This window comes from Chiloscyllium plagiosum, unplaced genomic scaffold (genome assembly GCF_037043375.1).
Source record: "Chiloscyllium plagiosum isolate Xiang-an unplaced genomic scaffold, Cpla_swu_hap1 HiC_scaffold_44, whole genome shotgun sequence".
Lineage (NCBI taxonomy): Eukaryota > Metazoa > Chordata > Chondrichthyes > Orectolobiformes > Hemiscylliidae > Chiloscyllium > Chiloscyllium plagiosum.
In genome coordinates, this window is record NW_028270182.1 from 8,119,377 (window position 1) to 8,191,465 (window position 72,089).

Here is a 72,089-nt window from a genome sequence, read left to right on the forward strand (position 1 = left end):
TCCCAGTTCTGCCCTATCTGTACGATGATCTCTGAATGGAAGGGATTAGCTGATGATAGCCTCTCAAATGTTGACCCAAAACTGTGGCATGCCAAAATATACTGGTAACAAAGGCGAGGACCTGCAAGCTACTAGACAGTAGCAACTTCAGGCGTCCTTCTAAACATAACAGACGCTAAAAACTTGAATTGGAAAAGCCATTCAGAGTGGCTGTCGCAGCATGAAAATCACAGAATCTCCAACAGCGCAGGAAGGCGCTATTTGACAGAGCTGAAAGTCAAAATCGAAGAACCATAAGAACTGCGGATGCCGGAAATCAGAAATGAAAACAGAAGTTGCTGGAGAATCTCAGCAGGGCCTAACAGCATCTGTGGAAAGAAAGCAAAGTTAACGTTTCGGGTCCAGTAACCCTACTTCAGAACATTTTGGGAGCAGTCTTCAGAACTGATTGTATAGGAAAAGGTCAGTACATGTGCTGAAGGTGGGAGCTGTGGGAGGAGTAAACAAAAGTTGAAAATAGAGCAGAGAGAGAAACAGCTGGACTGACAAAGGAGTGAATAATAGTCAGCCTGGGAGAATCAGAAGCTGCTGATGGGGACTGTTAGAGACTGACAATGGGTTGTTTGTGGTAGCAGTCCTTGTGATGCCAAGGGCTGGTGTGTGGGGGTTGAATTGAATGAGCTTTATTGTCACATATACTCAAATTATTACAGTGTGAAAATTTTACAAGTCGGCACTTATAACGCCATCTTAGGTACAAGGTACGGATTCTTCCGTATAAGTTCTGAGGTAAGAAAATAAGAAAAATGAATAAATTAAAACGTCCAGCATTACAGATCTTAGGACTAAATTAGAAAAAAAAGGGAAATAAAGAGTTCAGACTCACACCCCTTCCAACCCAGTCCCCACCTCGACTCCAGTCCATGTCGGGCTTTGACCCCAGACTGTGCCAGGCCTCACTTTGAGGCCGGGCCAGAAAACCATCATGCCAGGCTGCTGGGAAATCACCAGGCCAGGCCAAGAGAGAGTTCACCAGGCCAGGCTGGGAGACCACCACGGACCACCGAGAGACCGCCACGCCAGGCCGAGAAAGAGGAAGCCACGACAGGCCGGGAGAGGGTGCTCAGGCCCTGAAATTATTGCTGAAAGTGTGTTGCTGGAAAAGCACAGCAGGTCAGGCAGCATCCAAGGAGGAGGAGAATCGACGTTTCGGGCATGAGCCCTTCTTCAGGAATGAGGAAAGTGTGCCCAGCAGGCTAAGATAAAAGGTAGGGAGGAGGGACTTGGGGGAGGAGCATTGGGAATGCGATAGGTGGAAGGAGGTTAAGGTGAGGGTGATAGGCCGGAGTGGGGGTGGGGGCGGAGAGGTCAGGAACAAGATTGCAGGTTAGGAAGGTGGTTCCCAACCCTCGAACTCAGCACCACCTTCCTAACCTGCAATCTTGTTCCTGACCTCTCCGCCCCCACCCCCACTCCGGCCTATCACCCTCACCTTAACCTCCTTCCACCTATCGCATTCCCAATGCTCCTCCCCCAAGTCCCTCCTCCCTACCTTTTATCTTAGCCTGCTGGGCACACTTTCCTCATTCCTGAAGAAGGGCTCATGCCCGAAACGTCGATTCTCCTCCTCCTTGGATGCTGCCTGACCTGCTGTGCTTTTCCAGCAACACATTTTCAGCTCTGATCTCCAGCATCTGCAGATCTCACTTTCTCCCTGAAATTATTGAACTGGATGTTGAGTCCTAAAGGCCGCAGGGTCTCCAGGTGGAAAATGAGAGGCTGGTTTTCTTTTAAAAATAACAACAAAACAATATTTTTTTAAAACCATGGCAGAAATAAGAGCCAAAAAGCTGTGAGGACAAAAAGGTCTGGATCTTAAGGAAAGAGAAAGTCTGGATTTTAAGATCTTTAGCCTGCAAGTCTTGAATCGATTGTCAAGAGAAGCCAGATTCTTGCTGCCGTGACCACTACAGATCAACGGGAGGAGATTGTTCGACACCTCAGATTGATATTGAATCTGTTTCCACTCCAGCTGCAGGCTGTACTTTTCTGTTGTGAAGGAAGTTCCCCGCAGCTCTCCCCTCTCTGATCTTACTGGCAATGCATCCTTTGGTTGTCTGGAAATGTTAACACTGTCTACTCACGTACTCTTCCAAGAGCACGTCTTCCCTTTAAATATCCACGCCCTGTGGAAGCCTGTGATCATTGAATATTCTTAAAGTGGAGTAGCAGCCTACCGAAAAACCCTGCATTCCCCATCATGCCTGGGGCACTATGGGCAATTTAGCACAGCCAATCCACCTAACCTGCACACAGAATCCAGACAGTGTGGAAGCAGGCCATTCAGTCTATCAAGTCCACACTGATTGTCTGGATAGCACCCAACCTCCCCACCCTGTAACCCCACATTCCCCCCATGGCTAATCCATGTAGCCTACACATCTCTGAACACTATGGGCAATTTGACATGGCCCATCCACGCTAACCTGTACATCTCTGGACTGCGGCAGGAAACTGGAGCACACACCCCCACGCAGACACGGGGAGAATGTGCAAACTCCGCGCAGATAGTCACCCGAGGGTGGAATTGAACCTGGTTTCCTGGTGCTGAGAGGCAGCAATGCTAACCACTGAGGCACCGTGCCACCTTTTGCCTTCTGCTGCTGTTTTTTGGCTTTGGTTGCCCTCCCTCCTGCCAGCAGGAATCGTTCCTCCCAGTTTCTTCTGACTAAGTCCTTCATCAACTTACAAATTTTGAATACGTCTTCCCCACAACTTTCCCTGGTCGGAGGAGAACCTTCTCAGCATTGTCAGCCAGTGACCAAGTGTATTTAAGCAATGTGTCCACGTAAATGAAACAATTGTCATTCATAAGGGGCTTTAAAAAGAGTAAGTTGTACGAGTTGATTGTGTCTGGAATCAACACGTGTTGAGTTATAGGTGCTAGTACAGAGCAGCTGGACCAAATGGCCTGCATTTAGCCTGTAAATTCTCTATAATCCAAAGCAGCACTGAGTCATTTCACACTCGCAGTCTTAAGTCATAGAGTCATACAGCACGGAAACAGACCCTTCGGCCCAACCAGTCCATGCTGACCATAATCCCCAAACTAAACCAGTCCCACCTGCCTGCTCCTGGCTCCTATCCTTCCAAACCTTTCCTATTCATGTATTTACCCAAATATCTTTTAAACTGTACCTGCATCCAATATTCCTCTGGAAGTTCATTCCACACACGAACCACTCTATGCCGAAAACGTTGCCCCCCTGTGTCTTTTTTAAATCTTTCTCCTCTCACCCTAAAAATGTGCTCCTTGAAATCTTCCATCCTAGGGAAAAGGCACCTGTCATTCATCTTATCTATACTCCTAATGATTTTATAAACCTCTACAAAGGCCACCCCTCAATCTCCTACGCTGCAGTGAAAAAACTGCTACTCTCCCTTTAACTCAAACCTTCCATTCCTGGCAACATCCTGGTAAATCTCTTCTGAACCCTCAACCTCCTCCACTCCAGTGAAGAAGTCCCAGTTTACCCAGCAGAACATAGTCTTAGTCTTGTAGAACACCAAAATCTATCCCTTTATCACAAGGGCCATTCTTTCAAGCACCCCATTCCCAACTTCTGGAATTCCTTCCTTAAATTATTCTGTCTTAACTCTCCCTCCCAACTTCCAAGAACTTTGTCAAATGTATCCCTGCTCCTGCTCCTTTGGACTGACTGATTGTTAGAGTCACAGCAGGGCAGCTGTGGAATGAAGATACCACAGCTTTTTCAGGAGGTGGTTAAGTCCTTTATTCAATCCAAATTGTTCCCCGCTCCTTTAACAGAGAGAACTTAATCTTGGATTTAACTTCCATAGACCCGCTCCTGCAAGCCAGGCATTCACCACAGGCTGTGTCCGGGATTGGCTTTGGAATGTGCAAGCCTCAGAAACTTGGCAAAAATGCACTGGCCCCAACCACAACCAGCCTTGAAAGGGCAGAGCTTGCACAACATTGACCACCGTCCCACCCAACACCAATATAGAAGCCAGAGTGTGACAGTGCACTTTCTAAGTGATCAATTGTGAGGAGTAAGTGGCTACAGTTAGACATATATTCAGAACCTCATTGCATCTCACTTGTCTACTGTCTCCAACCAGATACAAAGATACACGCTTCTGTATCAGAGTCAAAGGGGATAAGAGCAGTTGGTTACTGTTCAGTCATTGCTGGTCTTTGCATTCCAATCGTAAAATAGATGGGGAGTGATTCCTGTCCCTGGATTAGGACAGACCTGCCCCTTTGGATTTGATTGGATGCATTGTCTCTGTTCTTAGTTGGTGCGTTGAATGGTTTCAGCCTCAGGATTGGTTCATCGACTACGGTGTCTGCTCCATAATTGGTTCATTAGGCTCTGCCTCAGGATTGGTTCATTGGATGGACGTGTCTCAGAATTGGATTATTGGATGGTCCTCAGTACCTAAGGATTGGTTTGTTGGGTGGTCAGTGTTTTTGGATTGGTTCTTTGGATGGTCAGTGCCTCGGGATTGGTCCTTTGGGTGGTCAGTATTTTTGGATTGGTTCTTTGGATGGTCAGTGTCTCAGGATTGGTCCTTTGGGTGGTCAGTATTTTTGGATTGGTTCTTTGGATGGTCAGTGTCTCAGGATTGGTCCTTTGGCTGGTCAGTGTTTACAGATTGGATCATTGGATGGTCAGTGTCTCGGGATTGGTCCTTTAGGAGGTAAGTGTCTCTGGATTGGATCATTGGATGGTCAGTGTCTCAAGATTGGTTCTTTGAGTGAATAAGGATTGGTTTGTTGGGTGGGCAGTGTCTTAGGATTGGATCCTCAGATGGTCAGTGACTCCAACTGGGTCACTGGACGGTCAGTGTCTCAGGATTAGATCCTCAGCTGGTCAACATCTCAAGATAAGGTGTTCCCAGGCTGAAGATTGGTTCTTGAGGCTTGGCTTCAGCATTGGTGAGGATTGGTCCCCCATTGTACATCTGAGTTAGAGATCACCAAACAAATTCTAATTCAAATAAGGAACAGACCAATTCTGAGAAAAATGGAAAAACATTCCTCTGTAGCTAGAGGTCAATACTTCCCTGAAGGGGAGGGAAGTGAGTGGAGTAAATCATTGAGGAAATGTATTAAGGGAGATATTTATTTCAAATCTTATTGCAAAACACAGACACAAACACAGAACATACAAATAGCTCTATTTTTACACACTCTTACAGTGAATTGAAAAAATACAGTATCACACAAACAATATATAAAAATACACATTCTCAAGCTTAGGTAGACTGTAAACATTCATACCATACAAAAGAAAAATGAACCAATGTTGTGGCTGAATGTTTCCCAAATTCAGGACGACTGCCCATTTTTATTGCTCTTGGTTAGTCTCGGCCTGGCCAAGTCGTTTCGATGTTAAAAATGATTCCCTAACAAAAACAAATGCAGTCTTGCCTTGGAAAAGGTAGCTACCATACCTAACTCTGATGAGTTGGTGACCCAAGGCATCATTGCTACCCATAATGCCTTGTGTGTACTACAGTGGGCTCCGATTTCAGGACCAGAGGGTCAAGTCAGAAGTGAATATAAGAACTCGGAGCAGTAGTAGCCTGTCTGACCCATCGAGCCTGCTCTGCCATTCAATGGCGAATCTTTCTCACAGACTGGGCTCCACCCGCTCACCATAACCCTTAACTCCTTCACTGTTCCAATAGCTATCTACCCTTGCCTTCAACTGGGCAGGGAAGTCCACAGATTCATGACCCTTTGGGTGAAGAAGTTCCTCCTCAGCTCAGTCCTACATCTGGAGCTGGACAGCAGCAGAAAATAAAAACTAACCACTAATGAAATGCTTTAAATCAGCTTATGGCTTGGATGACAGATTTTGAAACATTCTTCATCCATGAGTAGGAAAGATTTGGAGGGGTATGGGCCAGGAGCAGGCAGGTGAGACTAGTTTAGTTAGAATGGAATCCCTACAATGTTGAAGCAGGCCATTCAGCCCATCAAGTCCGCCACAGTCCTCTGAAGAGCATCCTCCTGTCCCTGTGACCCTGCATTTCCTATGGCTAACCCACCTAACCTGCACACTATGGGCAATTTCCCACAGCCAATCCACCCTAACCTCTACATCTTTGGACTGTGGGAGGAAACCTGAGCACCCAAAGGAAACCCATGCAGACACGGGGAGAATGACTGTGTGGACTTTGCACAGTCGCCAGAGGCTGAAATCAAACCTGGTTCCCTGGCGCTGTGAGGCAGCAGTGCTAACTACTGAGCCACTTTGCCACCCCGTTTGGGATACTCAGCATGGACTGGTTGGACTGTTGGACTGAAGGGGTCTGTTCCTGTGCTGTATGACCCCTCTGGTTAAAAAGCACAAAAAGCACCCCATTTGTCTCTCCTATCCTCCAGAAATTTAGCATTTCTTTTTGCAAGTGTGGGATATTAGGCGGAGATATCCCAACAGGAACAGGATGTAGAGGGTTCAGGGCTAATCAAATTGATGTTTTCGAAGATGATTACAGAATTTCAAAGGGACAATAGGGAGAAATGTTTTCTCTGGGGTAAAGGGAAAGTCTAGAACCAGGGCAGATGATCTTAAACTTTGAGCCAAGTCACTCAGGGTTAATACCAGGAAGTGCACCTTCACACAGAGGAGTAGGAATCTGAAATTAACTCCATCCTCCTGCCACACGAAAAGAAATTGTGGGTTGGAGGTCAATTGAAAATTTCAACACTGCCAGTCCAGTGTACTAAGAGATGGGGAACGATAGTGTAGGTTAGATGGACTTCAGATTGTTGTGCCAACCTGTGAAACCATCGAGGGCTGAAGGGCCTGTACTGCGCTGTAATGTTCTATGTTCGAATAGGCACTGGAATGATGTGAAGTCACTCTCAAGTTGAATGGTGAAATAGGTTAAAAAAAAAATCACACAACACTAGGTTATAGTCCAACAGGTTTAATTGGAAGCATTATCTTTCCGAGTGCTGCTCCTTCATCAGGTGGTTGTGGAGTAGCACTCTGAAAGCTAGTGCTTCAGAGTAAACCTGTTGGACTATAACCTGGTGTTGGGTGTACAAAGTTTAAAAATCACACAAGTCCAACACCGGCATCTCCAAATCATGAAATAGGTGCTCTTGAGGTAGCGTCCTTACCTCCGAACCAAGATTCAAATTTAAACACTGAAAGAACTGCGGATGCCGGGTATCAGAAACAAGAACAGAAATTGCTGGAGAAACTCAACAAGGTTGGCAGCATCCGTGGAGAGAAATCAGTTGACATTTCACGTACAGTGAGTCTTCATCCCTTTCAATAACAGCAAGTGTCCCCTTGTCCTCATGCAGCTCCGAAGATGGTTCCGAAACATGAACTCTGATTTCCCTCCACAGGTGCTGAGTTTTTCCAGCAATTTGTTTTTCTTTTGGGCCTTGGTTCAAGCTTCACCTTCCCCAGAGGTACGTCATAATATTTCTTACCAGGTTTGTTAAGGGCAATGTCCATAACAAAGTGTGCCTTTGTGAGCAGGTTCCCCAGAAAGGGCTGAATGACCTCCCTCCAATTCCTATATTTGCAGAATGCACTCACTATATACAACAGAATGGTTGAAATCCCCACTAAAAATATCACTCGTTCCTCAATGCTCCCACTCCACCTTTGAGCTTTTTCTTTATTTAAATACAAAACAATTTCTAAAGTCAAAAGAAATAAATTACACAGATCTGAAAATATATTACAAACTACATGATGAGGTTTCATATTTTCCAAAGTGAAGCAACAGTGCAAGTTTTGGTATACAGATATATGTGTAAGTAAGAATGGAAACATCCTGCACATTCACAGTCAGCAAGCAGATAGCTGGTCCCCCAGCATTTCAACCTCTCCTCCCTCAACGATGCGGATATTAACATAGAGTCTAGGCACAGGGTAGGAACTGACAGATGACAATTGGAAATTGACATGGAGGGGAATATGGAATGGAATTTAAAGGGGGTGGGGTGAGTGTGACAGTCCATTAATGGTCCCCAAATTTGTGTTACAGGGTGTGGTGACATGCAATTTTGCATCTCCTCACATTCCCCCAGTGCCATATTTCCCACAGAGAGGCGGGGGTGGGGGGGGGGGGGGGGGGGGGGGGGGGTGGGAGGGGGGGGTGGGTGGAAGAAGAGGGGGCTAGTCTAGGGATGTCACAACACACCTCTTCCTGCAGAAATGCAAGTGGGCCATTCAGGGTGTAACGGAGTTCATTCAAACCAAAAACATCCCGTATCCATCCTGACTGAACTCAGCATCGTCTTCAATGTGGTGCATTGGTCAACGTTTACCCCTCAACCCAAGTCGCTTGACTCGCTCGTTAATGGTTATGTGGGATCTTGCTTTGTGCCCTTTGGCTGGAGTGTAACTTGAGGTGGGGGGTCTGTGCGATAAAGGTGACAAGCAATTGGTCCAAGTGCCGCAGTGATCGAGGGCAAAGGTTTTGGGGTATTTCTGCTCAGAGCGAAGTTGGTTGGGGAGATGTCAGAATTCAATGCACCAATGGAGAGGAAGGAGGAGGAAGGGTTGCGTTGCTGGAACCAGGCACGCATGCCATTACAAACTCAGATGGCATCAGATGTTCCGAGTGGCTGGTGATTGGATGCAGCGAGACTTCGCAATGAATGGGGATTACTCGTGTGACCGTGGATTAGAAAATGACGTCTAATGAAGGCTGAAGTTCAAGTCACAGCTGGTTAAATGAGAGCAAGGTCCAGGCACGAAATTGATATCATCCCCGGATTCCAAAAAAAATCTTCCTTCCCTCATTGTACATTTTTCTCTCAGTTAATTCCAGTTTCTTTTTTCTACCTTCCGATGTGGGTTTCCACAGAGATGATACCTGAGTATTGTCTTTTCAGAGTTGGCATCGTGCTCTACGGCTCCATGACTTGGCCCAAGAAGAGAATGGTGCCTACGAAACGAGAGGTGGGGGAGGGACGTCAATATAGAAACAAAAACTCAACCTTGCCGCACTCAGAGCCCATTGGCCTTCTGTCAAACTCCCTCGGGATTAAGTCTTCAAAGCCTCCCTGACAAGGTGCAACATCTCCACCGACACGTGGGTATCTACCCAGCTGAGGAAATTCCGCAATGTCTACATATGGACCACGGACAGCATTCTATCCGGGTGCATCAGGGTTTGGTACGGCAACTGCTCTGCCCAGGACTGTAAGAAACTACAGAAAGTTGTGCGCACCACCCAGACCATCACGGAAGCCAACCTTCCATCTATGGACTCCATCTGCACTTCTCGCTGCTATGGAAAGGCTGCCAACATCAAAGACCCCTCCCACCCCAGGAATGCGGTCTTCCAAATTCCTTGGTACAGGCAGAGGAGACAGAAGCTTCAACACACACCAACAGGATGAAGAACAACTTCCTCCCTGCTGTTATTAGACTGCTAAATGAACCTCTCTAACTTCAAATTGTGCTGATCTTGCTCTGTGCAGCTCCTGTGCAGCCATAACCTTGTTTGCCTCACTCTGTCTAAGCACCCTGTGATCTGTATGTCCTTGTTTGCTATGATCCGCCTGCACTGCTCACAAAACAAGACTTTTCACTTCGATACGTGTAACTACTATAAAACCACTTTGCGTATCTCCGTCAGACCAAGTGCTGACACAAATCCCACTCATCCTCACCCAGAAGCCCCAAAGTATGATCGCTAGGCTATTAGCCAAGAGGTTCTGGGGATCGGAGTTCAAATCACACTGCAGAAGTTGGGGGGATTTGAATCCAATAAAAATCTGGAATTGATGACCATGAAATCATTACCAATTGTTAGGGGAAAGCCCGACTCTAGGAGATGTGACTACAACCACACAGCAATGGGATGAACTACAATAAACACTGGCCTAGTCAGTGATGCTGACACAGGAACAGAAAGAAAAATCTTCAGCATCGAAGTTGGGCAAATGGGAGTGTGCTACAGGTTAGCCATGATGGGTCAATGCCTTCCTGTTTCCAAAATGGCAGAACAAGCCCGAGCACCCACGTTCCTGTTGTCGTCCCTAGCACTACAAGCATCCAACATGGCTACCTCCCCAACGACCCTCTTGTTGCCTTACCTGTGGGGTTATGCCGCACTAAGAAGAGGAAGGGCCTGTCGATCACAACCTCGAATGGCGCCATGCGCTCATAAAGGATGGCAGCTGCGAAGAAAAAGCAAAATGTCAGCCCATCACCGCAATCACACAGTTCATTCTTGCACCAGCTGTCAATAATACTTCCAGTTGAAGCCTCCTCGAATGAGACGCTGTGAAAAACATTGAGAAATATCGGGGGCAAGGTGACAACCGTATGTAAACACTGCGGCTGTGACGAGGTAATTGCAAACACCAGCCACAGGGTGGCTCTGTGGGGGGCAAGTTGAGTGTTTCTCTCCTGCTACCATCTTGCCTTCATGACCAAAAGCTTCTGAAGTTCAGATGCCGGGACAAAATGCCAGGCGCAGAAGTGCTCAGCTGCACTGGCATGCGAAAACCTCCCCACTGTACGGAGACACGCCATCATGGCTGAGCCCGTAATAAAGCCTAGAATGGCCTGGCACACCAAGGCAAAGGAGAGCGTTGACAGCCATGGACACTACAGAAATACAAAGAATTATTTCTGCGGGTTGAGAGACTTTGGAAGTTTGTCTCTATCCTCATTGGAATTTAGAAGAATGAAGGGGTGGAGGGTGGAATCTTACAGAAACATAAAATGATGAAGGATGTACATAACATAGAAGGCTGTTTCCACTGGCGTGAGAAACTAGAACGACTGGGCACAGCCTCAAAACAAGGGGAGAGCAGGTTTAGGACTGAGTTCAGGAGGAACTTCTTCACCCAAAGGCTTGTGGAATTCCTGGCCACTGATGCAGTCGAGGCTACTTCATTGAATGTTTTTAAGGCAAAGATAAGTTTTTTTTTTAAAACTGTAAAAGGAATTAAAGGATATGATGAGCAGGAGGGTAACTGGAGCTGAGTCCATGAAAAGATCAGCCATGATCTTACTGAATGGCGGAGCAGGCTTGAAGGACCTGATGGCTCCAAGTCCATAGGAGGCGATAGATTGAATATTTTCATTCACGCAGAAGGTAAGATTCTTGCCGTGAAGGGGAAAATCGAGAGCTGTCGGGGGGGGGGGGGGTGGATGGGAATTCAGAATGCAAGCAGATCAGTGTGCTCTCAATGAGAGAGCAGGCTCAAGGCTGAATGTTCCCAGTGTTAACGGTCAGGGGATGTGGGTTTGAATCAACAGATGGTGAAAGTTTTAAAAAACTTTAAGAACTTAAGTTTCGACCAGAATGAGAATTTCTGACCGTTTGGAGGAAGGGTCACTTTGATTTCTCGTGACAGAGGCTGCCAGACCTGCTGCCTGTGACTTTTTTTCCAGCAATTTCTGTTTCTGATTTCCAGCGTCCGCAGTGCTTTCGGTTTTCTTTTTGTCTGAACTAGAAGAGCTAGCTCATTACCAACCACCTAACCAACATCGTTGAGTGCAAATTGGGTTGATTGTTGCAAAAGGTATGCAAACGTCATATTGGGTTCAATCATGCCCCCATCTGGGAAAGGAAATCTGCCATTCTCACCCAGTCTGACCTGCTAAAGCGATGTGGTTGACTCTTAAACTGACCTCTCAGCCATTGGGAATGGGCAATAGATACTTTCCCAGCCAGCACGGGGAGGTGATGTCCTAGTGGTATTATTGCTAGACTGTTAATTCAGGTAATGTTCTGGGGACCTGGGTTCGAATCCCATCAGGGCCAGATTGAAATCAATAAGGAATCTGGAATTAAGTGATGACCGTGAAATTGATGACAATCGTTGGAGGAAAACCCATTTGGTTCACTAATGCCCCTTTAAAGGAGCAAACTGCTGTCCTTACATGTGTCTCCAGACCCACAGCAATGTGGCTGACTCCCAACTGTCCCTGGGGCAGATATGGATGGGCAATAAATGCCACATCTTGTGAATGAAAACAAGAGTCTGGAGAGGTGCAAGGCACAAGCAACTCACTAAAGGGCAGCAAGGAATCCCTGCCTATACAGTTCCCTCTGGATTGAAACTCAGGAACGCCTTGGGATGAAGGTTACGTTGAATGTTCTGGTGTAATTTGCAGGTTGAGACTCACCAGAGGCAGCCGATGCCTTTGTCCCACTCTCGTTGACTTCAACCTTGACTTTCTGCAGAGTCTTTGCCACAAACAATTGCTCGCTTGCTGCACCGGGAGAGGGGAGGGAAAAGGAGATTAGGCTGTGGTCCAACCGTGCCAGAGAGAGAGAACCCTGCATTTCCCACGGCCAACCCACCCTAACCTGCACATCCTTGGGCACTATGGGACAATCTAGCACGGCCAATCCACCCTAACCTGCACATCCCTGGGCACTATGGGACAATCTAGCACGGCCAATCCACCCTAACCTGTGGGAGGAAACCTGAAAGGAACCCACACAAACACAGGGAGAACATGCAAACTCCACATAGTCGTCCAAGGGTGGAATCGAACCCATGTACCTGGTGCTGTGAGGCAGCAGTGCTAACTACTGAGCCACTGTGCCACCTTCGACATGTTTGCCAGTTCGCTCTGAACCCCGTCCCCAACCAGACCACCACCACCCTGATGCCCTTCCCAGAATAGTCTGCATTCACACCATCCCAGAAAGGAACCAGTGAAGTTGCATGATTATTGTGCTAAGCCTACAGATGAGAGAGAGCACAGCAAACGTTTTATTATCTGACGCCTATAGGACCAGGAATGTGTTGGATGATCAGATATTTTTGATAATGAAGTGATCCACATCATCAATGTGAAAACACCCGTTAAGAAATGTAATTCAGGGGGTATACGTGGCACTGTTATACTTTACATAAGTCACTTCCATAATAATGCAACTTTGCCTTAAATAAAACTTAGACTGCCTTCTTACTCACTCCTTCAACTGGCCAAGTGCTGGCAAATGGGACTAGATTAGGTTAGGATATCTCAGAAGTTGGACAGAAGGGTCTGTTTCAGGGTTGTGCATCTGTACAACTATTTGGATATTGCAATATTTGAGGAGAAAGTGACTTGAAATTGAATCAACTCTTGATATTTCATGCAGCCATTCAATTGAACAGCAAGTATATTTACGCTAAGGTCAATAAATTAAAACATACTATAATGACTGGACTGAATAACACCTGGTATTTGAAAGTTGTAGTGTTTGCCGGGTTATCGAGAGGGCCAGTTCTGGAAGGCACTGGTTAATAGAGAGGATTGAGTCACATTGTGCTGGTTGATTCAGAGTGCACTGTGTGGAAAGTGCCGGTTAGGAACAAGACGCCAGCTAATCGAGAGGGCCGGTTGAGAAGGTCGGTTCAGGGGACCGCGTGCCAATTAATTGAAAGGATCTGTTCATGATTTAAGGTGCCAGGTAATCGAGGGCACTGGTTAAAGCAAAAGGTTTGCTATAGTGTATATAGGAGCAGGAGTAGGCACCATTCACTGTGATCATGGGTCGATCATCCAACTCAGCCCCCCCTGTTCCTGCTTTCTCCCCTTCAATCTGTAGTGTTAGGAAAAGGGGTAAATGTAGGGGAATGGGTGGGTTACGCTTCGGCGGGTCGGTGTGGACTTGTTGGGCCAAAGGGCCTGTTTCCACACTAAGTAATCTAATCTAATCTAATCTCTTGAGCCCCAAGTACTCCCTCTTGAAGTCACACAATCGACCGGTTTCTATGCAGAGAATACCACAAGCCCCCCCCCCCCCACTCTCTGGGTGAAGACGGTTCTCCCCATCTCAGTCCACAATGGTCTGCTCTTATGTCCTCAGATACTTACTGCTAATCTTGCTGAAGTCGGCCTTTCTTGCGTTAAAGATGTCCGTTATTCCCAAGGCCATCAGTGGCTTCCTCAGATCCACCTCACTTTCCAGCGAAAATCTGCCAAGAGAAGGAGAGAGAAAATGAATATGTATAAACACGGTGGTGAAAACGCTTAGTGAAGATTTTACCCCAGTGTTCGAAGCCCCCGATTCAATTAACTGGAGGTTGTCACCATCAGGTTTATTTTACAATTGACCCGTCTCGGATTTATTTTGGTGCATCTCCAAGGATGTCATATCCCGAGGTGGGATTTGAACTGGGTGAGGTGGTGGGCTCAGCAATGATGCCACTGGACTGACCATCCAGCATCTTCCCACAGCAGGGGGATGGTGAAATCTCAATTTGATTTAGATCGCCCCCTGATGGTGACCGTGTAACAGCAGTTGATTTCTGTAAAAGCTGCCAACCTGGTTCACAAATGGATCTGCTGTCCTAGTCTACACGTGACTCCAGGCCTGCAGCGATGTGATTGGCTCTTAGCTGCCCCTTTCAACAAGCCCGGCTGGTGAAGGGCAATTGAGGATAGGAGTTGGGGGCCTCATGTTGCAGCTGTACAGGACATATTTAGGGCCACTTTTGGAATACTGTGTTCAATTCTGGTCTCCCTGCTTTAGGAAGGCTTGTATTAAACTGGAAAGAGTGCAGAAAGGATATTACCAGGACTGGAGGGTTTGAGCAAGAGGGAGATGCTGGCTAGGCTTGGGCTATTCTCTATGAAGAATGAGGGAAGACCTTACAGAAGTTTATAAAATGAAGGGCATGGATAGGGTGAATAGCCAAGGTCTTTTCCCCAGGGTAGGGGAGTCCAAAGCTCGAGGGCATTGGTTTAGTGCAAGAGGGCAAGATTTAAAAGGGACCGGAGGGGAAACTTCTTCACAGAGGGTGGTGCGTGTATGGAATGAGATGCCAAAGGAAGGGATAGAGGCTGGCACAATGATAACATCTGAAAGAAATAGGGACAGGTATGTGAATAGGAAGGGTTTAGATGGACATGCTGGCAAATGGTACTAGATTAGTTCAGGAAATCTGATGGGCATGGATGAGTCAGGCTGAAGGGTCTGTTTCTCTGACCCTGTAAATGCCTACATCCCAGCACAAATACTTTAAAAGAAAACTACCCTCTCAACACAGTGTCAATGCACTCCGAGAGACAGGCAGGCAAGAGTTAAATCTCCTGGGTTAGTCAAAGATTCTATCTGTATGATTTTATATTCAAGTCTGAATTAGACAGATTTCTATGTTAGCATAAATGCAGGAGGGGGCACAGGTTAAGGGTGATGGACTGAAAGGTCAAAACCAGATCGAACTAGGTAGAACTGGCTCGAGGGGCCGAATGGTCTACCGTGTGCCCAGGCCAGCTAGGCCGGAGGTCTGTCCGGGCACAGGGACTAACCTCCCTGCCTACCCCCAAGGGTAACCAGGAAGCCCATGGACCCCAGCTCTGGACAAGTGCTGCCCCTTGCGCACACGGCAACCCCATCCCCCTCACTTACTTGGGCAGGACGAGTTGGCGCTTGACGGTCTCAAGGCTTTGCGCCCACTCGTCGACCAGCGAGGCGGTGATGATGTCTGTGAGGGCGGACAGGGGCACCTTCTTGTAGATGGGCGCCACGATGTACATGCTGAGGGTCTCGCCGTGGTAGGGCAGCTCGATCACGTCGTAGTCCACGCCGCTGGGAGTCACAAACTCGCCTGTGGAGAGAAAGCAACGCCATTGGTGACCAGGCCCAATGTGACAAGCTGAGTCTGGTAAACTTGGTCGGCACATACAAGACGGACCGAAGGGTCTCTTTCCTTGCCTGGACGACTCAGACTAAAGGTACTAAGGGATTCTATCTCCTAGAGGTTGGAGCGTAGTTGGAATTTCTTGCTACCAAGAACTGGGGAGAGGGGTGTGCAGAGTCCTTGTGTATAATTGAAGGCTGCAACAAACTCTTGATCAAGGGTACAGAAAAAGGGGCAGGAAAGTGGACATGAGGAATGTTAGATTGGCCAGGATCCTATTGGAGGGGCCGAATGGCCTACTCCTGTTCCTTACGGTCTTGCCCATTGGTCCGGATCCTTCATGATATTATGAACATCTCTGCTGTTACGGAACTGGGGCCTGGGAGCCGCAGCTTTGAGTCAGAGCAGAGAAACTGCATTGACATGGTGCCTTTTCATGCCTCAGGCGCGTTTCACAGCCCACTGAGTCAGCGGGGAGTGAAGAAAGGTGGGGAATTAGGTAGCAGGCAGAGGTGTTCTAGCATGGATTCGATGGGCAGAATAGCCGGTGCTGCAGATGTGCCCAACCACGGCCTCCCCTCCTGAACTGGTCTGGTTTCATCTCTTCGTTGCCTCCCCCAGTTCTGGGGTTAGCTGCATTTGGGATGTGTCACCTCTGTGCGCACCCCCCCCCCCCCCCAATTGGCAGCACTGACGCTGGTGAATTCCCAGGAGAGTTAGCAGACCACGAGGAAGAGGTGGATCTTCCAGAGCGGCTGGTGAGGGACCAGGAGTTTCAGGGAGGGAATCTCAGGAGTCACGTATCCAAGCAGCTGAGAGGGGAACAACAGAGGGGGAAGGCAGACACATGCACTCAGAGTGGAGGAAGTAGTTAACTCACTGGCATTCAGCTTGGCGCTCTGCGACATCATGGGCACTAGGATCTTAGTGCCATCCTCCTTGTAGAATACCCTCTGGTGGGTGGCCTCAATAGGGAATGGCAGCTTCCAGAGCCCCTTGAAGTAGACGGCGTTGATCAGAACCATGCGGGTCAGAACCGGGTCAAGCACATCTGGGCGGAGAAATTTGGGGATCATGCCTGGATTGGGGAAGGACCAAGACAACCAGAAATCCAATTAGCAACACAATGCTAAAACCCAGATCACCCCCATCCCTAACAAGTTTGGTTTTGAAGTAATAATCTTTCCCAATATTACCCTCAGCACCATAAGCTCAAATTTTACCTTGTTACCTGATTACCCCCAGGACAGAGACATTATGGGGTTAGATAAAGAGTAAAGCTCCCTTTACACTGTCCCCTTATCAAAAACCCCCCAGATAGAGTCAGCATGGGATTAGATACACAGTAAAGCTCCTTTTACACTGACCTCCATATCAAATACTCAGAACAGAGTCAGCATGGGTAAAGCTCCCTCTACACTGTCACCCGATCAAATACTCCCAGGTCAGGGACAGCACAGGATTAGATACAGAGTAAAGCTCCTCTCCACACTAACCTCCCATCAAATACTCCCAGGACAGGGACAACACGGGGTTAGATACAGAGTAAAGCTCCCTCTACACTGTCCCCCATCAAACACTCCCAGGACAGGGACAGCTGCCCAATCCCATCCCTCCGAGTTGGTGCTACATAGATGGAGCAGTACAGTGGCTGAGAACCCACCTCTGGTTTGTATTTCCACCCATTTGTTGATGAGGTAGGTAGCCATGGCGGCATCCTGGAAGTAGATCTGTTTGGGCCAGCTGTTGAATGCCCGGCGATAATTTTTCAAGTAGGCATTTGGGAGCTGCATATTCCTCTGGATGAACACACTGTTGGCCGAGTAGACAATGTCACGGTTGCTCTTGGCGGTCAGATCTTTCTGGAGATGTCTCAGGGCCAGCGGCACACCCTTGTCTGCCCAGAGAAAGAAGAAATCCAATTGAGTCCGGAGCTCCAGATACCTGGGTCCTGCCCGTGTCTCTTTAAAGACACCCGTTCCCTGGACAAATATTTGTCCATCTGATCCAAAGACTCACCCTTCCATTCCGGTTTGATGCTCGCCTTGGCAACTCCCCCCTCCACCCCCCAGCTCCAGCTCCTCCATTCCCAAGCCACCGTCACTGCCTGGCAACTAGCTGTTATCTGAATGCAAATTGTTGTTATGGAGTGAAGTCCTAACAGGGTGCAACATATTGAAGATCTCCATGTACCTCACCAAAGGGAGGTCCGAGAGACAGATTGAGAGAACGCAGGTGAAAAATAGAGAGAGAGAAAGATATGGAGAGAGAAAGGGACAGAGAAAGAGACATAGGGAGATAGAGAGAAAGGGACAGAGAGAGAAAGACCGAGAGGAGAGAGAGAAAGGGACAGAGAAAAAAAACGATATAGAGAGAAAGAGACAGTGAGAAAGAAAGAGAATTTGGATGGAAGTGGGGCAAGGTCAAGAGAGATGGTGACAGTGGAGTTGGATCTGCGACATTTGCAGATGGAGGCAGGCGAAGAGGTCCTTTGTGAGGGATTGGCCACTGCCGCAAGGTGGGACTCGCTGTGGCCATGTTGCACACAGCAAGATTTTGCAGAAATGCAGCTCCACCTGGCGCACTGATGCCTCTCTCTCCGTAAAGATGTTCCCACATCCCCAGCACTGACAGCGATTAACTCCCATCTTACAACACCACCATCGCACAAGACATCGGTCTCCCATGCATCCACCCTCTGACGAGGGGGAACTTCCCTTTCAAGCTTCCTTTGTGACTTCTAATGATGATTAACGAGCCTTATTGTCACCCGCCCTTGCCCTGCTGCCTGTCTTAGCGAGTACCTGGGCAGGAGAGAGCTCAATGGGGGTGCTTGGACCTGACCATCATGTCTCAGGCCCAGTTTGATTCAGCAGTACTGAACTCCCGCCACCAGAGGCCCTCAGTTAGCCATGCAGACGCAAGACCTGTATTGGCACAAAACAGCAGTAGGCCATTCAGCCCCTCATGCCTGTTCCACCATTCAATAGGATCGTGGAACATCGCAGGTCCACTTTCCTGCTAAGAATCTCTCTCTCTCTGTCGGCCTCCAGTATACACAAGGACTCTGCTCCCACAGCTCTCTGTGGCAAGGAGTTCCAAAATTTCCAAAAGAGATTCCTGCTCATTTCAGACACTCCCTAAGTTCAGAGACAGTGCCCTCTGGTCCTTGACTCTCCCATGAGGGCGAAACAGCCCCTCAGCACTGACCCTTAAGAATCTAATATGTTTCAATGAGGTCACCTCATTTTTCTAAACTCCAGTCAGTAGAGTCCCAACCTGTTTAGCCTCTCATAAGACTCTCCCTCCATCCCAGGGATCATCCTGGTGAACTTTCTCCGAACCACCTCCAATGAAACAATACCTTTCCTTCAATAAGTCCAGACAAAGCATCTCAGTTTGGTTGGCATATTAAAAGGAACACCACCTCAGTATCTCACACTTAGGCACTTTACTGCCTTTTGAATTCCACACTGCATTCAGGAACTCAAGATCACAAACAGGTTCCTCTAATTTGGTTATACCCCTTCCCTCCATCTCCGTGTCTTGTTTGATCTCAACAGAACTGACTCATTTCTGGACTATTAACACCTATCGTACATCATAGGATTCCTCTACCACCACTGCATTTTGCTCTGGGCTCCATCCGTTCCAGTGGTTCCTCCCTTTTGTCAACAAAGTGTACGAAAAACAAATCACCTTTCTGTCCCTTCAGTTCTGGAGAAGAGTCGTTAGCTCGGTTTCTCTCTCCACTGAAATGCTGTCAGACCTGCTGAGTTTCTCCAGCAGTTTTGTGTTTTTATTTCCAGCATCCACAACATTTGGCTTTTACACAAACTCAATCCTTCTGTGTGATTTCTTCCCCACCCCGCATCCGTACTTCCACCCAAAATCCCCACTCGCGGTCCCGGTCTTGTTTTTTCCATAGTTGTGCTTTCAGCCAGAGATACCCTCATTCTGTCAAAACCTACCTACACCAGTTCAAAGCCTTGTCTTCTCACTTACAATCACCCTCCCTTTATCTTCTGTTCTGCAGCATTTTTAATCTGCTTTAACCTTTTCTGTTCCTTTACCCCTCTTTAACACCATAACACCCAGAATGTTTTGGAATACTGCATTCAATTCTCATCTCCCTGCTATAGGAAGGATGTTGTGAAACCTGAAAAGGTTCAGAATTGAGTTACAAAGATAATGCTGGGGTTTTGCAGGGCTTGAGCTATAAGGAGGGGCTGAATAGGCTGGGACTGTTTTTCCCTGGTGCACCAGAGGCTGAGGGGTGACCTTATAGAATCATGAGGGGCATGGATAGGGTAAATACTGAAGGTCTTTCTCCCACAAGGTAGGGGAATCCAAAACTAGAGGCCATATGGTTAAAGTAAGAGGGGAAAAATTTGAAAGGGACCTAAAGGGCAACTTTTTCCATGCAGACGGTGCTGTTTGTATGCTGCAGAGGAAGTGGTGGAGGCTGGCACAATGACAACACTTAAAAGGCATGTGAATGGGTACATGAATAGGAAGGGTTTAAGAGGGAAATGGGCCAAGTGCTAGCAAATGGGACTAGATTAAGTTAGGATATCTGGTCGGGTTGGACTGAAGGGTCTGTTTCCGTGCTGTACAATGAATGACTCTCAGAGTCATAAAAACGAAAAGAAATGCGGCTGCTGTAAATCAGAAACAAAACAGAGGTTGCTGGAAAAGCTCAGCAGGTGTGGCAGCACCTGTGAAGGTAAATCAGAGGTAATGTTTTGGGTCGAGTGACCCTACCTCAGAACTCTAAGAGTCATGCTGGACTCGCACTCTCTCGACAGATGTTGCCAAACCTGCTGAGTTTCTCCAGTGCAGATCTGGCTTTATTGCAATTGGCAAGGTTAGCAGTCAATTTCACTGCTGGTTTCCTTAATCTCTCACCACGATCTCCCAACGCCCACATAACAAGGTGTGCAGAATCATTCACACCTGGTCGTGTGTGTACTGTCTGACTAAGACTGAAAAGCAGGACTAGACAGGAGGACTGATTCACATTTACGTCCATCCTGTTGATGCACACTTCAGACACAAGCCCCTGAGCTCCCCAGCTTTCCAGGATGGGCCACTTCCTGTACAACAGCTGGCAGGCATAAAGCTCCAACACAAGGCAGGCACAGAACTGAAAGGGAAACATTCTCTGAGAATGAGAGACACACGCTCATTCACTCCCACACAGTTACAGAGAGATGGGCACACACAGATGCCGAGAGACACACACATGCAGAGAGAGAGCGCGACTGGCTGACACACGCAGATGCAGAGAAAGAGAGAGAGACAGGCAGGCACACACACAGATGCAGAGAGACAGAAAGATGCAGAGAGAGAGAGACAGGCAGACACACACACAGATGCAGAGAAAGACAGACAGACAGGAACACTGATGCAGAGAGACAGAAAGATGCAGAGAGAGAGAGAGACAGGTAGACACATGCAGAGCGAGAGAGAGGGAGACAGGCAGACACACATGGAGCGAGAGAGAGGGAGACAGGCAGACACACATGGAGCGAGAGAGAGGGGGAGACAGGCAGACATACATGGAGCGAGAGAGAGGGGGAGACAGGCAGACATACATGGAGCGAGAGAGAGGGGGAGACAGGCAGACACACATGGAGAGAGAGAGAGGGGGAGACAGGCAGACATACATGGAGCGAGAGAGAGGGAGACAGGCAGACACACATGGAGCGAGAGAGAGGGGGAGACAGGCAGACACACATGGAGCGAGAGAGAGGGGGAGACAGGCAAACACACATAGCGAGAGAGAGAGAGAGACACAGGCATGCGCGCACACAGATGGAGAGAGACAGAGAGAGAGAAGCACACACACAGATGCAGAAAGACAGACAGGTAGCAGTGAGGTTCCCTGTGGGATAACTCCAGGGGAGTATCTCCGTGCTGAAACCAGGGTTACATTTACAGACCCTCCGCCCCCGGATCCCGGGCTCACCTTTCAGTTGGTATCCCATGGTGCTCCAAAGCTGTTTGAGGGTGTTCCCAGCTGCTCCGAGCTGAGCCATTCCCATCAGGGCTGTCGCACCGTACGGTGAGAGCACCACGTTCCGCTCGCCGGCCGATGCTGCCACTTCCCGGAACAGGCGGATCCCGAAATCGGTGCCCAGCTTGGAGACGGGGGGTCCGGCTGTGGCCTGGCAGACGTTGACTGCGGCGGCAAGCAGGAAGGTGACCAGGAACTGGAGGGTTTGGCGGCTGGTCATGGCGGTCTCTCTGGGCTGGCTGCAAGGAGAGAGAGAACAGGGCAGACTGCTTAGCTGTCAGGCAGACACACAGCGGGAGCTAGCTGGGAACAAATTGGCTGCTCAACCACAACACAGGAGGAGGCCATTCGGCCCACTTTGTCTCCGCTGAGGGCTAGCAGAGACAAGAGACGTTGTCCTTGGGAGGGGAGACTGGAGCACTTTATGCAGAGTTTGGACGAATGAGAGGAGATCTAATTGTGATGGACTAGATCCAAAAGACAAAGTCATGAGGATGTTTCCCCGTCTGGGACAATCTAGTTTTAGGATAAGGTTTAAAACCGAGATGAGGGGGAAATAACTTATCTGTGGCATTCACTCACCGCGCCCCCCTCCCGGGGATACAGAGCACTCTAAATGTAAGGAGGAGGTAGATTTTTAATTCGAAAGGGGAGGGATTGATGGCTGATCATTGCAGTCTCTCTGGGTTATAAGGCTCCCGGGTGCAGGCAAAAAAGTGGAGTTGATGCCAAGATGTGGTCAGTTGTGTTTGCATTCAACGGCACAGCTGGCTTGAGGGGCCGAACGGCCTCCTCCTTGTTCTTACATCTTAGTCGCAACCTCCTGCCTCCTGCTCAGTACCCTGTGTATTCTTCCTTCACCTCAGAATAACTGAGATGGGGAGGAATTCCTTCAGCCAGAGGGTGGGGACTCTGTGGAACTCATTGCCGCAGAGGGCTGTGGAGGGCAAGTCATTGCGTGTCTTTAAGACAGAGAGAGATACGTTCCTGATTTGATTGGGGGGTTGAGAAACAGAACAGCCATAACTGAATGGCGGATCAGACTAGACGGGCCAAGTGGGCTGAGGTGGGCACTGCAGATGCTGGAGATTAGAGTGGTGCTGGAAAAGCACAGCAGGTCAGGCAGCATCTGAGGGCTCATTCCTGGTGAAGGGCTTTTGCCCGAAACATCGATTTTCCTGCACCCCGGATGCTGCCGGACCTGCTGTACTTTTCCAGCACCACTCTAATCTTGACTCTAGATGGGCCAAATGGCCTAATTCTGCTGCTATATCTCATGCATCACGATGCAGTCCAACTCTCGGGCAGATCCCCTGCCACTCACTGAGTGAAGTACACAGGAACCTCGATTATCTGAACGACATGGGCAGGGAATATTTTATTCGGATAATCAAACGTTCGGATGACCCGAAATTCAGATATTCGCCATTTGGGTAATCGAGGTTTCTCTGTATTGCTCTAGGATATCCCGAGGCAGTGCCAGGAGTTATTAGAATGCAGTTCCTTCTTTTCCCCACCTCCCCCACTGGAATCGCTCTCCCTGGGCAACGGCGATGAGCCAGTTGAGAACGCGGAAAGCAAGATCAAGGGCCTGAGTTGTGGGGAAGTGAAGGCAGAGACCAGCCCCAAACCTCAGTTGACCTCAGTACCATTGAGAAGAGGTAGGGGGCTGGGGGGAGTGTGGTGGTGGGGGTAGGAAATCAGCAATCCTCACCACCTCTCCCAATCCGGCACCCCCCCCCCCCCCCGGCGATACCATGCATGAACACAGACTTGTGTCATGCCCCCACAGTTGACTAGCTCAGTGCGTTTGCCGGAGGGGGACAGGGGGACACAACCACAAACAGACGGTCCGAATAGACCTCCCCACGTGGAAATAGACACGCGCCACAGCAAGATTCCAGCCGCGAAGCACATTTTGGAAGGTTTGGAGAGGTGCTAAAGAAATGCAAGTTCATTCATTTCTGCGGTGGGAGCAGGTATTAAGACACAGATCTTCAGACGCGACAGAGGGCTGGCAGATCTGATTGGAGTTAATTATTTGAACTAAGGGTGTGTGAAAGAAAGAATTACTCAGCAAATAAGGGGAGTCTCCTGGCATTAATGGGGTAGCAGGTATGGAGGATTGTAACAACAATTCTAATTATTTATAGCAATGGCATTGTTGAATCTGCACTTAATCCAGTGGAATAGATTAGGCAATGATCTCAATTTAACCTCCCAGCTCAGAAAGACTGTGTGGGGCTCCCTCCCTCAATGTAGTGGAGTGTTCAGGCTCAAGTCTGGGACTTCAACTCACAACATTGTGACCCAGAGCTCCCCTAGACATACGGAGTGCAAAAATAAACAGAACTGGAACAAAGTCACCTCCTGGTGGACACAGAATTAGACCTCTGTCCCCCACCCCGGTCGCAAACCAATCTCAAGAGGGACTGGGTAAGAGCCCAGCTGTGTTGTCCTTTGTAACAAAACTGATCTCTCTCCAGACACCTCCACTCCTGCTCTTTCTCAGAGGCAGTCCCAGCCAAGCTCATCAGTAGGCAAGTCAACCATACACATCTCTCATATGCACAGTTCCTCTTAATCACACCAACACACACTGTCTCTCACATACACTCTCTCTTGATCACACTCACATTGACAGACACACACACTCTAACACACATACATTCTCTCAATCACGCCAACAGACGCACATACTCTGTCACTCAGATGTGCACACACACGTGCACACTCTCACACATACACTCTCACTATCTCTCTCCCTCCCCAGTAGCACAGCGATCTTAGATACACAGTTCAAACACCAACTGCGCCTGGAGGACCAGCAACTCGGTGAAAGACACGCTTTGGTCTGTCCAAAACCGGTTGGGATTCCAGAACAAGGAGCTGACCTTGACCCAGTGTTACAGACTGGCACATCCCAAGGTCTGGGACAATGTGCTGAGGGATGCACGAAGGCTTAGGGCAACTGTTGCTAAGGTGCAGTGGGGAAAGACCACTGTCTGAGGTCTTCCTGTCGAAGTTTAAGTGGGGGTCTGTTCAGTTATTGGACCCTCCCTGTGCCTCAAACGTATGTAACTATCATCTTGTAGGAGTAGGAAATGCCTTTAGTTTGTTTGATGGATGGAGTCAAACTCCAATGTTTGTTTCTTCATACGTAACTGTACAAACGCAAATTGCTTTATGTACGTATATAAAGATATTTTTATGACTAAAGCATATTTTTGAAATTAAAAAACATAGTGCACAGAAAAAGACAGGAGTAAACACACCCACAGACACACAACACTATTAAACTCGGAGTCATACATCCACAAATACTAAGCAAAGCAATAGAGACACATATTCTCTCAATCACACACACAGGCACAATGACAGATGGACACCCACACTTTTGCACAATTGATCTCTCTTGTTAGTAGCTCAAGGGTTACAGGTACACTGATTCGGAAAGACGCTGAAAAATGTGTTGCTGGAAAAGCGCAGCAGGTCAGGCAGCTTCCAAGGAGCAGGAGAATCGACGTTTCGGGCATGAGCCCTTGGATGCTGCCTGACCCTGCTGCGCTTTTCCAGCAACACATTTTTCAGCTCTGATCTCCAGCATCTGCAGTCCTCACTTTCTCCTAGTTGATTCGGAAAGACTTCAGGGCAAATACTCACAGACCCAGGGAGACATGTACACACATGCAAAGGGGATCATACAGAGGGGCAGAGGATCAGATTTAATATTAAACAGGAAGGCAAATACATACACACAGACACAAATTTTGTGTTAGGGACAAAAAAAACACACAAATTTCGTGTCAGGAATAAACACGCACAAATATTGGGTTAGGAATAAAAACACACAAATGTACTGTCAGGAAAAAAAACATACAAATATAGTGTCAGAAATAACACACACACAACTGAAGCTACAATGCTGCACATTGAGTACTTACAGTACCAGGCAGTGCAGTGCTGTCTTGTCCTGTTCTCTGTTGGCGCTGTCTCTGTCGACAGTAGACTTTGTTCGAGCTTCAGTACAGCTTACAACTCTTATGCACCTCTCCTCCCTCCTCTGCCTTTTATGTTCCTCAGGACGGAAGCTGATTTGCTGAGTAAATCACTACTGCACCAGAGTTCACGCCCCCTCTCCCACACCCCCACCGTAGTTACTGTAAACAAGACAATACAGGCTGTCTCATCCGTCTCACCAAACATACAGCACTGCCCGCGGGTCCTAGTGTCCGACAGAATCTACAGTTTAACCAGCTCAGTGTCACCGAGGGACAGTATTGGTGGGGACAGATCTGTCACTGTATAACCCTGGGGTACAGTACTGGTGGGGATAGGTCTGTCACTGAATAACCCTGGGGTACAGTACTGGTGGGGATAGGTCTGTCACTATATAATACTGGAATACAGTGCTGGTGGGGACAGGTCTGCCACTGTATAACACTGGGGTACAGCACTGGTGGGGATAGATCTGTCACTGTATAACACTGGGATATAGTACTGGTGGGGATAGGTCTGTCACTGTATAACACTGGGGTACAGTACTGGTGGGGACAGGTCTGTCACTGTATAACACTGGGGTACAGCACTGGTGGGGACAGGTCTGTCACTGTATAACACTGGGGTACAGTACTGGTGGGGACAGATCTGTCAATGTATAACATTGGGATATAGTACTGGTGGGACAGGTCTGTCACTGTATAACACTGGGCTACAGTACTGGTGGGGATAGGTCTGTCACTGTATAACACTGGGATACAGTACTGGTGGGGACAGGTCTGTCACTGTATAACACTGGGGTACAGTACTGGTGGGGACAGGTCTGTCACTGTATAACACTGGGGTATAGTACTGGTGGGGACAGGTATGTAAATGTATAACACTGGGATATAGTACTGGTGGGACAGGTCTGTCACTGTATAACACTGGGGTACAGCACTGGTGGGGACAGGTCTGTCACTGTATAACACTGGGGTACAGTACTGGTGGGGACAGATCTGTCAATGTATAACATTGGGATATAGTACTGGTGGGGATAGGTCTGTCACTGTATAACACTGATTCAGTACTGGTGGGGACAGGTCTGTCACTGTATAACACTGGGGTACAGTACTGGTGGGGACAGGTCTGTCACTGTATAACACTGGGGTATAGTACTGGTGGGGACAGGTATGTAAATGTATAACACTGGGATATAGTACTGGTGGGACAGGTCTGTCACTGTATAACACTGGGGTACAGCACTGGTGGGGACAGGTCTGTCACTGTATAACACTGGGGTACAGTACTGGTGGGGACAGATCTGTCAATGTATAACATTGGGATATAGTACTGGTGGGGACAGGTCTGTCACTGTATAACACTGGGCTACAGTACTGGTGGGGATAGGTCTGTCACTGTATAACACTGGGATACAGTACTGGTGGGGACAGGTCTGTCACTGTATAACACTGGGGTACAGTACTGGTGGGGACAGGTCTGTCACTGTATAACACTGGGGTACAGTACTGGTGGGGACAGGTATGTAAATGTATAACACTGGGATATAGTACTGGTGGGGACAGGTATGTAAATATATAACACTGGGATATAGTACTGGTGGGACAGGTCTGTCACTGTATAACACTGGGGTACAGTACTGGTGGGGACAGGTATGTAAATGTATAACACTGGGATATAGTACTGGTGGGACAGGTCTGTCACTGTATAACACTGGGGTACAGTACTGGTGGGGACAGGTATGTAAATGTATAACACTGGGATATAGTACTGGTGGGACAGGTCTGTCACTGTATAACACTGGGGTACAGTACTGGTGGGGACAAGTCTACTCGCACTGTCTAACACTGGGGTACAGTACTGGTGGGGACAGGTCTATCACTGTATAACACTGGGTACAGTACTGGTGGGGACAGCTCTGTCACTGTATAACACTGAGGTACAGTACTGGTGAGGACAGGTCTGTCACTGTATAACACTGGGTACAGTACTGGTGGGGACAGCTCTGTCACTGTATAACACTGGGGTACAGTACTGGTGGGGACAGGTCTGTCACTGTATAACACTGGAGTACAGTCCTGATGTGGATAGAGCTAATTGATCCCTCTTTACCTGGGACTGAACACATTCGAGAAACATGCGCCTGTAATTGCATTTGGAGACAGTGGGGGGAGTTTTGCCCTGTGGAGGAGCTGTCTTTCGGGTGACATCCTGATACCCAACCCCCCAGTTGTTCACCTAAAACCCCCCAGACACTTTTCAAGAACATCAGAAAAATCCTTTCCAAAAGTCTGTCATCAGTTAACATCGATAAACAATCTGTCCATGACTTCAGTGTTGGTCGTGGGAGCTTCCTGTGCACAAAATGGCTGCTGCATCCCCATAGCCATAAGGACACTTTGCAAAATATACTGCAAACTGTACAGGGATGCCCTATGTTCGTGATCAGTCCCGCACAAGTGTCCAAATTTACATGGGGCGAAATGTTTTGTTCTCAAATACCCTTTACAATTTGCCACCGGTTTTGCAAATTCTGGAGCCTGAAGTGACCCCCCCACCTCACAGGCGTTGCCCTCAACTCACTGCTGGGCAAGCTGGGCAGATACTGATGGTCCAGTGTTTGATTTCAGAATGAACCTGCTCTCTCCTGTTCCAAAAGACAAGAGAGTTAACTTCAGGGACGCAGCTGTCTTTCCATCTGTTTCCACTAAGTGGCAGTAAAATGACCTTGCCCTTCCTCTCCCCACTTCCATACTATCCCGTCAGTGAACCAATGTCCAGGAACTGAGCAAGGGAAGCAATCCAGGGGTCAGTGTAGGGACAGTATGTTCCCTGTTTGTACTGGGGTTGGTGAGCTGTGGCTTGAGGGAGCATGCTTTAATGGATTTTGCAGCGGTTTTTCCTGAAGGTTGCCGCACTCAGATGTTCTGTTCTTGAGAAATATTCAAGAGGATATCCTCCTGGATCGAACCCAGCCCGCTGATATTCCGTTTCCTCAATTTCTCTCTTGAACATGCTTTCTGGACAGTTTCAAAGGTGCCAGGCGACAGACAGACACGCACAGACAACCCTAATGTCTGCCCATGTGCTTAGACACGTGGTCAGCTATTTGCCCCACCCCACTATTTTGGTAAGATAAACCAGGGCAGAACTTGAACAGTTAATGGTAGGCCCCTGGGGAGTGTTGACGCACCGAGAGACCCAGGGCTGCAGGTACATAGTTCCTTGAAAGTAGCATCCTAGATCGAAGTCATTTGGCATACTTACCTTCATTGGTTAGAGCATTGTGTACAGGAGTTGAGATGAAACTTCTGGATAACATTGATACCTATGTCAGGCTTCTTATTTATTGACTGCAACTCAACCTTCAACACTGGTGCGTGTATGGAATGAGCTACCAGAGGAAGTGGTGGAGGCTGGTACAATTACAACATTTAAGAGGCATTTGGATGGGTATATGAATAGGAAGGGTTTGGAGGGATATGGGTCAGGTGGTGGCAGGTGGGACTAGATTGGGTTGGGATATCTGGTCGGCATGGACGGGTTGGACCGAAGGGTTTGTTTCCATGCTGTACATCTCTATGACTCTATGACTCTCTGACTATAATCCCAACCAAACTCTGAGACGCAGGCCTCTGCAACCTCCCCCTTCACCACCTGCAACTGGATCCTCAGCTTCCTCACCCACAGACCGCAATCAGTGAAGATAGCCAACTACGCCTCCTCCATGATAATCCTCAAGGACGCCATCCCCCATCCCCCATCCCACAACCAAGGCTGCATACTCAGCGCCCTACTGTACTCCCCACACACATACATGCACACGCGTGCTCGCCACTGTGTGACCAAATTTCACCGGAACGCCATCTCCACGTTTGCTGAACACACCACCATTGTAGGCTGGATCTCAAACAACGACGCGATGCAATACAGGAAAGAAACAGAGTGCTTGGTGCGGTGGTGCAAAGATAACAATCTCTCCCTCAGTGTTGGTGAAACAAAAGAGCTGCTCATCAACTTCAGGACACGGGTTGGAGGGCAAGCCCCTGTCTGTGTCAATGTTACTGAGCTGGAGATGGCCGAGAGTCATACAGAGAGATGTACAGCACGGAAACAGACCCTTAGGTCCAACTCATCCATGTCGACCAGATATCCCAACCCAATCTAGTCCCATCTGCCAACACCCGGCCCATCCCTCTGAACCCTTGCTATTTATATACCCATCCAGATGCCTTTTAAATGTTGAAATTGTACCAGCCTCCACCACTTCCTCTGGCAACTCATTCCACACACGTACCATCCTCTTTTATATCTTACCCCTCTCACCATAAACCTATGCACTCTCGTTCTGGACTCCCCGACCCCAGGGAAAAGACTTTGTCTATTTATCCTATCCATGCTCCTCATGATTTTATAAACCTCTATAAGGTCACCCCTCAGCCTCTGACCCTCCAGGGAAAACAGCCCCAACCTATTCAGCCGCTCCCTGTAGCTCAAATCCTCCAACCCTGCCGATATCCTTGTAAATCTATTCTGAACCCTTCCAAGTTTCACAACATCTTTCTGATAGGAGGGAAACCAGAATTGCACACAATATTCCAATAGTGGACGAACCAATGTCCGCAACATGACATCCCAATCCCTGTACACAATACTCTGACCAATAAAGGAAAGCATGCCAAATGCCTTCTTCACTATCCTGTCTACCTGCAACTCCACTTTCAAGGAGCTATGAACCTGCACTCCAAGATCTCTTTGTTCAACAACACTCCCTAGGACCTTACCATTAAGTGTATAAGCATCAAACTCCTAGCAGTGACAATCAGCAACAATCTATTCTTCACCACCCACATTGATGCAACGGTCAAGAAGGCACAACAAAGACTCAGGAGGCTAAAGCAATTCAGCATGTCCATAAGGACCCTCACCAACCTTTCCAGATGCACCATAGAAAGCATTCTATCTGGATGCATCACAGCTTGGTAGGACAAATGCTCTGCCCAGGACAGTAAGAAACTACAGAGAGCTGTGAACACAGCCTAGTCCATCACCAGCCTTCCACCCATTGACTCCATCTATACCTCCCACTGCCTCAGGAAGGCAGCCAACATCATCAAAGACCCCTCCCACCCAGTTGTAATCTCTTCCAACCTATTGCGCCAGGCAGAAGTTACAAAACAGATTCAGGAGCAGCTTCATTCCCGCTGTTATTAGACTTCTGTTTGAACTTCTCAAATTTCTAATCCAATGTTGGTCTCGCTCTGTGTTCACCTTTCTCTGCAGCCCATAACTTTATATTGCTTTGTCCTATTACCCTATGATCATTGTATAGTATGATCTGCCTGTACTGCATGTAAAATGAAACTTTTCACTGTACATGGGACAACAATAAATCAAATCAAATCATAGCCAAGTCATGTTGTGGCTGTACAGGATATTGGCGAGGCCACGTTTGGAGCCCTGCATTCAATTATGCTCTCCCAGCTATGGGAAGGATGTGAGCATTATCATTCCTTAGCTACCTCGCACATAAGTCAGCTCCCAGGTCAAATGTTACCATGCTACCGAATACTGTGAAGAGTTCTGGGCACCTGATTGAAGCGAAAATAGACAGAGGTTGGAGGCAGTCCAGAGAAGGTTCACTAGACTAAATAATAGGAATGGAGATATTTTCTTATGAGGAGGGGTTGAGTAGGTTGGGCCCTTACTCAATGGATTTCAGAAGAATAAAAGGCGACCTTATTGAAACATACCAGATCCTGAGGGGCACTTGACTGGGGAGATGTGCAGAAGCCAGTTCCCCTTTGTGGGAGAGTCTAGGACCAGTGGGACATCATCTCAGAGTAGGGGTCACCCAGAAATGAGGAGGAATCTCTTCTCTCCGAGGGGAGTGAATCCATGGAATTCTTTCCTGCAGAGGGCTGTCGAGGCTGGGTCATCAAGTGTATTCAAGGCTGAGATAATCAGGAAGGGATTGGAGGGGTAAGGAAAGGAAAGTGGAGCTGAAGATGATCAGGTTGGTCACAATCTCATCAGTTGACGGGCAGAACGACCTTCTTCAACTCCTACATCTTATATTACGCAGGCCGGTGAGCCATAGGCCAATCCTATTCCCTTAGTCCCAGCTATTTTCCAAAGAAAAGACTGGGAAGATTCACTTAAAACTTAATTTTAGTGGCATGACCTTATTGCGAGAGGGATATGGGCCAAATGCTGGCAAATGGGACGCGATGAGTTTCGGATATCTGAGTTGGCATGGATGAGTTGGATCGAAGGGTCTGTTTCTGCACTGTACCTCTCTATGACACGATGATTAGTCCCTGACATAAGTAGCGTATCAGTCAGAAGAGTAAGGGAATACTCCTCACTTGCCCCTGGATGGGGGCAGCTCCAACAGCACTCAAGAAGCTCAACACCATCCAGAAACAAAGCAGCCCCCCACTTCATTGGCACCACATCCACTCCCTCCATCACTGACGCTCAGTAGCAGTAGTGTGCACCATCTACAAGATGCACTGCAGGAATTCACCAAAGATCTCAGACAGCACCTTCCAAACCACGACCTCTACAACCTAGGAGGACAAGGGCAGCAGATACATGGAACAACATCCCCTGCAAGTTCTCCTCCAAACCCCTCCCCATCCTGACTTGGAAATATATCAACCGTTCCTTCAACGTCGATTCTCCTGCTCCTCGGATGCTGCCTGACCTGATGTGCTTTTCCAGCATCCCACAGGTTTGGAATAGTCAGCATGGTTTTGTTCATGAGAGATCATGTCTCACAAATTTGTTAGAATTCTTTGATGAAGTGACGAGGAAGGTTGACGAGGGCAGGACAGTAGATGTAGTCTATATGGATTTCAGTAAGGCCTTTGATCAGGTTCCACATGGTAGGCTGCATTGGAAGGTTAGATTGCATGGAATCCAAAGGGGAGCTGGCAAATTGACACACAATTTGCTTAATGGTATGAAGCAGAGGGTAATTTTGGAAAGATACTTATCGGACTGGAGGCCTCTGACTAGTGGAGTGCGTCAGGGGTCGGTGCTGGGCCCATTGCTGTTTGTTATCTATGCCAATGATTTCGATCAGAATATACAAGGCATGATTAGTAATGCATGATTTGCAGATGACACTAAAATAGGCGGCATCTTGGACAGCGAGGAAGGTTAACAGAAATTGCAGCAGGACCCTGAACAACTGGGGAAGTGAGCTGAGAAATGCCAAATGGAGTTTAATACAGATAAGTGCATTTTGGAAAGTCAAACCAAGGTCGGAGTTTCATGGGGAATGGTAGAGCCTTAAGGAGTACAGTGGAACAGAGGGATTTTGGAGTTCAGGTTCACAGATCTCTGAAAGTGGAGTCACAGGTAGACAGGGCAGTGAAGGTGGCTTTTAACACACTGGCCTTCACCAGTCAGGGCATTGAGTGTAGAAGTTATGAAGTTATGTTGCAGTTGAACAGGACATTGGTGAGGCCACACCAGGAGTGTTGTGTTCAGTTTTGGTCACCTTGCTACAGGAAGGATGTTATTAAACTGGAAAGAGTGCAGAAGAAATGTACAAGGATTTTGCCAGAACTCAAAGGTCTGAGTTATAACGAGAGGTTGGGCAAGCTAGAACATTTTTTCTTTAGAGCGTAGGAGACTGAGGGGGGGGGGGGGGGGGGGGGGGGGGGGGGAATCTTACAGAAATGTATAAGATCATGACAGGCATGGAGAGGGTGAATGCACTTAGTCTTTTTCCCAGGGTTGGGGAATCGAGGACTAGAGGGCATCAGTTGAAGGTTAGAGGGGAAAGAATAAAAGGGAACCTGAGGGGAAACTCTTTTACACAGAGGGTGGTACACATATGGAATGAGCTGCCAGTAGAAGTGGTTGAGGCGGGTACACTAACAACATTTAAAAGGCATTTGGACAAATACATGGCTAGGAAAGGATAAGAAGGATATGGGCCAAGTGCAGGAAAATGGGGTTTGGATGGACATTTTGGTCGGAATGGACCAGTTTGGGCCAAAGGGCTTTCTCTATGCTGGAGGACTCCATGGTTCTACGACTCTATAGTGTTTGAACAATTGCCTAATGTTGACCAGTTGTATTGGATCTGGAACAATTCCATCAGCCTTTATAAATAAGAAAATGTTAGAGTCAAGGCTATCTTCTTAAAATATATTGAGGGGGTCTGGACTGAAGAAACTGAAGTGCTTCAATATCTTCCCCTCCTGTGTCAAGGAAGGGCAGACACAGAGGAGCAGGGTAGACGGCTAAAGGGGTCTTGCTAGGGCTCCAAGCAAGGCTAATTCCTGCATCCGAGAGACAAAGATACAGCTGGGTTCTTTGTGGGAACCGTATTCAGAGGCTTTTCCTCATCATAATCACCACCTCCAGTTCTTGGCTGACATCACTGTGTGAGGTTAGAGCTCCTGTCTAATCCTTTTGTTTGTGTTTCCATGGTTACGCATAGTTTTTGAACTCTGAAAAAGCCTCAGATCTTGCTGTTGGTCAGCTAGGAACCAACCAATAGGAGAATGAGTTGGATGAGCTGAGACTGTATCCATCAAGTCCCAACTCCCCCTCGTAGCCCAAACCGCTCTTCCCACCTCCTCACTGTCATCCTCATGCCTACACTCAGTGTCTGGAGAACGAGACACACAGCTGTTACCCACGTTCTCTTTTAATTTACAGGAAATATGAGCCTTTCCGAAAATAACCTGCCCTCCCTTCTGAACATGAGGAATGTTCAGGCAGGGAAATTGAATGCTGGCAGAAAGCTGGTGGGTTTGATACAGAGTGAAACTCTCTCTACTCTGTCAAACTGAAAGTGAAACTAACTCCACACTGTTCCCATTGAATACTCCTAGGATAAGGATAGCACAGGATTATATACAGAGTAAAGCTCTCTCTACACTGTCCCCTATCAAACATTCCCAAGACAGGGACAGCGCGGGGTTAGATACAGAGTAAGGCTACCTCTATACTGTCCCCCTTCAAACACTCCCAGGACAGGGTTAGATACAGAATAAAGCTCCCTTTACAGTGTCCCCCATCAAACACTCCCCAGGACAGGGACAGCACAGGGTTAGATACAGAGTAAAGCTCCCTCTACAGTGTTCCCTATCAAACACTCCCAGGACAGGGACAGCACAGGGTTAGATACAGAATAAAGCTGCCTCTACATGGATGCATGGAATGGAATGGAATGGAATATGCATGGAATGCTTTCCCAGCTGTGGTGGTGGAAGCAGAGTAATTGGGGACATTTAAGCGACTGCTAGACATGCACATGGATAGCAGCGAGTTGAGAGTGCGTAGGTTAAGTTACTCTATTTTACATTAGGATAAACCTCGGCACAACATCGTGGGCCAAAGGGCCTGTTCTGTGCTGTACTTTTCTATGTTCTATGTTCTACACTGTCTCCAAGCAGATTTCCAGTCTGTGGCACCAGCACAGAGGAGGCTAGAGAAATGCAGCAGGTCTGGCAGCATCTGTGGCGAGAGAAACAGAGTTAACATTACAAGTTTTCTTTGAAGGAAGGTCTCTCTCGACTTCAAACGTTAACTCTGTTTCCGTCTGTCCACAGCTGCAGCAGCACCTGCTGAATTTCTCTAGCTTCCTCTGTGTTTATGCTAACTCATAACGGGCCCTTATAAAATATCTCTCATACAGGATGTCTGTCTAATTATTGTAAAATTGCTTTGCCCTGACATGCCTCGGGCCTACCTCCATTTCACCTTGAGCGCTTTTGTTAAATCTCTCCTTAACTTTCTCAGCTCTGAGGAGAACACTGTCACCTTCGCTCTACTTCCTGATGCCCTTCAACTAATTCCTGGTCTGGTAAATGTCATAGAGTCATCCAGCACAGAAAGAACCCCTTCAATCCAACTCGTCCATGCCGACCAGATATCTAACTTAATCTCGTCCTATTTGCCAGCACTTGGCCCATGTCCCTCTAAACCCTTCCTATTCATCCACCCATCTAGATGCCTTTTAAATGTTGCAATTGTTCCAGCATCCACCACTTCCTCTGGCAGCTCATTCTATACACGCACTACCCCCTGCATGAAAAGGCTGCCCCTCAGGTCCCTTTTAAATCTTCCCCCGCTCACCTTAAACCTATGCCCGTCCAGTTATGGACTCCCCCACTCCAGGGAAAAGACCTTGTGTTTACCCTATGACTGCCCCTCATGCTCTGGTACGGCCACACTTGGAGTATTGTGTACAGTTCTGGTCACCGCAATATAAGAAGGATGTGGAAGCTTAGGAAAGGGTGCAGAGGAGATTTACTAGGATGTTACGGAAGGAATGTCTTACGAGGAAAGACTGAGGGCCTTGAGGCTGTTCTCATTAGAGAGAAGAAGGTTGAGAGGTGACTTAATAGAGACATACGAGATAATCAGAGGGTTAGATAGGGTGGACAGGGAGAGCCTTTTTCCAAGTATGGGAATGGCAAACACGAGGGGACACAACTTTAAAGTGAGGGGAGATAGGTATAAGACAGATGTCAGAGGTAGTTTCTTTACTCAGAGTGTAGTAAGGGTATGGAATGCTTTGCCTGCAATGGTAGTAGATTCGCCAACTTTAAGTACATTGAAGTCGTCATTGGACAGGCATATGGACATACATGGAATAGTGTAGGTGGGATGGGCTCAGATTAGTATGACAGGGTGCGCAACATCGAGGGCCGAAGGGCCTGTACTGGGCTGTAATGTTCTATGTTCCATATTAACCTCAATAAGGCCACCCCTCAGCCTCCAACACCCAACGTATTCAACGTCTCCCTATAGCTCAAAACCTCCAAGCCCAGGAACATCCTTTTAAATCTTTTCCACACCCTTTCAAGTTTAACAACATCCTTCCTTTCTGGGGGAGGGGGTGAGATTGGAATTGAACACTGTATTACAAAAATAGCCTACCCAGCCTCTTCCTGTAGCTCAACCATCACTGCGCCCCTCCACCCCCACCTCCCCCCCACCCCCCCCCCCCCCACCTGCCCCCCCAAACCCGGCAACATCCTCACAAATCTTTTCTGCACCCTTTCAAGTTTCACAACATCTTTCCTATAGCAGGGTGACCAGAATTGAATGCTGGTGAGGACCAGAATAGGTGAGGACTGTATTCCAAAAGTGGCCTCACCAATGTCCTGTACAGCCACAACATGACCTCCCAACTCCTATGCTGAACACCTTCTTCACTACCCTGTCTACCTGCGACTCCACCTTCAAAGAATGCTTGCACTCTCATCAAAAACATTGAAATGGGATGCCCCAAAAAGAATACATACTCCAGCTGCGGTCTAACCCAGGTTTTTTAATGGAAGATTTCAGGAGCCATTTAGTCCGGCAAGTGTTTGGTAAAGTGAATGGAATGTTGTTGATTGTTGCAAGAGGAATGAAAGCTAAAAGCAGAGAGATGTTGTTACATTTGAGCAGGCTATGTGTGAGACCACATCTGATGAGTTGCAATATGAATCATCCATTTCATATTCAAGTCCAGCAAGTGAATGACAAAGGCAAATGGAGCCTTGCCATTTATTGAATGGGCAATGGAAAGGAAATGTTATTTCCTTCGGCCCACTGAATCTGGGTCAGTCAAAGATAATCATCTGATTATCCCCATTTTCCAGCACTTGACCCATAGCCTTGGCGCTCCTGACTTGGGGAAATATATCTTCAACATCACTGGGTCAGATTTCCAGAACTTCTTCCCAAATGGTACCTTGGGAGTTCCAATCATCCCAGAAGGCAGTTATTCTCAAGTTAAATAATGGCGGACAATTAATTACCCCACCTTACCCCAACTAAGTGTCTACCCTACACCAAATGGGCTGCAGCAGTTCGAGAAAGCCGCTCGCTATCACCACCTCCAGGGCAACGGGAGATGGACGACAAATGGTGGCCCAGCCAGTGACGCCTAAGATGCATGAATATATACAACAATAAGGTTCTGAGGGGACTTGGTGGGGCAGATTGGGAGGAAAGTAGAAAGAGGGTAAATGGTTTCAAACCAAGAGGTTTCCCATTGAAGACAGAGATGGGGAAGAATTCCCTCTGTCATTCGTCTTTGGAATTCTTTCCCGGAGGTCAGGCCACTAATGTGTTCAAGTTTTTGATTTGATTTGATTTGAAACGTACTGTGATAGAGTGAAAAGTACTGTTTTGCATGTTGTCCAGATACATCCTATCTTATACAAGTACCTCAGGGTAATAGAACAAAATGGAAGCATATAGTGTTACAGCGACAGAGAAGGTGCAGAGAAAGACCGACTAATATCTGAGAGGTCCGTTCAGAAGTCTGATAACAGCAGGGACAAAGCTGTTCCTGAATCTGTTGGTACATGTGTGTCTTCTGCCCGATGGAAGAAGGTGAAGAGAGTAAACTCGGGCAGGAGGGGGCCTTTGATGATGTTGGCTGCCTTCCCGAGACAGTGGGAAATGTAGATGGAGTCAATTGATGGAAGGTTGGTTTGTGTGATGGACTGGGTTGTGTTCACAACTCTCTGTGGTCTCTTATGGTCCTGGGCAGAGCAGTTGCTGTAGCAAGCCATGATGTATCCAGGCAGAATACATTCTATTGTGCGTTTATAAACATTAGTGAGAGTCATTGTGGACATGCTGAATTTCCTTAGCTTCCTGAGGATGCAGAGGTTAAAAATTAGATCGAGTCTTGGTTGATGAGAGATTCAAGATTGGCAGAGAGGAGGTGAAGGCCAGGCAGTAGAGCTGAGACCAAGTCGAATCAGTCATGTTCTTACAAACAGCAGAGTACACCTGACTCATTGAGTCATCGGGATGCACATCATGGAAACAGATCCTTCGGTCCAACTCATCCATGCTCACCAGATATCCTAACCTAATCTAGTCCCATTTGTCAGCATTTGGCCCATATCCCTCTGAACCCATCCTATTCATATACCCATCCAGGTGCCTTTTAAATGTTGTCATTGTACCAGCATCCACCACATCCTCTGGCAGCTCATTCCTAAAGGCACTACACCCTGTGTGAAAAAGTTGCCCCTTAGGTCTCTTTTATATCTTTCCCCTCTCACCCTAAATCTATGCCCTCTCGTTCTGGACTCCCCCACCCCAGGGAAAAGACCTTGTCTATTTACCCTATCCATGCCCCTCATGATTTTATAAATCTCTATAAGGTCACCCCTCAGCCTCCAACGCTCCAGGGAAAACAGCCCCAGCCTATTCAGCCTCTCCCTGTAGCTCAAATCCTCCAACCCTTGCAACATCCTTGTAAATCTTTTCTGAATCCTTTCAAGTTTCATAACATCCTTGTGATAGGAAGGAGACCAGAATTGCATGCAATATTTCACAAATGGCCTAACCAATGTCCTGTACAGCTGCAATATGACCTCCCAACTCCTATACTCAATACTCTGACCAATAAAGGACTGCATACCAAATACCTTCTTCATTATCCTGTCTACCTGTGACTCCACTTTCAAGAAAGTATGAACCTGCACGCCAAGATCTCTTTGTTCAGCAACACTCCCCAGGACCTCACCATTAAGTGCGTAAGTCCTGCTCTGATTTGTTTTTCCAAAATGCAGCACCTCGCATTTATCTAAATTAAACTCCACCAGTCATTCCTCAGTCCATTGGCCCATCTGATCAAGATCCTGGTGTAATCTGAGGTAACCTTCTTCGACGCTCACTATACCCACCTACTTCATCTCCTGTTTCTAATAGACTTGTTGATTGTAGTAAAAGGTAGACTTGCACAAACCATTCACACGACACACGCCCTGGCACTAGGACCCTGCATCTAGAAGGCAGTCTGGGAGGCCTGGAATGTTTACCCTCTGTCTGGAAACAGGGAGGGATGGCCTCTGACATGAATATTCCCCACTGTGGATTCTTGCGTTGCCAGATTTGTCACTTGGAGTGCTAACAAATGGCAACATTACTCATGGTCACAATATGTCCTGACTTAGCAAGCAAACTGATTCACTCTTGTACACAGCCCCTGGCTCACTGACTCTCAACATTTATCCCACGAAACAATATTATCGAAATGCATCAATCCCCAGAAACGAGACGACTGAAGAAGGGGTTTGCCTTTGTTGGTCAGTGCGTTGAGTATTGGAATTGGGAGGTCATGTTGCAGCTGTACAGGACATTGGTTAGGTCACTTTTCAAATACTGCGTTCACTTCTGGCCTCCATGCTGGAGCAAAGATGTTGTGAAACTGAAAAGGGCGCAGAGAAGATTTACAAGGATGTTGCCGGGGTTGGAGGGTTTGCCTTATAAGGAGAGGCTGAATAGTCTGGGACTTTTTCATTGGGACGTCGGAGGCTGAGGGGTGACCTTATAGAGGTTTATAAAATCATGATGGGTACAGATAAGGTGAAGGGCAGGTGTCTTTTCCCTAGAGTGGGGGGGATTTCAAGACTAGCAGGCATATTTTTTAAAATGAGAGGGGCAAAGATTTTAAAAAGACATGAGGGGGAAACATTTTTACACCGAGATTGGTTCATGTGTGGAATGAACTTCCAGAGGAAGTGGTGGATGCAAGTACAGTTACAATGTTTAAAAGGCATTTGGATAAGTTTACTGAATAAGAAATGTTTGGAGGGATACGCTGGGGCAGGACTAGTTTAGTTTGGGATTATGGTCGGCATGGACTGGTTGGATCAAATGGTGTGTTTCCATGCTGGACAACTCAATAAGATCATCCGCACATGCACAAACGCAGGTAATGATGGTTATTTTAAGAACGGAGATTGACACAGACAGAACAAAATGAAGTCACGATGTTTAAGGCTTCTTAAAGTTTATAATGTATTAGAACTTAGGCTATGGTCCTAAAGCAGGAAAGTGGGACGAGTGTAGGTAGTTGTATACTTTTGGCAGTACAGTCTCAATGGGTCGAAGGGTCCATTCTATACTGTATGATTCTAAACTTGATGCTGCAGTTGATTAATTGTTGACTCCTGTCTGCAGCATTAGCAGATTCTGGAGTGATGTTTTCCCAGAAATAAAACCAGCAAGTGTTGCAGAAACCCAGCAGGTCTGGTAGCATGTGTGGAGAGAAAGCAGAGTTAACGTTTCATGTCACTTTTTCACGTAGAGAGTCTTACCGCAACTGTACAAGGTGCTGGGGAGACCACATCTGGAGTTTTGCTTCCCTTGTTTAAAACAAGATATCATTTCATCGGAGGTAGTTCAGATGAAGTTCACTCAGATGATCCCTGGGATGGAGGGATTGTCTTATGGGTAAAGGCTAAGCAGATTGAGTCTCTACTCTCTGGAGTTTAGCAGAATGAGAGGTGTCTTTAAAGTCATACAGCACAGAAACAGACCCTTCATTCCAACTCGTCCACAATGACCAGGTTTACTCAACTTGAGTCCCATCTGCCAGCACTTGGCCCATATCCCTCTATTCATGTACCTGTCAAAATGCCTTTTAAATGTTGTCATTGTCCCAGCCTTCAGCTTTTCCTCTGACAGTTCATTCCATTAGCGTCACTCTCCAAGTGAAAATGTTGCCCCTTGGGTCCCTTTTAAATCTTTCCCCTCTCACCTTAAACCTATGCCCTCTAGTTTTGACCCCGGGGAAAAGACCATGGCTGTTCACCCAATCCATGTCCCACAGGACTTTATAAACCTTGATGAGGTTACCCCTTAATCTCATTTAAGGGGTTTGACAGGGTCAGTGCTGAGAGGATGCTCCCCCTCACAGGGGAGTCTAGGACCAGACAGCACATTCTCAGAATAAAGGGGCACCGATTTAATCAGAGAATTGCTACAGTGTGGCAGCAGACCAGTCGGCCTATCAAGTCCACACTGATCCTTGTAAAACAATCCCATCCAGACCCACCCCTCCCCCTTACCCCTGCACTTCCCCATGGTTAATCCACCCTAAACTGCACATCTCTGGGTACTATGGGACAATTTAGCACGGCCAATCCACCCAAACCTGCACATCCCTGGATATTATGGAGCAATTTCCCATGGCCAGTCCACCCTGACCTGCACAACTTTGGTCTGTGGGAGGAAATCAGAGCACCCGGAGGAAACCCATGCAGACACAGGGAGAATGTGCAAACTCTATATAGACAGTCGCCCGAAGCGGGATTGAACCTGGGTCCCTGGCAGCAGTGCTAATCACTGAGCCACAGTACTACTCCCCCAACCCTGAAAAATTCCTCTACGGCCCCAGTGAGAATCAAACTCATGACCATAGGTTTTCAAGACCAGTTCTCTTTGGAGCCTATGATGGAGCACGCTTCCCATTGGCTTGGTTTATTTTCTCTTTCTCTGAATGTTTAAGGCAAACAGACAAGCCTTTATTTAGTTTCCTAACCCTGATTGTATTAACAGCTGAATTTGACAGCACGCCCTTAGCAACCAGTTGAGTAGACCACTGGAGAGACTAAACATCAACAACAACGATGGAATGCTTTCCCAATGTGCGGTGGCAAATATAGGAAGAGATGAAGACCATTCAGCACCTACGCTCCTGTCTAGCCATCCAGTTGGATAGTCCCTGACTCTTCCTCATAGAATCCCTACAGTGTGGGAACAGGCCCTTCGGCCCAACATGTGCACACCAACCCTCTGAAGAGAATCCACCCAGGCACATTCCCCTCCCCTATTATCCTACATTTACCCCTGACTAATGCACCTAACCTACACATCTCTGAACACTACAGGACAATTTAGCCATAACCTGCGCATCTTTGGACTATGGGAGGAAACCAGAGCACCCGGAGGAAACCCACGTAGACACAGGGAGAATGTACAGACTCCGCACAGACAGTCGCCCGAGGGTGGAATTGAACCTGGGTCCCTGGCGCTGTGAGGCAGCAGTGCTAACCACTGAGCCACTGTGCCACCCCACTTCGTTTCCTGAGTTCGTTTCTTGCTTTCTCAGAAATCTGATATGGTTGGCATCTGTACCCTGCCTCCGTCTACGGCCTGGGCAAAGGTGGCTCCATGTCAAACATTGGGAGCAGGATTAGGCCATTCAGCCTCTCGCTCCGCCCTTCAATATTTGACTTGTTTATTTATTATCAGGTACGGGTCCCCTTGGCTGCTGGAGCGATAGTTGCCACTCTCCAGTGCCCGCTTCCTCCACCAACCACGAGTCCTTGCTGGAGCTCACCAACGCAGACGCCCATCGGGTACTGCACCAACCCAAACCCGGCTCCATCACTGCCCCCCACCCCGGGATGCCTTGTCGGGGGTGGGTGGGCACTAGGATCACCCCATCAATGCAGAAGCTTCTGAACACACTTCTGACCAATACCGTCATTGCTCTTCGACAAGAGGCGAGTGAGATAAAAGGAAAGAGGAAAGAGAAAGGAAAAAGAGACGAGGGTGAGAGAAGAAACATGGACGGAGCAGACGGGTACCATGCTGGGAAGCGTTCCTCCACCGCCATCTTTGGGACCATGGCTGACCATTGGGTGCTGTACCCTAACCCTTCCCTCCACCTCTCCTCTCCAAATCTCGACCAGATACAGCCAAACAAAAAGACCTTGGAAAGCATGTACACTGTTCCTTGAAAGTGGAGTTGCAGGTAGACAGGATAGTGAAGAAGACGTTTGGTATGCTTTCCTTTATTGGTCAGAGTATTGAGTACAGGACTTGGGAGGTCATGTTGTGGCTGTACAGGACATTGGTGAGGCCACTTTTGGAATACAGTGGGTTCAGATATAACGTGATCATTTCATTCTCGTGCAATCCCGCGTTATAAGAAAATTGCACAATCGCTGTGCCTATTAAACTAACCAGGGGCAGAATCACATTATGGCCAATACAGGTAAGGAAAATTCACATTCTGCAAATAATGGTCTAAACTCTTCAATCGTGTTAAAGCTGATTCACATTGAAGAAACACCCGTTATAGCAGAACTGACTGTACTACATTCAGTTCTGGTCTCCCCGCTATAGGAAAGATGCTGTGAAACTTGAAAGGGTTCAGAAAGGATTTACAAGGATGTTGCCGGGGTTGAACGGTTTGAATTATAAGGAGTGGCTGTTTTACCTGGAGGGTCAGAGGCTGAGGGGTGACCTTATAGAGGTTTGTAAAATCATGAGGGGCATGGATAGAGTGAATAGCCAAGGTCTTTTCCTGGGGTGAGGGAATCCAGAACTAATGGGCAAAGGTGAGAGGGAAAAGATATAAAAGGGACCTGAGTGGCAACTTATTCACGCAGAGGATGGTGCATGTATGGAACGAGCTGCCAGAGGAAGTGGTGGAGGTTGGTACAATTACAACATTAAAAAGGCATCGGAATGGGCTGAATGGCCTTTATCTGCACTGTAAGGATTCTAGAAGGATAGGTTTGTGATAAACACAAGGGATTGGGCAGGAATGTGGGGCGATCAGACCAGTCATGATCTTGTTGGATGATGTGTGCAGTTCTGGTCTCCCTGTGATGAGAAGGTCAAAAATCACATAACGCCAGGCTATAGCCCAACAGGTTAATTTGAAATTGTGAGCTTTCGGAGCCTCACTCCTTCTTCAGGTGCTAATGAGAGAGGAGACATCCGACACAGAATCTATAAGTAAAAGATCAAAGAGTCATACAAGTTAGAGTGAGAGGGGAAAACTTTAAAAGGGACCTAAGGGGCAACATTTTCACACAGAGGATGGTGCGTGTATGGAATGAGCTGCCAGAGGAAGTGGTGGAGGCCGGTACAATTACAGCATTTAAAAGGCATCTGGATGGGTAAATGAATAGGAAGGGCTTAGAGGGATATGGGCCAAGTGTTGTCGAATGGGACTAGATTAGGTTCGGATAACTGGCCAGCATCCACGCTGGACATCTCTCAGGCTCTGTGACTCATTGAGTGTGTGGGTACCCCTGTCATGCAAGTAGAGTCCCAGCAGATTGACCTGTTTAAAAATAAGGAAACATCCATTTTTTCAATCATATTGAGTCTTTGGAATTCCCTTCTTCAAAAGGCGATGGATGCAGAAACTTTAAATATTTATTTTTAAGGCAGAGACAGATAGATTCTTGTCGACTGAGAGGATGAAGGACTATTGGGGGTGGGGATGTGCAGAGAATGTAGGGTTGAATCCCAAATCAGATCAGCCAATGATCTTATTGAATGGCGGGGCAGGCTCGAAGGGCTGAATGGCCTAATGCTGTTCCTTGTTCATATGTTTGAATGTACCTTGAAAGGAACAGCTAAAAAAGAGTCATAAGGATGTACAGCACTGAAACAGACCCTTTGGAGCAACTCGTCAATGTCGACCAGATATCCCAACCTAATCTAGTCCCATTTGGCAGCATTTGGCTCATATCCCTCCAAACCCTTCCTATTCATATATGCATCCAGATGCCTTTTAAATACTGTAATTGTAGCAGCCTCCACCACTTTCTCTGGCAGCTCATTCCATACATGCACCATCCTCTGTGTGAAAATGTTGCCCATCAGGTCCCTTTTAAATCTTCCCCCTCTCACCCTAAACTCTCTAGTTCTGGACAGCCCCCACCCCAGGGAAAAGACCTTATCTATTTACCCTGCCCATGCCCCTCATGATTTTGTAAACCTCTATAAGGTCACCCCTCAGCCTCCGATGCTCCAGGGAAAACAGCCCCAGCCTGTTCAGCCTCTCCCTATAACTCAAATCCTCCAATCCTGGCAACATCCTTGTAAATCTTCTTTGAACCCTTTTAAGTTTTACAATATCCTTCCGATTGGAGGGAGACCAGAACTGCACGCAATATTCCAAAAGTAGCCTAACCAACATCCTGCACAGCCGAGATGTATTTTCAAGTCAGGATAACGCCTATTGTGGGGTGGTCTTCATAGGGTTGAGTGCCTCTCAACGTTCATTGCCCGTCCATGAACTGGGTGCCTTGCTGGGCCATCATTCAGTGGGCGGAAAGGAGATGGCTCCGTCACTGTGGGTCTCTCAGCCTGGCGTGGACTTCCACCGTGATTCCAGAGCCATTTCCCAACCTCCAGTCTGGGGTCAGTGCTCAGTGTAGGTGCTGGTGTGGGCTCGGTTGGAAGGATGGTTATTCTGAACTTTTCATTTCTCTATATTATAATTTATTCCCACCATCTGCAATGCTTGACCTTTTTTCTGCCCCCTAAGAATTTGCATTGAAGAATCTGTACCTTGAGACCTTGTACCTGAGATGGCACCATGCAGTTTGTTTTTATTCACTGGATGTGCACATCGCTGGCTCGGCTAGCATTTATTGCCTGGAGGGCAGTTAAGAGTCAACCACATCGCTGTGGATCTGGAGTCACATGTGGGCCAGAACAGCAGTTTCCTTCTCTAAAGGGCATTAGTGAACCAGATGGGGATTTTTTTTCCAACAATGGATTCATGGTTATCCTTAGACACAGTTAAAAATCACACCACACCAGGTTATAGATTTGGAAGCACTAGCTTTCAGAGCACTGCTCCTTCATCAAGTGGTTGTGGAGTATAAGATCGTAATACACAGAATTTATAGCAAAAGTTTACAGTGTGATGTAACTGAAATTATATATTGAAAAGACCTGTAAGTTGTAAGTTCTTTTAATGGGGGTGGCACAGTGTCTCAGTGGTTAGCACTGCTGCCTCACAGCACCAGGTACCTGGGTTCGATTCCTGCCTTGTGTGACTGTCTGTGTGAAGTTTGCACATTCTCCCTGTGTCTGCGTGGGCTTCCTCCGGGTGCTCCGGTTTCCCCCCACAATCCAAAGATGTGCAAGCCAGGTGAATTGGCTACGCTAAATTGGCCATAGTGATAGACGCATGAGTTAGGGGAATGGGTCTGGGTGGGTTATTCTTCGGAGGATCTGCGTTGGGCTGAAGGGCCTGTTTCCATATTGTAGGAAATCTAATCAAATGAGCTTTAACAATTGGTGTCATGTCAACCCAGATAATGCATTTAAGGTGTGAGCTGGTGTTTTGTGATTTTTAACTTTGTACATCCCTGTCTAACACCAGCATCTCCAGATCATCCTTCGACACTTGCTTCCAGATTTTACTGAGTCCATGCTTCACCATCTGTCGTGGTGTTTGAATCCAGGTCCCCAGAACATTAGCTGGGCTTTTGCATTAACATTCCTGAAGAAGGGCTTGTGCCCGAAACGTTGATTCTCCTGTTCCTTGGATGCTGCCTGACCTGCTGCGCTTTTCCAGCAACACATTTTCAGCTCTGATCCCCAGCATCTGCAGCCCTCGCTTTCTCCTCCTTTGCATTAGCAATCAAGTGACAATACCACAAGGCCATTGTCTCCCCAGTGGGGATGTGTGAACTTTTCACTGCACTCAAGTGACAACGAAGCTAATTCAACTCTTTGGCCAAGAATGGAGCTTTGCCTCCACCACATAACCTTGATTGGACGGTGGGGGAGGGGTCATTGGCCAATAGAACTCCACTGCAGTACCTTCGTGAGACCATCTCCTCCATCAATGGTTTCATTGTCACGGTGAGAAATTTCCCAACCCACCGTCAGATTCCAATGACCTGGCACATCCTGCCATTTTCCGAGAATCCGGCTCATTCGTAAATATGCCACGCGACAGGCATGTTGAAAGCAAACGGAATTGTGGCTCTGTTTGCTTGTGATGACATGCTATTGATCCAGAGAGTTAAGCTTTGAACTCGAGGTTAACTCTCCACCGGGAATATGCAACACGGAGGATAGTAGGGTTTTGAGGATCTCTCGCGGTTGACAGATTGAGTAGATTGGGGCTATAACTCATTGAAGTTTAGAAGAATAGGGGGCTTATGTTAGGATGAGATGTGAAGGCTCAGTTAGGGCGCCTGAGGATTACAAGTAGCCAGGAAAGACCTAAAGAGAGAGCTCAGAAGAGCCAAGAGGAGACATGAGAAGTTGTTGGTGGATAGGATCAGGGTAAACCCTAAGGCTTTCTATAGGTATTTAAGGAATAAAAGAATGACGAGAGTAAGATTAGGGCCAATCAAAGATAGTAGTGGGAAGTTGTGTGTGGAGTCAGAGGCAATAGGGGAAGCACTAAATGAATATTTTTCAACAGTATTCACTCTAGAAAACAACAATGTTGTCGAGGAGAATACTGAGATACAGACTACTGGACTAGGTGGGATTGAGGTTCACAAGGAAGAGGTATTAGAAATCCTGCAGAGTGTGAGAGTAGATAAGTCCCCTGGGCCAGATGGGGTTTATCCTTGGATCCTCTGGGAAGCCAGGGAGGAGATTGCCGATCCTTTGGAATTGATCTTTAAATCGCTAATGTCTACAGGAATAGTGCCAGAAGACTGGAGGATATCAAATGTGGTTCCCCTGTTCAAGAAGGGGAGTAGAGACAACCCTGGTAATTATAGACCAGTGAGCCTTACTTCAGTTGTTGGTAAAGTGTTGGAAAAGGTTAACAGAGATAGGATTTATAATCATCTAGAAAAGAATAATTTGATTAAGGATAGTCAGCACGGTTTTGTGAAGGGTAGGTTGTGCCTCACAAACCTTATTGAGTTCTTTGAGAAGGTGACCAAACAGGTAGATGAGAGTAAACCGGTTGATGTGGTGTATATGGATTTCAGCAAGGCATTCGATAAGGTTCCCCACAGTAGGCTATTGTACAAAATGCAGAGGAATGGGATTGTGGGAGATGTAGCAGTTTGGATCAGTAATTGGCTTGCTGAAAGAAGACAGAGGATGGTGATTGATGGGAAATGTTCATCCTGGAGTCCAGTTACCAGTGGTGTACCGCAAGGGTCGGTGTTGGGTCCACTGCTGTTCGTCAGTTTTATAAATGACCTGGAAGAGGGCGTAGAAGGGTGGGTTAGTAAATTTGCAGACGACACTAAGGTCGGTGGAGTTGTGGATAGTGACAAAGAATGTTGTAGGTTGCAGAGAGGCATAGATAAGCTGCAGAGCTGGGCTGAGAGGTGGCAAACGGAGTTTAATGCGGACAAGTGTGAGGTGATTCACTTTGGTCGGAGTAACCGGAATGCAAAGTACTGGGCTAATGATAAGATTCTTGGTAGTGTAGATAAGTATAGAGATCTCGGTGTCCAGGTACACAGATCCTTGAAAGTTGCCACCCAGGTTGACAGGGTTGTTAAGAAGGCATACAGTGTTTTAGCTTTTATCAATAGAGGGATCGAGTTCCGGAACCATTAGGTTATGCAGCAGCTGTACAAAACTCTAGTGTGGCTGCATTTGGAGTATTTTATACAGTTCTGGTCACTGCATTATAAGAAGGATGTGGAAGCTTTGGAAAGGGCGCAGAGGAGATTTACCTGTTGCCTGGTGTGGAGGGAAAGTCTTATGAGGAAAGGCTGAGGGACTTGAGGCTGTTTTCGTTAGAGAAAAGAAGGTTGAGAGGTGACTTAATAGAGACATATAAGATAATCAGAGGGTTAGATAGGGTGGACAGGTAGAGCCTTTTTCCAAGTATGGTGACGGCGAACACGAGGGAGCATAGCTTTAAATTGAGGGGTGATAGATATAGGGCAGATATCAGAGGTATTTTCTTTACTCAGAGAGTAGTAAGGGTATGGAATGCTTTGCCTGCAACGGTAGTAGATTTGCCAACTTTAAGTACATTTAAGTCATCATTGGACAAGCATATGGACATACATGGAATAGTGTAGGTTAGATGGGCTTCAGATTGACATGACAGGTCGGCGCAACATCGAGGGCTGAAGGGCCTATACTGCGCTGGAATGTTCTATGTTCTATGTTCTTATAGAAACATGTAAAATTATGAAGGGAATGAATAAGATAGAAACAGGGAAGTTGCTGGCAGGTGAAGTTAGAACTAGGGGGGATAGCCGCAAACTAAGGGGGAGCAGATTTCAGACTCAGTTGAGGAGGAACATCTTCACCCAGAGCCCTGTGAATCTGTGGAATTCCCTGCCTAGGGAAGCAGTTGAGGCCACCTTGTTGAACATTGATAGATAGGTTTTGGAACAGGAAAGGAATTAAGGGCGAGTGAGTGGTAAGGGGAGCTGAGTCCACAAGAAAGATCAGCCATGATCTTATTGAATGGCGGGGCAGGCCCGAGGGGCCAAATGGCCTACTCCTGCTCCTGTTCCTCCTCTGACCACAGATCTGTTGCAGTCCAAAACGTAGGCCATTAGGCCCATCGTGTCTGCTGCTAGCTCTCCGGATGAGGAAATTACCGTCACACCTTTCTCGCTGGGGGTAGCTGCGTGTGTGTGCCCTTGCTTTCTCACGAGCGTCCTTCATCCCTTTTCAATCGAACACATCCCCTCCACACTCACAGGCAGCACATCCCCAAACCCAACCACTCGCTATGGTGGTTGAAGAAATGTTTCACCTTGCGAGGCCGAGACTGTGGGTGATGGGACTGGAAGTTTGCATCCTCATATTCCAGGCCTCTGGATATCAAAGCCAGCATTCCATTAGCTTCCTTTCTAGATTGCAAGTGAATTGCAAGAGGCTAAATTCGAGGCTAAACTTTAAGAATTCCTACTGTGTGGAAGTAGGCCATTTGGCCCATCAAGTCCACACTGATGGAAAGTAACTGACACTTGGCCCCACTCAGCACTCCACGTTCTTCCCTAGTCGATGTTTAACCACTGCAGTTTTTCCCGTCCTATGCCTCATGCCAGCTTCCTGCCCTCTGCAAGATACCATTCCCATTCTCTAAAGTTAAGGGGAAATCCTGTCTGACCAATGTGATTGAACTTTTCAATAAAGCTGGCCACGCCTGAGGAGTTGGGAGGTCATATTGCAGCTGTACAGGACATTGGTTAGGCCACTTTTGGGATACTGCATTCAATTCGGACCTCGCTGCTACATGAAGGATGTTGTGAAACCTGAAACGGTGCAGAAAAGATTTACAAGGACGTTGATGGGGTTGGAGGGTTTGAGCGATAGGGAGAGGCTGAATAGGCTGGGGCTGTTTTTCCTGGATTGTCAGAAGGATAACCTTATTGAAGTTTATAAAATCTTTAGGGGCATGGATAGAGTAAGTAGACAAGATCTTTTCCCCAGGGTAGGGGAATCCAAAACTAGAGAGCATACGTGAGAGGGAAAAGACTTAAGGGGAACTTATGGGGCAACTTTTTAATGCAGAGGCTGGTGTGTTATGAAATGAGCTGCCAGAGGAAGTGGTGGAGGCTGGTACAATTACAGCATTTAAAAGGCATCTGGATGGGTATATGAATAGGAAGGGTTGAGAGGGATATGAGCCAAGTGCTGGTAAATGGGACTAGATTAGGATGTCTGGTCACCATGTTCGAGTTGGACCAAAGGATCAATGACTGAGGACATAGATTGAAGGGAAGGGGCAGGAGGTCTTGAGGGGATTTAAGGATAGTTTCACCAGAGGGTGGTGGGGATCTGGAACTCACTGGTTGTGAAGATGGGGGGAAGCACTGTACTGGAAAATGGAATTAGAATTAGGTGGTTGCTTATGACTGGATGAGTCGAAGAGTCTTTGTCTGTGCTGCAGACCTATAAATCAATGACTGCACCTCGATCAAGCCTCCTTTCTCTCCTCCAGGAAAACCTGATGGAGAACGTTGGAAAAGCGAAGACTAAAGAGCAAAGGTTAGTTGGCAACGGTTTCCCCACAATGAGCTCACACACCAAGGAATTCCTGACCACAGTCACTGGAAGAAAGCCAACCCATAATCCAGAGAAATACTTGACAAAGTGCAATCGCAGAGCAGGGAAAAGGCAACGGACTGAGGCTGAAGATTGTCGGACAGGGGGAGGTGGGAAATTGGAGAGGAAGGAGCAGAGGCAATGTGGCGACACGGTCTGATGGGCCAAATGGCCTCTGTCAGTTCTAAAACCGGACTCTCCTCCACGCAGAGTGACAACTTCCGCTAACCGTAATAGCATTCGAAATGATCTACTCCCTATGGAAGTAATCAAGGGAGGCTTGGAATAGCTGAATCCTTGAGCGCCATGGAATGGGCTTGCATCAGACGTATGAAATGAACCACGTGTGAGATGAGTGGAGGCTGTGAATTTGGTAGATCATCTCTCTACGAGCGCTGGAGTGGAATATTTCTCTTCTTACATTCCAAATTCCAAATTGATGAAGAAACCAGCCTGGCTGACTGGTTTGTGTGGGCCCCTTGCCAGCATTGTTTAGTATCCCACGTTGTTAACCTTTTCAATGCTCTCATCCCATTACCCAGGCCTCACTGCTAATGTTCTGGGGAGCTGGGTTCAAATCCCAGCACAGCAGATGGCGGATTCAAATTCAATAAAGATCTGGAATGAGAGGCTGATGGTGACCATGAATCCATTGTCGGAAAACCCCATCTGGGTCACTAATGTCCTTTAGGGAAGAAAACTGCCATCCTTATCTGGTCAGGCCTACATGTGACTCCGGCCCCACAGCGATGTGGTTGGCTCTGAACTGACCTCTGGGCAATTAGGGGATGGGCAATAAATGCTGGGCTTGGCCACACCCTGAACCCCCAGCCTCAGTGTGGACTTGACCTGAAACCCAGAGTCGAGAGTATTGTGCTGGAAAAACACAGCCAGCATCCGAGGGGCAGTAGAGTTGACATTTCAGGCATAAGCCCTTCTTCAAGGATTAGCCCATTTTATCAGATTCCCCACAGTGAGATTTGAACCCATGCTCCTGGGTATTAGCTGGGGGTTTTGAGCTGCTAGTCCAATGTGTTACCACTACACCATTCCCACTGCAGTATCCAGCATCTGCAGTCCTCACTTTCTCCTAGTCTGGTCTGGATTGGCAGGACTGTTATTCCAAACTCTCATTTCTCTATTTTTCTAATTTAATGCTGGAATTCTTATTACTTTACCTTTCTCATTCCTTTCTCGAAGAATTTGGAACTTAAGAGTCTTGTACCTTGGCATCTAAGAAGGCACCTTAACTGGCGACTTGTCAACCTTTCACTGTACTCCAGTAACAGTAAAGTAAATTCTAATTCTAAAAATAAACATCCCCCCTGCTTCAGAGGACAAACAATTCTGAACGGGTTGGTTAGAAAACTTGGTTAAATTAAAAAGAATAAAAGGCCCATGATTGGCTGTATCTGTTAATAATCACAGAATCTCCTACAGTGTGGAAACAGGCCATTCAGCCCATGTCCACCCTCCACCCTCCAACTTCCAACCTCCAACCTCCAACCTCCAACGAGTAACCCACACAGACCCATTTCCCTACATTTATCTCTGACTCATGCACCTAACCTTCACATTCCTGGGTTCTATGGGACAATTTAGCACGACCAATCCACCCTAACCTGCACATCCCTGGACACTATGGGACAATTTAGCACGGCCAATCCACCCTAACCTGCACATCCATTGGATTGTGGGAGGAAACCAGAGTAGACCCACGCAGACACGGGGAGAATGTGCAAACTCCACACAGACAGTCGCCCAAGGTTGGAATCAAACCCAAGTCCCTGGTGCTGTGAGGCAGCTGTGCTCACCACTGAGCCAAGGTGCATAGTGAAAAATCAAGAAAGGACATGCAAATTACAACAGGCAACTTGCCAGAGCTTCAAGGCTATGTGAAATGTCAGCAATGTTTGCTTTATAATATTTTGATTTGATTTATTATTGTCACATCCACCTCGGTACAGTGAAAAGCTTTGTTTTGCATGCAGCACAGGCTGATTATACTGCACAAAGGACTTTGGGGACATAGAAGAGAGTGAGGAATATAATGGTACAGCTGCAGAGAAGGTGCACAAAGATTAAGGTCAAAATTAAATTTAAAATTTGAGAGGTCCACTCAGAAGTCTAATGACAACGAGGAAGAAGCTGTACCTGAAACTGTCAGTACGTGGGTATAAGCTTCAGTATCACCGGGGCAAGAAGGTCTTTGATGATGTTGGCTGCCTTCCTGAGGCAGTGGAAAGTGTAGATGGAGTCAATGGAAGGAAGGTTGTGCGATGGACGGGCCTGTGTTCACAACTCTCTGACGGTCCTGGGCAGAGCCATATCAATCTGTGACACTTCCAGAAATAATGCTTTCTGTAAATATTGTTAAGAGTCCTTACAGACATTTCCTAAACCTCCTGAGAAAGCAGAGGTATTGTTATGCTGTCTTGACCATTGCAACAATGTGGTTGGGGCCGGGTCACAAAGTTGGTGTCTTAAACATTGAGAGGAAGGATTGTATCAGATAGAAGGAGACTCGGAAATGTTTCATGGACTTTCATGTGAAGATAAAGCTCAACAAATTCAGAGGCAGCCGTTGTTGGCCAATGTTTCTTCCTCAAGGATTTGGGTTCAAGTCCCGCCTTCCTCAGGCATGAAGACATTGGTTAAAAATACCTACCAGACAAGTTTAAACCAAATTTTAATGGTTTTTATTCAGGGAGTGCAATTGAGGAAAGAACACATAATGATACTTAGCGTAGCAGTGTAAACACATGAACACATTCATTAGGTGTAAGTAGAGGGTGATGGTGTGATAATGCCATATTATAGAGAACTAATTAACTTCGCAATTATACAGGCCACCAGAGCTTACTGAGGGGTTTTTAGCACATCTTCTTGAGGTTACCTTGAGCAGCTAAGACAACAAACCCACTTCCAACACTGAGTGCATGCAATTCAGGACTCACTCTCATTGACCCAGTTTATAATGGGATCTTTCAGTGCTTATTAACCAGGTGGCTCAAAATGTGGATGAGTGATTTTATTGTCACGTGAATTTTACAGCGAGAAAAATACAGTGAAGTTTCATCACTGTTGCCATAATCAGATGCCATTTTGTACTGTTGCCATGATCTAACACCATTTTACACTGTTGCCATGGTCTGATACCATTTTGTACTGTTGCCATGATCCAACACCATTTTGTACTGTTGCCGTGGTCTGACACCATTTTGCACTGTTGCCATGATCTGACGCCATTTTGTACTGTTGCCATGATCCAATGCCATTTTGCACTGTTGCCATAATCTGATGTCATTTTGTACTGTTGCCATGATCTAACACCATTTTACACTGTTGCCATGGTCTGATACCATTTTGTACTGTTGCCATGATCCAACACCATTTTGTACTGTTGCCATGATCTAACACCATTTTGCACTGTTGCCATGATCTGACGCCATTTTGTACTGTTGCCATGATACAACACCATTTTGCACTGTTGCCATGATCTGACGCCATTTTGTACTGTTGCCATGATACAACACCATTTTGTACTGTTGCCATAGTATGACACCATTTTGCACTGTTGCCATGATCTGACCCCATTTTGAATAGTTTTAAGAAAAGGGAAGAAATCGGAAAGAGATAGCTGAAAGAGAGTCCATTGGTCATGAGCCAGCTCAGTAGCAACAATGTGTGCACCACCATTCCATCCTCCGCCTCGCCGCCATCTACTCCGGATCCAACCAACATCGGAGGTGCCATTCTTTGGGTGCCATCTTTGCCCCAGGGCTGATTCCCCTCCACCACTGTCTGACCCGCTGACATCAGAGGTGCATCTCCCACCGCTGGGCCCACCTCACTGATAGGTGTGTGACACCCTCCCACCGCCAAACCCAGTCCCAACCAACGCTAAAGTCACCATCGCCGTTGAGCCTACCCCACCCCTGCCGATTCTGACCCAGGGTCCCGTGCTCGTCCCGGGTAAGTAACTAGGGGCCCACTCGCTGCTGCTGATGCTGTGTGCGCTCAGGACAGGAGGTAGGTAAAGGAAAGGAGAAGCAAAGAAAACATTGGAGCAGACATGCCCCTGATCAGGAGCCCTACCCTGCCGCCATCTTGATGCCAACTTGAAAATTACTAGGAACAGAGGCAGGTAGCTGACACTTTCTCTCTTCCATTCTTCAGGCCGGTGAAAGGTTTCAAAACAGTTTATCCAACAGGAGGCTGATTTCCATTTTTTATTCATGAGCGGGAGACATTGGCAATGCCAACTGGTTTGGCGCAGTGGCGCTCCTGCGGTTAGCACCGCTGCCTCACGGCGCCAGGCAACCCGGGTCTGATCCCACTCTCAGGGTGACTGTGTCGGTGCGGAGTTTGCACATTCTCCCCCATGTCTGCTTCCTCCGGGCGCTCCGGTTTCCTTCCACAGTCCAAAGGTGTGCAGGTTAGGGCGGATTGGCCACGCTACATTGTCTCTGAAGCATTCAGAGGGTTGGTCATGGGTGAAATGCAGTGTTACAGGGATAGGGTGAGTCTAGGCGGAATGCTTTTTGGAGGCTATAGTAGCATCAGCTGCAAGGTATGTGCATCCTGACTGTTGGGTTTCTCTGTAGCCTGCCTCCCGAGAGTATTTGGCCACTCAATATTCTGAGAGTCAGCTGTGGTTGATAAACACTTTGCCTGAGGCGAACATCCAATTGGCTGCAGTGGACCGGTTTCACGAGCTGATACAGTGTGATGTTCAGGACAGGAAACAAGATAATTGGAACTAAACAGCAAACAACAGGAAAGAGGCAATGAGCAGCAACTAGAATGGTACGCAGAGTCTTGCCTATTGATATATATAGAAAGAAATGAGGTGTCCCTCAGGAATGGGCACAGGATGAAATCACATCAAGAAATTCTGAAACAAAAATGCTGGCAAGACTCAGCAACACCTGTGGAGACAGAGAGAGAAAAACAAAGTTAATGTTTCCAGTCCATCCTCATAACACTTTCTGTGTTCCTTTCAGCTTCCCAGTATCCATAAGACCATGAGAGGTAGGGAACAGGCTATTCGGCCCCTCCAGTTTGCTCTGCTATTTGATTGCATCGTGGATGGGCTGATATTCCCCACATCCATTTTCCTGCCCTTTCCCTGTAACCCTTGACCAAGAATCTGTCTCAGCCTTCAATATACACAAGGACTCTGTACCCAACACCCCCCCGAACCCCACCCCTCCACAGCTCTCTGTGGCAAGGAGCCCCAGAGGCTCTCAACCCTCTGAGGGAAGAGATTCCTCCTCACCTCAGGGGCCCATTTATTCTGAGACGGTGTCCTCTGGTGTTAGACTCCTCCATGAGGGGAAGCATCCTCTCAGCACTGACCCTTAAGAATCCGATATGTTTCCATGAGATCACCCTTCTCATTCTCCTCAACTCCAGGGAGTACAGTCCCAACCTGTTTAGCTTTTGCATGTAAGACACTCCCTCCATCCCGGGGATCATCTCAGTGAACCTTCTCTCTGACTTGCCTCCCATGAACTGATATCTTTCCCGAAATAAGGAACTGCTCACGGCACACCAGATGTGGTCTCCCCAGCACCATGTGCAGTTGCAATAAGACTTCCCTTCTGCAGTACTTTCCATCAAGAAATTCAGATGTTTCTCATGTCGTCTGTTCTCAACCTGTAGCCAGTCCCTCAGCTCATCGTCTACTGATGCCATGTCCGGAAGTGTTTTTCTATTCATGGTGTGGTTTTCCCAGAGTTTGCCAGTCTCAGGGTCTCAGTCTAACAGGCAGAATAGGCATTAAACCTCTACCAATGGTTTCTCTCCAAACTACACAGGAGTGAGTTACAGACTGGAATCTAATCGAGGGTTTCAGGGTGGTTTATATACAGAATAACAGATACCCGGGAGTGAGTTACAGACTGGAATCTAATCGAGGGTTTCAGGGTGGTTTATATACAGAATAACAGATACCCGGGAGTGAATTACAGACTGGAATCTAATCGAGCGGTTCAGGGTGGTTTATATACAGAATAACAGATACCCGGGAGTGAGTTACAGACTGGAATCTAATCAAGGGGTTCAGGGTGGTTTATATATGGAATAACAGATACCCAGGAGTAAGTTACAGACTGATATCTAATCATGGGTTTCAGGGTGGGTGATATATAGAATAACAGATACCCGGGAGTGAGTTACAGACTGGAGTTTAATCAAGGGGCTCAGGGTGGGTTATGTACAGAATAACGGATTCCCGGGAGTGAGTTACAGACTGGGATCTAATCGAGGGGTTCAGGGTGGTTTATATACAGAATAGCAGATACCCGGGAGTGAGTTACAGATTGGAATCTAATCGAGGGGTTCAGGGTGGTTTATATACAGAATAACAGATACCCGGGAGTGAGTTACAGACTGGAATCTAATCGGGGGATTCAGGGTGGTCTAGATACAGAATAACAGATACCCAGGTATGAGATATTGACTGGAATCTAATCGAGGGGTTCAGGGTGGTTTATATACAGAATAACTGATACCTGGGAGTGAGTTACAGACTGGAATCTAATCGAGGGTTTCAGGGTGGTTTATACACAGAATAACAGATACCCGGGAGTGAGTTACAGACTGGAATCTAATCGAGGGATTCAGGGTGGGTGTGGTATATCTCCTGCCTGGCATTTTTGATACAAACTTCAATCTGTGTGAACCGCTTATGACTGCCTCCTTGCAGGCGATGCACAGGGGAGGAGGTATCCTGGTGACTTTATCGCCAGACTATTCACTGACAGACCCTGGTTCTGTTTCGGGGACCTGAGCTCCAACCCTGCTGGGGCAGGGAGTGGAATTTGAATTCGCCAGCGAGAGTCTGGCCATGACCGTTACTGGGTAACAATCCAACTGGCTCCTTTCCGGGAAGGAAATCTGCTCTTCTGGCCCACACATAGGACCCACAGCCAATGTGGCCGAGCCTTAACTGTCCTCTGGCCTGTTCAGGTGGGCAATAATTTCTTGGTCTGCCACGTCCAGTGAATGACTAAAAAATTTTATGATCGTTTTCACTTCCTTGACGTTCCTGAAGAAAGACAATATGCACTTTGTCCAGGCTGCACTAAGGCCGAGAGCAAACGCTTCCAGGCACTCAGCCAGCTAAGCAGGGAAGCTCAGGTTCTTTCCTAACACATCTGGCTGTTTGCTGTCTGTGATGACCTTCCCTACGTTGTCCAACTTCCACATTCCTAACCATCCCCAACTACCGCCAGATCCCCTGTTTAGCAGGAATCTATTTTAGTGGCACCTTAACAATACTTAAGGGTCCCAGGTAGACAGGGTAGTGAAGAAGGAATGCCTCATCTTCTGCCTCGGAACACTTCAACCCCATGGCATCAATGTGGATTTCACCAGTTTCCTCATTTCCCCTTCTCCCACCTCACCCCAGCTCCAAGCTTCCAGCTCAGCACTGCCCTCATGACCTGTCCTACCTGCCTATCTTCCTTTCCACCTATCCACTCCACCCTCCTCCTTGACCTATCACCTTTATCCCCACCCCCATTCACCCGTTGTACTCTTTGCTACCTTCCCCCACCGTTCTCTCTGGCCTATCACCTCCATCTCTGGGCGGCACGGTTGCACAGTGGTTAGCACTGCTGCCTCACAGCGCCAGAGGCCCGGGTTCAATTCCCGCCTCAGGCAACTGACTGTGTGGAGTTTGCACGTTCTCCCCGTGTCTGCATGGGTTTCCTCCGGGTGCTCCGGTTTCCTCCCACAGTCCAAAGATGTGCAGGTCAGGTGAATTGGCCATGCTAAATTGCCCATAGTGTTAGGTAAGGGGTAAATGTAGGGGTATGGGTGGGTTACGCTTCGGCGGATCGGTGTGGACTTGTTGGGCCGAAGGGCCTGTTTCCACACTGTAATGTAATCTAATCTAAATCTAAATCCCCACCCCCATTCACTATTGTACTCTATGCTACTTTCTCCCCACACCCAGCCCCCTCTCATTTATCTCTCCACTCTGCAGGCACCCTGGGTCTATTCCTGATGAAGGGCTTTTGCCCGAAACGTCAATTTTCCTGCTCCTCGGATGCTGCCTGAACTGCTGTGCTTTTCCAGCACCACTCTAATCTAGACTCTGGTTTCCAGCATCTGCAGTCCTTGTTTTTACCTACAGGGTAGTGAAGAAGGCATTTGGAACACTTGCCTTCATTAGTCAGTGTATTGAGTTAGGAGGTCATGTACAGGACATTGGTTAGGCCACTTTGGGAATACCATGTTCAGTTCCGGACTCCCTACTATATAAAAAGATGTTGTTAACCATGAACGGGTTCAGAAAAGATTTACAAGGATGTTGGAGGATTTGAGCTATTGGGAGAGACTGAGTAGGCTGGGTCTGTTTTCCCTGGACCGTCAGAGGGTGAGGCGTGACCTTATAGAGGTTTATAAAATCATGAGGGGCATAGACTGGGCGAATAGGCAAGGCCTTTTCCACAGGGTCGGTGAGAAGGGAGAGATTTAAAAGGGACCTAAGGGGCAATGGCTTCACGCAGAAGGTGGTGCGTGTATGAAATGAGCTGCCAGAGGAAGTGATAGAGGCTGGTACAATTGCAACATTTAAAACGCATCTGGAATGGTTAGCATTTGGAAAGCTTTAGAGGGAAATACTGGCAAATGGGAGTAGATTAATTTAGGATATCTGGTCGGCACAGACGAGTTGAACCGAGGGGTCTGTTTCCCTGCTGTACAAGTCTCTGACTCAATAATCTAGATAATCAGGTCTTTGGGTCCTGGGTATAAGTCTCATCATATGTCCACAGAGTCCAACCTTTGGAACTGAACTGATTTCATGGGTGGGGGTGGGTAGGCAGAGGCTGCTTCTGAGACAAAGTGATCTCTATTTCCTGAATGGGGTGTTGGGAAGGGGGGCATAGTGAAGGGGGCATTGAACAAGGAATTGTTCCCTGATACTGCTTCCTGTTTCATTCCCCCACTCTAGCCCCCACTCTCTTCCTCATTGTTCAGGAGTTAGGTGGCTATCTCTGCAGTTTTAAGCGTTGAGAGGAAGTCGTCAGGAAGTTTTCTAAGACCGTTTGTCGGAAAATCCCGGAGTTAGTCAGCATTCTGAAATGAATCCATCGATGAAAACAATTGGCACATTGACAGCCGGTTGCTGTCAGTGACTCAACGGACAGTACTCTGAATCAGAAAGTCACAGGTTCAAATCCCTCTTGAGACACACTAAGATGATCATGCACTTTGTCTCACAGCTCCATATCAGTCAGTGAAGGTGCCATGGTGGCTCAGTGGTTAGCACTGCTGCCTCACAGCGCCAGGGACCCAGGTCGATTCCACCCTCGAGTGACTGTCTGTGTGGAGTTTGCACGTTTTCAGCGTGTTTAACTCTGGCTTCGCCCCCACAGTCCAAAGATATGCAGGTTACCTGGACTGGCCAGGCTAAGTTGTCCATAGTGTCCAGGTATGGATTTGGTAGGTCTTGGGTGGGACGCTCTTCAGAAGGTGGGCTATCGTCCTGGAAACAATCCCTTTACCCATTCAACCTTTGGTAATCAGGAATGAGTGACAAAGGCTGGCCTAGCCTGTGGCAGCACAACCCCAAACCCAATAAAATCCTTCCAGTTGCAGTTCAAGAATTGAGATTCATTACAGGGTTCAACCTGTTTTACTGAAACATGAAATAAGCTTTGAACAAAACATTCTGAACAAATTAACTAGACACAAGTGAGATTAGAGTCCATACAGTATGGAAACAGGCCCTTTGGCCCAACAGGTCCACACCACCCCTCTGAAGAGTAACCTACCCAGACACATTCACCTATCGTATATTTACCCCTGACTAATGCACCTAACACTATGGGCAATTTAGCATGATCAATTCACCTGGCCTGCACATCTTTGGAGTGTGGGAGGAAACCCATGAAGACACAGGGAGAACATGCAAACTCCATCCAGACAGTCACCCAAGGCAGAGAATTGAACCCAGGTCCTGGTGCTACGAGGCAGGGAGCCACCAGGCCTCATTGGGATGCTACTTACTGAAGAGCAAGAGGGTGATCCCATCGGAACATATTGGATTCTTAATAATCAATGCTGAGAGAGAGTTTCCCCTCTCGAGACCAGAGCGCACAGTTTCAGAATAAAGGGGCCTTCTGTAGATTGAAGGCTGAGACAGAGAAATTCTTACACAAAAACAAAAATTGCCAGAGAAACATGTGAGGGAGAATTTCCTCAGATGGAATTGGCTAGCACAAGGAGACATAGCTTTAGATTGAGGGGTGGTAGATATAGGACAGGTATCAGGAATGGTTTCTTTACTCAGCGAATAGTTGGGGCGTGGAATTCCCTGCCTGCAACAGTAGTAGATTCGCCAACTTTAAGGGCATTTAAGTGGGCATTGGATAGACATATGGACGAAAATGGAATAGTGTAGGTTAGATGGGCTTCAGATTGGTTCCACAGTTCGGCGCAACATTGTGGGCCAAAGGGCCTGTACTGCACTGTAATGTTCTAAGTTCTATGTTCTTTGAAACGCAGCAAGTCTGGAAGCATCAGTGGAGAGAAAGCAGAGTTAATTTTTTAGCCCAGCGACCCTGAAAATACACTGAAGAGAGGGGTTGGTCACATGGAAGGGGGAAGAATGAGGAGGGAAGAAGTGCAGATGGAGGTCAGAAACAGTGAGAAACAGTTAGACAGATAAACAGATGGATGGTAAAATGCCAGAGGAAAAGAGAAGCCAATAATTAGGTGACCTTGGTTTGGCTGTGTTGACAGCAGGCCATGGAATGCCAATGCCTGGCATGTGGGCTTGGCTGCTAGGACATGGGAGAAGACACTCAGGTCTTGAAAGGATTGAACTCGACATTGAAGGGTCCCCGAGTGGAAAATGAGAAGGTGCTCTTCCAGCTTGCACTGAGTTTCGCTGGAGCACTACAGCAAACCTGAGATGGAGATGTGGACCAGGGACCAGATTGGGGCGTTAAAGAGCCAGGCAACTGGAAGCTCAGGATGTTTTTTTTGGCGGGCAGAAAGGAGGGGTTTCGCGACGTGGTCACCCGGTCTATGCTTCGTTTCCCCAGAGGAGATGACATTGTGAGCAGCACGTGGAGTTGACCGGATTGAGTGAAGCTCAGGAAAGGATTGTCTGGGATCCTTGGATAGTGAGGAGGCAAATATTTATTGTAAACCTTCTATAATCGCATGGGAAGGTGCAGTGGGGGGATGTGGGAGGCATTAGGACTGCACCAGGATGTCTCTAAACAGGATCATAAGCCACCATTTTCATCAGCTCCAACGAGATGCCACCATCAGACGCATATTGCCCTCCCCTCCTTCCGCAGGGAGCATTCCCTCCGGGACACCCTGGTCCTCTCCTCCTCCATTTCCAACGCCTCCCATTTTCCAACTCATTCTCCATCCACTCATTGGCATCATCCCTTTCTCCTTAGCTCTACATTATCCATCCCTTTGTCTGGCTATCTTTCCCTTTCTCTGGATTTCATCTCCATCGATCCTCTTCTTCCTCTCTTAGAGGTGGCTCAGTGGTTAGCACTGTTACCTCACAGCGCCAAGGACCCGGGTTCGATTTCCGCCTCGGATGACTGTCTGTGTGGGTTTCCTCCGGGTGCTCCGGTTTCCTCCCTCAATCCAATGATGTTCAGGTGAGGGTGGATTGGCCATGCTAAATTGTCCCATAGTGTCCAGAGATGTGTAGGTTAGGTGCATTAGTCTGGGGCAAATGTGGGATAGTAGGGAACAGGTCTGAGTGGGTATCCTTCAGGGGGTCAGTGTAGACTTGTTGGACTGTTTCCACAGTGTAGGGATTCTATGATTCTATTCCCTGACATCCTCTGTCTTCAGTCAACAGTGTGGTGCTGGAAAAGTACCGCAGGTCAGGAAGCATCCGAGGAGCAGGAGAATCGATGTGCCGGGCACAAGCCCTCCAGCAGACACGCCAATGTTTCTAGGCTACTATGAGTTCCGAAGAAGGGTCACTGGACCCAAACTGTTAACTCTATTTCTCTCCCTGGAAGATATTGCCAGGCTGGTGAGCTTCTCCAGCAATACCTGTTTTAGTTTCAAATTTCCAGTGTCCGAAAGATTCCATTTTATTATAGAGGGATTCTTGATCAGTCGTGGAATCAAGGATTATGGGAAAAAGGCAGGAAAGTAGATGTGAGGATTGCCGGATCCACCATGACTCTACTCCTGTTCCTATTCCTAATGCCTGTATGATCTGTATTTCCAGCAATTACCAGCTGTACACCAGTCTCGAGACGGAATTGTTTGGTGAAATCCATCAGAACTGTACTCCAAACCAACACAGGGAGTGCTGGAGGAACTCAGCAGGTCTGGTAACATCCGTGAAGCGAGAAACAGAGTTAATATTTCGAGTCCAGAGCCACTGACCCATAGCATTGAATTCCGCTCTGATAGAGACACACCCTTGAGTTATCTGAACTGAGGCTGCACGATCACAATTGCTTGACATTCTGACCTGTTCCAAACTGAATGATTTACAAGCCAGTATGTAACCAGGAGTTGGTGGGGAGGGGGGGGGGGGGGGGGGGGGGGGGGGGGGGGGAACGTTCCCACAGAATATAATGCGACAGACTTTGAGACCCCAGTGGTTATGGGATAAGATGGACCCACAGCTCGGGCGACTTTAGTGAGATCATGTCAAAACAGGTTTATGAAATCTTCAAGAAAATCTATAGCCATAAATTCAGGCAGTGACTGAAAGGGAAAATGATTTAGACCTTGGATCCCTTAAAGACTCAGTCTAGGCAGTTAGTCATGCATGCATAAAAGGTGTAACCATTGTAAATGGCACACACTGAACTCTTACAAAACAATGGCTTTACATTTTTTTTCAGAATAATGATTTCCAATTAAAAAATGGTTACACGTTTGCAAACCCTTATCTCTATCCGACTGTTTATACAACTTACATTCCCAGTGCGTACCCATGATTCATGTGATTTAAATAAATCATTACAAGTTCCCATAAGAATGCAGTTTGTGATTACCAAACTTGCAAGCAAAATCAGTCGCTTAGTGGCTAGCACTGCTGCCTTACGGCACCAGGATCCCGGCTCCAATTCCAGCCTTGGGCGATTGCCTGTGTGGGGTTTGCACATTCTCCCTGAGTCTGCATGGGTTTCCTCTGGGGGCACCAGTTTCCTCCCACTAACCAAAGATGTGCAGGAATAGGGTGGATTTGCCATGCTAAATTGTCCCATAAGGTACAGGGGTATGCATGTTTTCTGAATTGGTTGTGCTAAAGTGTCCCTTAGTGTCCGGCGATGTGCAGATTTGGGTGGATTGATCGTGCTAAATTGTCCAATAGTGCCCAGGTATGTGCAGGTTAGGGTAGGTTGACCGTGCTAAATTGTCCCATAGTGCCCAGGGATGTGTAGGTTAGGGTGGATTGGCCGTGCTAAATTGTCCCATAGTGCGCAGGGATGTGCAGGTTAGGGTGGATTGGCCATGCTAAGTTGTTCCAATATGCCTAGGGATGTGCAGGTTAGGGTGAGTTGGCCATGCTAAATTGCCCCACAGTGTCCAGGGATGTGCAGGTTAGGGTAGATTGGCTGTGTTCAATTGTCCCACAGTGTGCAGGGATGTATAGGTTAGGTTGGATTGGCTATGCTAAATTGTCCCACAGTGTGCAGGGACGTGTAGGTTAGGGTGGATTGGCCGTGCCAAATTACTCCATCGTGCTCAGGAATGTGCAGGTTAGGGTGGATTGGCCATGCTAAATTGTCCTATAGTGCCCAGGGATGTGCAGGTTAGGGTGGATTGGTCGTGCTAAATTGTCCCATAGTGTCCAGGAATGTGCAGGTTAGGGAGAATTGGCCTTGCTAAATTGTGCCATAGTGCTCAGGAATGTGCAGGTTAGGGTGGATTGGCCGTGCTAAATTGTCCCATAATGTCCAGGGATGTGCAGGTTAGGGTGGATTGGCCATGCTAAATTGTGCCATAGTGCCCAGGCATGTGCAGGTCAGGGTAGATTGGCCATGCTAAATTGTCCCATAGTATCCAGGGATATGCAGGTTGGGGTGGATTGGCTATGCTAAATTGTCCCATTGTGCTCAGGGCATTACCTGGGTCTACTGGATTAATAACGACCAGTTTATAGAATCCCTACAATGTGGAAACAGGCCCTTCGGGCCTATAAGTCTACACTGAGTCACACCACCAAAGAGTATCCCACTCAAACCCGTTCTGCATTATTTTACATTTGCCAACACAACACTATAGGCAATTTAGCGTGTCCGATTCACCTAACCTGCACACGTTTAGACTATGGGAGGAAACCCATGTGACATGGGGAGAATGTGCAAATTCCACACAGTCACCTGGAATTGAACATGGGTCCCTGGTGCTGAGAGGCAGCAGTGCTAACTACTGAGCCACCATGCACAATCCTGGACACGATGGAACAATTTAGCACGGCTAATCTACCCTAACCTGCATATCCCTGGACACTACGGGACAATTTAGCACGGCCAATCCACTCGATTCCTGCACATTCCTGGACATTGTGGGACAATTTAGCACGGCCAATCCACCCTAACCTGCACATCCCTGGGCACTATGGGACAATTTAGCGCGGCCAATCCACCCTAACCTGCATATCCCTGGACACTATGGGACAATTTAGCACGGCCAATCCACTCGATTCCTGCACATTCCTGGACATTGTGGGACAATTTAGCACGGCCAATCCACCCTAACCTGCACATCCCTGGGCACTATGGGACAATTTAGCACGGCCAATCTACCCTAACCTGCACATCCCTGGACACTATGGGACAATTTAGCTCAGCCAATCCACCCTAACCTGCACATCCCTGGGCATTATGGGACACTTTAGCATGGCCAATCCACCCTAACCTGCATATCCCTGGACACTACGGGACAATTTAGCACGGCCAATCCACTCGATTCCTGCACATTCCTGGACATTGTGGGACAATTTAGCACGGCCAATCCACCCTAACCTGCACATCCCTGGGCACTATGGGACAATTTAGCACGGCCAATCCACCCTAACCTGCACATCCCTGGGCATTATGGGACACTTTAGCATGGCCAATCCACTCTAACCTGCACATCCCTGGACATTATGGGACAATTTAGCACTGCCAATCCACCCTAACCTGCACATCCCTGGGCACTATGGGACAATTTAGCAAGGCCAATCCACCCTAACCTGCACATCTCTGGGCGCTATGGGACAATTTAACATATGTCCTTGCCTCACTGGCTATCCCCTGATAATCTTTCATCCTCCTGTTCATTTGGAGTATGCCTTGGAAGAATAATTTGAAGATATTGCATCCACTGCCTTTTGAATTGCAATGACTTCCTTCTCTAAAAGAGGGTGTAACTTTGGGGGAAGGGTCTGCAAGGCGGGAGAGATGGTCTTCTTTAACTGCAGGAAGAAGGCACAGCCTGAAGGAGCCTCAAGGGCCCCGAGGTGCTGCCGGACGAGGGGGGGGGGGGGGGGAGGGACTGCCAAAGAGGTTAAAATGATTGCCGCTTAACACTTCCCTTTTTTAACCACTTCTGGGAAAATGTGTGTTCAGGAACTGCACCATCATTCCGCCTGTGTCGGAAGTAGTCATGGTTACGCAGAAGCGTCTATCATATGATTTTGTTTTTGGGATTAGTTGGAAGAAATGTGTCATACGAGGTGTGCGGACTCTCCTGCTGATCACCGTTTCACTACAGGCTGGTGCATGTAGGGAACGAGCTGCCAGAGGAAGTGGTCAAGGGCAGCATTGTATAATCATACAGTCCCTAAAGTGGAGTAGCAGGCTATTCGGCCCATCGAGTCTGCACCAAACCATCTGAAGAGCATCTTACCTGGACTCACTCTATAACCCTTCATTTCCCATGGCTAACCCACCTAACCTGCACATCCCTGGACACTATGGGACAATTTAGCATTGCCAATCCGCCCTAACCTGCACATCCCTGGACACTATGATGCAATTTAGCACGACCAATCCACCATAACCTGCACATCCCTGGGCACTATGGGACAATTTAGCATGGCCAATCCACCATAACCTGCACATCCCTGGGCACTATGGGACAGTTTAGCATGGCCAATCCACTCTAACCTGCACATCCCTGGACATTATGGGACAATTTAGCATGGCCAATCCACCCTAACCTGCACATCCCTGCGCACTATGGGACAAAATAGCACGGCCAATCCACCATAACCTGCACATCCCTGGGCACTATGGGACAATTTAGCATGGCCAATCCACCCAGACCTGCACATCCCTGGGCACTATGGGACAATTTAGCACGGCCAATCCACCCTAACCTGCACTTCCCTGGACACTATGAGACATTTAGCACAGCCAATCCACCCTAACCTACACACCCCTGGGCACTATGGGACAATTTAGCACGGCCAATCCACCCTAACCTGCACATCTCTGGGCACTATGGGGCAATTTAACACGGCCAATCCACCTTAACCTGCACACATCCCTGGACACTATGGGGCAAATTAGCACAACCAATCCACCCTAACCTGCACATCCCTGGACACTGGCGGTATGGTGATTTAGTGGTTAGCACTACTGCCCCACAGCACCAGGCATCTGGATTTGATCCCAGCCTCAGGCGAGTTTGCACATTTTCCCCATGTCTGCATGGGTTTCCTCCAGGTGCTCCGGTTTCCTCCTACAATCCAGAGATGTGCAGGTTAGGGTGGATTGGCCATGCTAAATTGCCCCATAGTGTCCAGGGATGGCATCCTTCTTTAGAGATCGCAATTTTCCTTCCCATGTAGTTGAAGATGCCCTCCAACGCATCTCGTCCACATCCCGCACCTCCGCCCTCAAACCCCACCCCTCCAACCGTAACAAGGACTGAACCCCCCTGGTCTTCACTTTCCCCCCTACCAATCTCCGCATAAACCATATCGTCCGCCGACATTTACACCACCTCCCCACCCCTTTTCGCTTTCCGCAAAGACTGTTCCCTCTGTGACTACCTGGTCAGGTCCACGCCCTCCCCAACAACCCACCCTCCCATCCTGGCACCTTCCCCTGCCACCACAGGAATTGCAAAACCAGCGCCCACACCTCCCCCCTCACCTCCATCCAAGGCCCCAAAGGAGCCTTCCACGTCCATCAAAGTTTCACCTGTACATCCACCAATGTCATTTATTGTATCGTTGCTCCCGATGCGGTCTCCTCTACATTGGAGAGACTGGACGCCTCCTGGCAGACTGCTTTAGGGAACACCTCTGGGACACCCACACCAATCAACTCCACCGCCCCGTGGCACAACATTTCAACTCCCCCTCCCACTCTGCCAAGGACATGCAGGTCCTGGGCCTCCTCCACCACCACCGCTCCCTCACCACCTGACGCCTGAGGAAGAACACCTCATCTTCCACCTCGGAACACTTCAACCCCAGGGCTTCAATGTGGACTTCACCAGTTTTCTCATTTCCCCTCCCCCCACCTTACCCCAGTTCCAACCTTCCAGCTCAGCACTGTCCCCATGACCTGTCCTACCTGCCAATCTCCCTTCCCACCTATCCACTCCACCCTCCCCCCTGACCTATCACTTCCAACCCCACCCCCATTCACCTATTGTACTCTTTGTTACCTTCCCCCACCCTCCTCTTTGATCTATCAGCTCCATCCCCACCCCCATTCACCTATTGTGCTCTTTGCTATCTTCTCCCCAGCCCCACCTCCCCCATTTATCTCTCCACCCTGGAGGCTTCCTGCCGTTAATCCTGATAAAGGGCTTTTGCCTGAAACGTCGATTTTCCTACACCTCGGATGCTGCCTGACCTGCTGTGCTTTTCCAGCACCACGCTGATCTAAACTCCAGGAATGTGTGGGTTAGGGTGGATTGGTTGTGCTAAATTGTCCCGTAGCGTCCAGGAATGTGTGGGTTAGGTGCATTAGTCAGGGACAAATGTAGAGTGGTAGAGCAATAGGTCCGGGTGGGTTACTATCCAGAGAGTCGGTATGGACGTGTTGGGGCGAATGGCCTGTTTTCACACTGTAGGGATTCTATTCTACTTCCCCGGAGTGTCGGAGGCTGAGGGACGACCCTATGCAGGGTTATAAAATTCATGAGTGGCATGGATAGGATGAATAGCCAAGGTCTATTCCCTGGGGTAGGTGGAGGGGGATAGGTTTATGGCGAGAGGGAAAAGATTTAAAAGGTACCAGAGGGACAACATTTACACGCAGAAGGTGGTGCGTGTGTGGAATGAGCAAGACTAGGCCATTCGGCCCCTTGATCCTGCTCTGCCATTGAAAAGCATCACGGCTGAGCATTCAACACAGCCCCCTGTTCCCTCTTCTCTCCCCCCATACCCTTTGATCACTTTCGCCTTAAGAACTACATCTAACTCCTTGGTTGAAGATATTTCTCCTCATCTCAGTTTTACCCCATCTTCTTTAGACTGTGATTCCCTGGGTGTGGTCTCTTCAGTCATCTGGAATATCCATCCTGTGTTTACCCCTGTTTAGTCCTTTTAGAATTTTATTGGGTTCTATGAGATGTCTCTCACCCTCTTCAAAACTCCAGTGAACATGGTCCTAACCGATCCAGCCTCTTTTCCTATGTCAGCCCTGCCGTCCCAGGATTCAGTCCAGTAAACCCTTCTTTTCACTCCCTCCATTGCCAGGACATCCTTCCTCAGGTAAGGAGACCAAAACTGCACACTATACTCCAGGTGTGGTCTCACCACTGCCCTGTACAATTGCAGCAAGGCATCCCCGCTCCTGTACTCAAAATTCTTGTGTCCTGTGTGACATAATAGCTCAATTTCTCTCCTTTCTATATAATCCAAACTTGGGCACTGCCCCTTAATGTGCCCCTTCCCAGTGCCAATGATTGTCCCTCAGCTGTTGTGTAAATTGCAAGAATTGCGAGTCTTGGATTCTTGCATGCATGCTTGCTTGAGTTATCATCAGTAAATTCGATTGGATTTGATTTATGTTTGTCACATGTACTGAGATACTGTGAAAAGTATTATTATAGAAGTCCTGACAGTGAGGAAACAGGCCCTTCGGCCCAATAAATCCACACCGACCCTCTGGAGTAACACACCCAGACCCATTCCCTGACTAACGCACCCAACCTACACATCTCTGAAGACTATGGGACAATTTATCACAGCCAATCCACTCTAACCTGCATATATCTGGAGACTAAGGGAAATTCAGCATGGCCAATCCATCCTAACGTACACACCCCTGGATAATATGGCACAATTTCGGATGACCAAATCACCCTAACCTGCACATCTTTGCACTGTGGGAGGAAAGGGGAGCACCCAGAGGGGACCCACGCAGTCATGGGGAGAATGTGCAAACTCCACACAGACAGTCAACTGAGGCTGGAATCGAACCCAGGTCCCAGCATTGTGAGGCAGCAATGCTAACCACAGAGCCACCATGCCACCCGTGTTTTGTATACTATCCAGGTAGATGATACTTTACGCAAATACATCAGGTAGTAGAACAGAATGCAGAATACAGTGCAGCAGCTACAGAGAACGTGCAGAGCAAGATCAACTCTAATATATGAGCGGTGCATTCAGTAAAGTCTGATAACAGTGGGGAAGAAGCTGTTCTTGAATCTGTTGGTACGTGTTTTCAAACATTTTCTTGATCAATTGCGTCAATGGTGTTTAATTTGGATAAGTGTGAGGTGTTGCATTTTGGTAAAACAGGCAAAGGCAGGACTTATATAATTAACGGTAGGTCTTAGTAGTCAGATACATAATTCTGTGAAATTTGCGTCACATGTAGAAGTTTAAGAAGGCATTTAGTACGCTTGCCTTTATTGCTCAGCCCTTTGAGTACAGGAGTTGGAACGTCATGTTGAGGTTGTACAGGATATTGGTGAGGCTGCTTCTGGAAAACTGTGTCCAGTTCTGGTCACCCTGTTATAGGAAGGATATTATTAAACTGCAGAGGGTTCAGAAGAGATTTATCAGGACGTTGCTGGAAATATAAAATTAGACTGGAAAGGCTGGAACCTTTTTCACTGGAGTGTAGGAGGTTAAGGAGTGACCTTGTAGAGGTTTGTAAAATCATGAGAGGCATGGATAAGGTGAATGACAAGGGTCTTTTCAACTAGGGTGGGGGGGAGTTCAAAACTAATGGCCATATGTTTAAGCTGAGAGGAGAAAGATTTAAAAAGGATATGAGGGGCAACTTTTTTACAGAGTACGGTTCGAGTGTGGAATGAACTTCCAGAGGAAGTGGTGGATGCAGATACAGATACAATATTTAAAAGACATTTGGTTAAGTTCATGAATAGGAACGGTTTGGCGGGATATGAATCAAGAGCAGGCAGGTGGGACTAGAGTCATAGAATCGCTATAATGTGGAAACAAACCCTTTGGCCCAACAAGTCCACACCAACCCTTCGAAGAGTAACCTACCCAAACCTATTTCCATACCCTATGTTTACCCCTGAGCTAACCTACACATCCTTGAACACTTTGGGAAATTTAGCATGGCCAATTCACCCGAACCTGCATACTTTTGGCTTGTGGGAGGAAACCCATGCCGACACTGGAGAACGTGCAAACTCCACACAGACAGTCACCTAAGGCTGGGATCGAACCCAGGTCTCTGGCACTGTGAGGCAGTAGTGATAACTACCAAGCCACCGTGCTGCTCAGTCATAGAGTCATACAGCATGGTCTGATGCTGACCATAATCCCAAACCAAATTAGTCCCATCTGCCTGCGCTTGGCCCATATTCCTCCAAACCTTTAGTTTAGTTTGGGAATGTGGTCAGCATGGACCAGTTGGACTGAAGGGTCTAATTCCATGACTCTGTAACCAGGTGGGAGAGGTCTTTGATGATGTTGGCTGCCTTCCTGAGGCAGTGGGGAACTGTATGCAGAGTCAGTGGATGGGA

The 72,089-nt window shown here is 47.7% G+C and overlaps 1 protein-coding gene across 1 annotated transcript; it reads right to left on the bottom strand.

Annotated features, from left to right (window-relative positions):
* Positions 1-5,131: 5,131 nt before the first annotated feature.
* serpine1 (serpin peptidase inhibitor, clade E (nexin, plasminogen activator inhibitor type 1), member 1) lies at positions 5,132-25,698 on the bottom strand. Its single transcript, XM_043683503.2, has 9 exons — positions 25,577-25,698; positions 21,585-21,871; positions 17,277-17,510; positions 16,494-16,691; positions 15,382-15,580; positions 13,845-13,945; positions 12,156-12,242; positions 10,109-10,192; positions 5,132-8,952 (listed from the first exon to the last, which is right to left on the bottom strand). Exons 2-9 carry the CDS (start codon positions 21,850-21,852, stop codon positions 8,915-8,917), a joined length of 1,209 nt encoding a protein of 402 aa, XP_043539438.1. The 5' UTR covers positions 21,853-21,871; positions 25,577-25,698; the 3' UTR covers positions 5,132-8,914.
* Positions 25,699-72,089: the final 46,391 nt, after the last annotated feature.

Excerpts from the sequence above, each read along its gene's own strand:
- serpine1 (XM_043683503.2), bottom strand. The coding sequence starts at position 21,852 with ATGACCAGCCGCCAAACCCTCCAGTTCCTGGTCACCTTCCTGCTTGCC. Across the intron at positions 16,692-17,276 it reads GGTGGAAATACAAACCAGAG|GCATGATCCCCAAATTTCTC; the intron begins GTGGGTTCTCAG and ends TCCCCAATCCAG. Across the intron at positions 13,946-15,381 it reads CGCCAACTCGTCCTGCCCAA|ATTTTCGCTGGAAAGTGAGG; the intron begins GTAAGTGAGGGG and ends TTCTCTTGGCAG.